Below are 72,089 nucleotides of genomic sequence, written 5' to 3' on the forward strand. Positions count from 1 at the left end.
AAAGTGTTACTTGCCTTGCTGATGATTTTCAAACCCTAGTGACTCGTAGTAGCAAGCCTCACACCTCGGAAACTCTATCATGAACAAACAATAGCATAGATAAGCACTCAAGCACAAGATGCAAGGGTAAAACCCAAGAGAAAAGATCCAAATTAAAAACTCAACAAAAGAGTTTCAATTTGCAAAAAGAATCAATCAAATCGGAGCTACGAAACTAAACTGAGATCAAAAGAAGTTTGAAATCAAATCTTCTAGAGACCAAATTTTAAATTGTCAAAACCATGTTCAAGTTGATTATCTGAAAAGATGGGAACAATACGAAGATTTTGGTGTTGGATTCATTGGATTTGGACAAATGAGCAAAAAGTAACGAAGGTTTGAAGATCAGGGACTAATCCATGATAAAAGTATTCGCGGATAGGTACCTGGCGGAAAAATATAAAAGAAAAAGGAAAACCTAACGAACAGGCATTCGCTAACAGAACTAAACCAATGAAAAATGTCTGCTAAAGAAGCTAATCTAACGAACGCTCGCAAAACAAATAAACCGATTGAGAAAACCGGAAAAACCAAAAGAAAACCGGGACGGTTTTGTATCGGTTCGGGGCGGTTTTCCATCGAAAACCAGCGGTGGCGGTTAGTGAGTCTGGCGGCGGATCTGGCGAGTCCGGGCGGCGGCAGCGGACTCTGGCGCGGCGGCGGGCTAGGCGATAGAGGCGGGCAACGGCGGCTACGTGGGGCGCGGGGCATGGCTAGCGGCGCGGGGAGCTGCGGCGTTGGCGAACTACGGCGGCGCAAGCAGTGGCGCGGCGGTGGATTGGGCGCAGGTGGCGGCGGTCCAGCGGACGAGGAGGAGAGGGCGGCGGGCGGCGGCTTATAAAGGGTCGGGGCGCCCTCGGGAGGCGTGCAGAAGAGGCAAGGGAGAGCCGTCGCGAGGAGTCAGAGGCGGGGACGGCGTCCATGGCGGCGGTGGACTCCGAGCGGTGTCCCGCTCGGGGACGAGGGCGACGGGCGAGCTGGCTAGGCCGTGGCCTGGCTAAAGCTGGGACAGCCTAGTCGGCGAAGACTTTTTTAAAATAAATAAATTTTTCCCGAAAGAAAAATACTTATAAAATAAAAAAATACAGAAATAATTTTCACTGTCCAACCCTAATATTTAGGACAAGTTGAACATTTTTCTGGCCTAAGAATGCAATTTTCAAAAATGCATATTTTTCTAATTCAAATAAAATACAAATAAAATAATATTTTGATTTTAAAATTTCTCCTCCAATATTCCTCTATTTTGAAGAAGTCATTTTATCTCCTCTCATCTATTTTTATTATTGGAAATAATTGAAGAGAAAAATATTAAAATCAAATTGATCCTCTTTTCAAATTTGAAAAATTCAAATATGAAAATTTGTGAAATCTCCAACTCTCTCCTTGGGTCCTTGAGTTGCTTAAGATTTCTTAGGATCTCAACCAAAATGCAAATAAAATATGATATGCATATGATGACCTATGTATAACATCCAAATTGAAAATTGGGATGTTACATTGATCCAGCCGTCGCAGAGTCCAGAACCACCAGATCCAATCTAGACACCATCTCGGATGGGGTTTGATACGTCTCCAACGTATCTATAATTTATGAAGTATTCATGCTATTATCTTATCTGTTTTGGATGTTTATGGGCTTTACTAAACACTTCTATATTATTTTTGGGACTAACCTATTAACCGGAGGCCGAGCCCAAATTGTTGTTTTCTTACCTATTTGAGTGTTTCAAAGAAAAGGAATATCAAACAGAGTCCAAACAGAATGAAACCTTTGGGAGAGTTATTTTTGGAACGGAAGCAATCCAGGAGACTTGGAGTAGACGTCAGGGAAGCTTCGAGGAAGCCACGAGGCAGGGAGGCGCGCCCCCACCCTCGTGGCTCCCCTGACCGACTTCTTTCGCCTATATATGTCCATATACCCTAAAAACATCGAGGAACAGAATAGATCGGGAGTTCCGCCGCCACAAGCCTCTGTAGCCACTGAAAACCAATCTAGACCCATTTTTGCACCCTGTCGGAGGGGGGGATCCCTCACCGGTGGCCATCTTCATCATCCCGATGGTCTCCATGATGAGGAGGGAGTAGTTCTCCCTCGGGGCTGAGGGTATGTACCAGTAGCTATGTGTTTGATCTCTCTGTCTCGTGTTCTTGAGTTGGCACGATCCTGATGTATCGCGAGCTTTGCTATTACAGTTGGATCTTATGATGTTTCTCCCCCTTTACTCTCTTGTAATGCATTGAGTTTTCCCTTTGAAGATATCTTATCACTACAAAAAAACACATCCGTGACATTTTGGGCCGAACCAAAAAAATTCTGTCATACATATGACACTTCTATGAGGATAATTGTGACAAAACCCGGTATCATCATACATGTGGTGGGATCCTACTTCTATGACAAAAAAGCATAACAGAAAATGGGCTTTTCGTCCTGGGCGAGCCAGAGACGCAGCTGCATGACATTGTTTAGGCCGTCCATGACGGAAAAAACCGTGGTAGAAGCGAGGGGGAGGAAAATTTCGGGGAGTTCCCGGTTATGGTGGGAGGTCAGGGGCCGAGCGATGCGCGTGTCTCTCGTACACGTATGCGCGTGTGTGCGAGGCGTTGGCTCTAACTAAACCCGAGCGAGGCGTTGGGCTCTAACTGAACCCGAGCGATTGCACTGTAGGCTACACGTTACTAGTGCTAACTGAAGCCGATCGATGCTGCCTCTGGATGAACAGTGAGCTGTTAACTGAACCCCATCGAGCGATTCCTTCGCTACTAGTGCTAACTGAAGCCGATCGATGCTGCCTCTGGATGAACAGTGAGCGTTGCGGGGGGGGGGGGGGGGGGGGGGGGGGGGGGGGGGGGGGGGGGGGGGGGGGGGGGGGGGGGGGGGGGTTGGATGACCAGTTCCCGGTGGGGGTGGATGAACAGGACCCCGTGGTGTTGTCTCTGGATGAACAGGACCCCGATCGATCGAGCCGGTTGGGGCTAGATCAACAGGACCCCGTGGAGGGATGGATCAACAGGACCACCCCGTGGAGGGCAGGATGAACAGTAGACGGTGGAGGGCAGGATGAACAGTAGCCCGTGGAGGGGTGGTTGAACAGGAGCCCGTGGAGAGGGTTGGTTGAACAGTAGCTGGTGGAGTAGCGTGCGGTGGAGGCTGGATGAACAGGAGCCCGTGGATGAACAGTCGCAGGTGGAGGCTGGAGGAGGTCGACGGTGGATGAACAGTAGCTCATGGAGGCTGGAGGGGTTCGATGGTGGAGATGAACAGTATCTCGTGGAGTCCCATTTTGCGGTACGCCACACCCCTCCCGATGAACAGGACCCCCGTTTCGACCGTAGCGCTCCAACACAAGTCCGTTTCATCCGTTTTGCGGTACGCCACACCCCTCCCGATCAACAGGACCCTCGTTTCGACCGTAGGAGGTCCGTTTCCTCCGTTTTGCGGTATGCCAGACCCCTCCCGATGAATAGGATCCTGTTTTGAACGTGGCCGGTTGAACACAAGGCCGTTTCCTCCATTCTGCGGTACGCTAGGCCTTGTTTCCATCGCATGTTCCGTCCAAGCCCTCCCGCTGAACACAACGCATTATGTTGCCTCCCCAAGAACACGACGCATTCCGTTGCCTCCCCATGAACACGACGACGCTGTTTCTCCGTTTCGACCCGGGCATGTACATGAGCCCTGGCCGTACGTATGCGTGAGTAGGCGTTCGAGACCTCGCCCGTATGTACACATACGTGGCCGTATTTTCTTTCTTGCACCCCGGCTGCTGTACGTACGTATACATGCTACGTGCGCCCTCTACTACGACACGTGCGCGCCTCTACATCGACCAGTATATATGTACGTACATGTTCGCGGCCAGAATGACAATGCTACGTACGCTTCGACCAGGTGGGTCCCGACTGTCGAACACTTCCTTGCGTGCGAAGATGTAGCTGGTGGGTCCCAGCAGTCAGGGGCAAACGTTTTTTTCACGAAATACGGTGGCCCATTCGGTGGGTCCTCGCTGTCAGGTGGAGGAATAATTATTTTGCGCGTAATAAGGAGGCACTTCCTTGCTGTGGCCGTGGACCCAGCTGTCAACGTCTCCACGCACAGTACTCTTTCGATGGAAGTCGGTCATTGACCACATTGACCACGCCGCGCCGAGAGCACCATGGCGGTGGACAACGGCGAGGCCTAGGAAGGGGACGACACGCAGCCGGGGAAGACGCGGCAGTGGAAGCCCGCGCGGAGAGGAGTACGAGGGTTCACTGGTTCGGCTGCGGTGTGAGGCTGCCTTCGCCGCAGGGCCTGGCCAGCGGTGGGAATAGTAGGGGCGGTGAGGCCTCCGCAGCAGCACAGCCGGCCACGGGAGGCAGGAGCATGCGGCACGACCGGCGCTGCTTTGGGCGGCTGGAGCAAGAAACCAGAGGTTGAAGAAGCACTACGGCCGTTGGATGGACATCGTACGGTCACTGGAGCTAGAATCGTTCATATTGACTAAGTTGACAAAGGCCTTCGTCCCCGTCAACTTAGTAGGCGCACAAGTCAGCCTCCCACCAAGGTGGGTCGCAGCTAGCCGGGGGAGTATTCATTTTTTGTGCGTAATAAGGAGGCACTTCCGGTGGGTCCGAGCTGACAGCGGGGGGAACGTTTTTTTCACGAAAGACGGTGGCCCGTATGCTGGGTCCCAGCAGTCAGGGGGAAACGATTTTTTTCGCAAAATACTGGTGGCCCGTCCGGCGGGTTCCCGCTGTCAGGTGGAGGAATGATTATTTTCTGCGTAATAAGGAGGCACTTCCTTGCAGCTGCCATGGACCCAGCTGTCAGCCGCTCCATGTATAGTACTCTTCCGATGGAAGTTGGTCGTTGACCACATTGACCACGCCGCGCCGAGAGCACCACAGCGGTGGACGACAGCGAGGCATAGGAAGGGGACGACGCGGAGCCGGGGAAGTCGTGGCAGTTCATGCCCACGCAGAGAGGAGTACGAGCGTTCACCGGTTCGGCTACGGTGTGAGGTTGCCGTCGCCGCAGAATAACAGGGGTGTGGGTGAGTAGAGGGATGCCCTGGCCAGCGGTGGGAGTAGTAGGGGCCGCTGAGGCCTGCACGACAGCGTAGCAGGCCACGGGAGGCGGGACTAGGCGGTCCCGCCGGTGCTGCTTTGGCGGCTGGAGCAAGAAGATCAGAGATTGAAGAAACACGACGGTCGTTGGACTGACATCCAACGGTTACATCTGCTAGAATCGTTTGTTGACGTATATAATAACCAAAAAATCTTGCATATGCGTCAACTAAACAGACCCACAAGTCAGACCACTCCCTCTTTTTTTAATAATTTATATATTGCTCATGGCAACTTCTTATGCAATTTATTGCAGTCGTTTTTTTGTTGGCCAGGGCTAATTTCGCATATTTCTGTGGGTTCCAAACTATTTTTAATACCAAAATGTCCAGCCAGATTTAAAGTACTTTGAAGATATATTTAAATTAGGTTAATGCCTACTGAAATAGGAATCTGAAAATGTAATAAAATTCAGAAATTATAAAGTAATTGCCAATTTGTCATCTATTTTTATATTTACAACCCATTTCATATTTCATTCAAGATTTGCAGGCGTCTTGAAAGAGTTGCAGCCCATCAGGGCGTAGAAAAATAAGTAGGCCTGGATTGGGTATTCTTTAGAAAAAATAAACTGGGCTCATTTTCACAAAGAAAAAATAGCTAGGCTGGTCACATGGTGAACATAAAATATAAGCCTGGGCTAGACGGGCCACAGCCCAGTTCAAACCCTGCTCCGTCTCAACAATACCAAACAAAAAAATACTGCTCGAGTAGCTACGTCCCAGGTATCAGCCGATCTTGTGCTATTCTCTTGTCTATTGACTATATACGCTCACAATGTCGTGGGTCCCAGATGTCAGGAAAACACTAGGAGGAAGCATTTTATTTTTCCATACAATGATGTGGTGGGCCCCTACTGTCATCCTCTCCACGTACTTCTGCCGATTCCTGTTGTTTGTTGACCATGTTGACAACGCGAGAGGGCGGCGCCGCGACGAGCGCACCAAAGCGCGCGGAGGACGTCGGCATTAACGATTTAGGAGACGGTGGGGCGGCGATGCGTGCGCTGAGGCACAGCCAGCCGTGGGAGGCGGAAGCAGGCCTCCCCGCCGGCGCTGGTTTGGTTTTGGCGGCTGGAGGAAGACAGGACTGAAGAAACACGACAGACTGTAAAAGCAGCAGGAGTAGTTAACAACCTTAACTGAAACCAGCAGGGGCACTTAACAACCAAAGCTGAAAGCGGTATGAGTACTTATATAGGTTCAACCGTACAAAGCATGCCTCGAACAGTGCTACTTTGCCTATAGTTAACCAAGGGTGAGGCTGCCAAGCCCCAGGACAAGGCCCAGGCGGCACCCCGCGCATCCACAACCTTATGAAAGCGGCTTCATCTCGCAACGTGGTCAATAAACATGATATTCGCTTTAGAGCCATGGAAAAGCATGAACATAATCTTCTGTCCTATTCTCCAAGGTGGACGAGCCTTCATTATTTGAGACCACCCATGAATAAGTATCTTTTCACCTCCAAGGGGAATTGAGTAGGTCAACATAAACATCATGTTGTGACCAAGCGCAAGTCTGACCCGACCATGGTCAGGCATCTGTATAGGAACAATTGAACTAGGCAGTTCCTGTTTCAAGAAGATCAAAGCTATAAAACTATGTATAAGCAATAGTTTATGAACAACATATATAACAGAAAACAGCTCGTACCATAAGTTTCTCGACACAGTTGGACCTGTTCAACGAGTGCAGCAGTGGCACACATATCCCACATGGCCTTCCACCATTGAAACGCCCCACAAGGACCTCAAGATGATCAATAAAGTGTAGGAACTTGTGGATGTCGATCCAGTCAACTTTAGTGCCATTAGTAACAGCCGAGTTATTACAGAGTAACAAATGAGCAGACTGCTTAACTCTGAAAAAACCTACACGTGCCACCAATTATAAGAAAATATTAGTTAGAATTAGCATCTTCGTGAGAGATTCGTTGCTACTTCTAAAGTTAAATTGTGATTAGTTAGGTAGAATAGGTGGATTAAGAAGTAATCGAGGCAACAAAGAAGAACCAGATACAAAACTAACATGGATGAACAATTGGAATGATGTCGGGGTGGAAGATCGCAGTGAAGATGAGACCGGGTTCTGCTATTTCCATCAAAATTCGTGCGCCAACTTTCAGTCCATAACACTTGAAAGTTTATCCAAGTTCGGCCATAAAAAAAGCAGCGATCTTCTTGGTTCATGAACCCAACTCGGAACTTATATCCATGGCTTGTCTTCACTGTGACCATTAAACTAGTGTATTCAGTTATGGCAAGGCCGAGCATCTTGATTACATGTGTTCTGGCAGAGCAAATAATACATTGCAGGAAAAATAATATGGGAACACAACATGTTCAAAAAAACCCCACCCTCCCGGATAGAAAAGAGGATTCTAGGAACATACTGTGCACGTTTCGAAATGTTGTGTTAGGGTGAGAAGGAACAAGTGTGGCGTCTTGCCGAGGGCGCAGAAACCTGTAGGGTACTCGCACTTCGGGCACTGCAAATGAAACACACTAGATTCAGTAGGAAGAAAAATGCATCAATGGCGGCAGCTACCATCCTAGAATTACCTGCGACCAAGGGACTTGGGTTTATCGGGGATGGATGAAGAATTCGTACTTGGTTCTCCATGAGAAAACCCTATGCAATCGCCGAGAGGGGGTTTTCTCTGAACAAGCAGACGAGGGAGAAGGGGATTCAGGCCCAGTGAAATATTGCCGCTTCGTCCATCCAGCTTACTGCTAAAGCTGGAAAGGGGGGGTTGTGATTTGACATCTCATTGGGCATTACCGCGGCACTACGACCGGGGTGTGTCTACCATGAAGTTGTGCGCTCTAATTTGTGCATATGGCACGTGGACCCCGTTGCCGGTTGCCCCACATATCAGCGAAAGGAAGTAGAAAGAAAGGAGTAACTAGTTACACATAAATATATTTTTTGACAGAGAGATACTCCCTCTGTAAAGAAATATACAAATCTTTTATATCACAGGCTCACGTTGCCGAGAAATATACTCCCTCTGCAACGCACGGGCATTATGGGGGTTCAGCTGAGAATATAATACTTAGATTTTTTTTGAGGGATAAAAGCTGCTTTATTGAAGATTAATAGTCATAGGTACAAATAATTCAAAGGGCCATGGTTTGGAACATATTCTTTTGCGTCCACAGGGCAAAGAAGTAGCAGCTTTTGCGAGCACATGCGCTTCAACATTACACTCGCGTTTTTCATGTATGAGCTCCATGGTTTGGAACATATTCTTCTTCGTCTTGATCTCGTCCATAATAACTTTGCTGGGCCCCAAGTATGCCTCTCTGATATGCTTGACTGTTGCTGAACAATCGGTGCTAATCTGAACTTGTTGCAGGTTTAAGTCAAGAGCCAGAGATAGCCCCTCGCAACATGTCATTGCCTCTAGGATCTCTGGATCAGTAACACTTTCACACACCAGTGTCGATGCTCCAAGGAAGAAGCCTGTATGATCCCGGCTCACAACTGCCAGGGCTTCCCTTTCACCATTGCGAGATAACGCAGCATCAACATTCATGTTCGCCCAACCCACAGCAGGAGGAGGACGCCACTTCTGCACTGAGCTAGTGCTTCTGGAAACCAGGTTCTGGACATTGGGCCGCAGGCCAACCCTGCATGTTTGGGGGCCCATGTGTTCTACCTCAGTGCTTTTCATATTGCAAGCGATCAGTACAACACTAGTTTTAGATGCTGTCGCAAGGCGAATACACAAAATTGAATACAGCACGACAACTGTTGGAATGAAATCGAACGACAGTTCCTAACCAACAATCAGAGTTGCAATTCTATCAACGATATATCATGTGATAAATAATACTATCGTACTACTTATACACACATGACACTTGTTTCACCATGCCAGATTATTACGTCAAAATCTCTCGGAGGATAGATCAGTTAGGCAGTTGCGTGCTGCTACTGAAGAATTTCAAAGTTGATTTGGACCAGCTCTCCTTGCCGAGAAAGTTCGATTTTGACATCATCCCCTACCACAAGATATGATTTAGATTTGAACCTTGAACATCCTTTAGCATCAATCATCATGTGACCATCCTTTGTACTTACGATATATTGAGAAGGTTCATTCACACCAAGGCTGCGCATGGTAAGAGAAACTTGGCCGCGGTCACTCGGATTGTTGAACGACTCCCTCGTTGCTCTAGGAATTCTCTGTTTGCAAACAAGAAGACATACCCAAACAGTTAGATCAACACAGTGAATCATGTGAAACAACATGGAAAGAAAAAATAACGAAGCACTTGGGTGGCCAATGCTTACCAAGAAGGTGGACATGTCGGTTTTTGTAAGGACTTTGGTATATGAAGTGCGAACTGCAGCCCAGTCTGTTGATGGTGCAACTGCACAAGCCGGAGCAGATGAAAGTGCAAGTGTTGGTGCAGGTGCCGAAGCCGCTGCTGCCGGAGATGGTGCTCCTTGTAGAGCTGGTGCCGGTGTCGGAGCAGGTGCCGGTGTTGATGCCTGATCCTCCAGTAGATCAGACTGATCCGCTGACGCGGTCGGTGCCCAATCCTCAGCTGGATCAGACTGAGCTGCTGCCGCTGTCAGTGCTAGAGCAACTGTCGGTGCTCGATCTGTGCGAGACAGTGGCGATCGTGTCTGGTCTGCTATGATCAGCTTTCTAACTTGACTAGGATCCATGACCGTGATCCAGTTTTTTTCTTCATTTCTTTTAAACGCGAGAAGGAATAATTGTGGCGTTTTTGTTAAACCAAACTGCAGTTCATCATAGGGATTCAGCTTGTACTCAGACAATAGACTGATCCAATTTTTTCCAGTAATATAAGTGATGGACAGTGCCTTCATTACTGACACGACATAAGAATTGAAACCTGCAAAAATAGCCATCGTAGAGAAAACCAAACGGTTTATTCTGTGATGAATGTCACATGGCAAAACCTGCATCGTAAAATTGCAGGAAAAGAAAGAAAACATGACATTAAATCAATAAGATTTAGACAGTAAATCAATAAGATTTACTTGATGTGACACGAGTGAATCCTTACTAGGAAATCACTATGTTGAAGTACTAAACAGAAGATTGATCGTCCAACAACGCGTGGCATGCAGGGGCCCCGCCTACTCCCACAAGCAGGACAGTCCAATGGTCGTGACAAATCGTATGGACCGAACATCCATGGGGCTGGAAATCCTTGTGGGTGCGATAAACCATGCAATGCATACAGATATTGGAGTGTAACCATAATTGATAGACCGTCCTCACAAAAAATATGATATGGATACTTCAAAATATACAGACTGAATTGAGTGGACAGACATTAACATAGACAGTTCTCAGGACTGACCACACACCAAAAGTGGCAGTACTAATAAACAATACAGGGTTCACAAACACAAATCAAGTACTGAACAATAGTACTTACTACAGACAAGCAAAGTTGCACTAACTAAACTCTGTAGACTATTTTTTGCCACCGACCTACGGGATGAACCCCGCATAACTGACTAGGCCATGGACTTCGTGTGAGATGTCTACATGCACCATCACCATCTTGTCAACCTTGGAGAACCTAACAGAGTGGTCTTTCTACTCATAAACATGAGGATGAAGACAGGCTGCATCAGATTTGTTGGTAAGCTTTACAAGAACCACACCCTTCGTAATCGAAGGCACAGCCAGGAAATTGTTGTGGTCAAGTACAGCCTCGAGAACACGCCTGACAACAATGCTACAGGAAAACACTAGTTCAGGACACGTGGCGACAAGGACACAATAGCTGGATAGTTTAGCAGTAGAACTCACCATCCGGTCTTCCAGTTCACCTTGCATGACTTTGAGAACTTCATCTCCACCGCGGACCTGGTTCTAATTCAAACAGAAACCATATTTTAGTACTACCTCCGTTCGATATTATACTCCATATATGACTACATATACGCACAGAAATGAGTGAACAAAGACACTAGAACATGTCTTCAAAGGCATGAGAGTAGAGGGATTACATGAAATATCCATAACACAAGTTACTGAGGCAAATATACCCTCTTAAAAGGTAGCATTGATGTTCATAAAGTACTCCCTCCGTCACAAAATTCTTGTCTTAGATTTGTCTAGATACGGATGTATCAAGTCACATTTTAGTATTAGATACATCCGTATCTAGACAAATCTAAGACAAGAAATTTGGGACAGAGGGAGTAGTTGAAAGTAATCTATAAGAAATTAGTGTCAACCTCTTGCATGTTTTGGTCAAAAGAGGAATTTAGAACCGTCATTTGGCACACAAAAATCACATGCAACATCACCCAGAAAGTTGTACTACTAGTACTAGTACTGCGTGTTAGATGAAAAAACACGATCAAGATCGATAAAAAGTTCATCAAGAAGAGATATTACCTGGACTTGCTCAATGAGGGATCCCGGAGAGGGGGGCTTGGACAGGGCGATGGCTTTGAGCTTGTCTGCGGTCGTCTCGGCGGGGTGCTTGCGCTTCTTTGTACCATGAGCCTCGATGGTTTTGGCCGGAGCCATAGACATCACTTCGGCCGGTGCTCCAGCGTCCATCAAGAAACTGTCAAATAGAAATAAAAGAAAAGAAACCATAATCACAAACCCAAAAGAAAAAAAGAGAGGGTGTTATAGGATCAGTCTCGGGGTTGCAAGACTGGGCTTGGCCAGAATCAACACCGTTGATGCGCTCACCTTTCCTTCTTTGGGAGAGAAGAACAATGGCAGAAGTAGGTCGGGGTTTTCTTGAAGAAATGAGGAACAAGATGAGGCAGAAGCGAGGATTGGGTAGAGAGGAAGCTGAGAGAGAAGAGTGAAATTATGGTTTCTTCGTCCGTCCAACTTACTGCTAGAAAGGAGGGGGTTTTGTGATTTGACGACTCATTGGCCATTATTGCGGCGCTTCGATCGGGGTAGTCTACCGTCACTCTACTACGGAGTAATTTAGTGCATGGCTGGTGGACCCGATGCTGGCTGTCCCACACGTCGGCAAAAGTTAGTAATTTAGTGCATGGCTGGAGGAGGATCCGCACGGTAGAGCATGTACATTGTTTTTCAGAAGAAAAAAATGATTACAGCAAGCGTTTCCACTCTTACGACAGAGGAGTGCGAAACACGGCAGCCACTTGAACATACACAGTGCTCCTACTACTAGGCATATGCAGTGGTTCATACGTCAGTACTACACAATCTTGTTGCTAGTGTAGATGTTGTGCGCATGTCAACTACTCCTATATGTAACATAGTACCGCTTTTTCGACTGTCCGGTCGAGAATGGACGGTGAGATCAATGTTAATAGAACTAGGTCCACAGTGCACGGAGAGTACGGTGCTACAGTACTCCACGAAACATGAACCATATGAAGCACGAATAGTGTTAGGCAGGGTGTATGAAGGGTGCACGGGATGGGAGCAAAAGTTCCCTTCTCGACCCACTTTTGGGTGTTTGGCAGAGTGCATGAAGGGTGCATGAGTCCACACTAGTAGGTTGACAAAAATACACGAAGAGGAAACAACTATATTGAGATGAGAATGCAACCAAACACACCCACATGCTTTGTGCTATAGTGACTGATCTGCACTGTCTGAGTTTGATCCAACGGTCATGTTGCGCCGAGACATGGACATGCCCATGTAGAGGGCGCCTAAACACCACCGAAGTCCCTCTGCTTCTCGAGGTGCACAACGTTGGTGATGCAGGGTGCAACCGCCCGCAGAGCCCGCTCCCCGTCGATGGGAGCCAGCTCGTCAAAGACGGTGTCCAATGGCACAAATAGATTCTAGTGATGGAGCCCTGAAAGGATTCGCCTGACAACGGCGACGGCAGCCCACAACCCCTCCTTGTCTAGCTCAGCCCCCACCATCGCGTGGAGACGGCTCAGCTCCTCGGAGATATAGGTGAAGAAGGAGACCAGGTCAGGAAGCCGCAGCTCGTTGAAGTCGACCGGGTGGTCGAACGGGTTTAGCCCGACGGCCGGCATTGTCGTGCTGGCACGACGGTAGGCATCGTGCAGCCGCAACACGTGCGTGGCAACTTGGTTCACCAAGTGGCTGAGGCAATCCTGGACCTCGTCACGATCGGCCCGCTCGCGCTCCATCCGGCTCCCCTGACGGCCTATCGTATCTCCCGCTTTCTGCAGCAACACCGCCGATGCCTCGAGCATCTTTGTGGTGGACGCCTGCCGCTTTTGAAGCTCCGTGAACTCCCGCACATAATGGTGGAGCATGGCACTCCTCTCCTCCTTGAGCTCACGGAGCTCCATGTCCTTGGCCCTGAGCTCCGCATCCTTGGCATGAAGCTCCTGTGTCAGGAGCCTCACCTCGGACTCCATGATCTGCTGTGCCGCCATGGCACCAGGTAGAAGCAATGGGGAGAGGAAGCAAAGGAGGCGAAACGACTGAAAGGCAATGCAATCTACGGGAAGGCGGAGGGAGCGGGGAATCTTTTGGTTTTCACCACAGTAAAACACCAGTCGACGACTTCTCACATCAGGGAGCAGTGGGTATAGGCGGAGTCATCGTGACTAATTGGTGCCGCGCCTACTCCCGTCAATTAAAAAATTAAAAATCCTGCCACGCCTGCTCCTGTCAATCAAAAAATTAAAAATCCTGCTGCACCCAAACACCAGAGCAACGCCATGGTGGATATTTAAATTTACCTACCAGAAAGTAGATAAAAAAAGGGGTGAAAAAACAAATGTGGCGGCGGCCTAGCTAATCGGTCGAACTAGCCCAACTAGCTAGCCACCGTGCTTCACTGATGTACTCGACGGGAAAGGTGGTCTTTTGTGATTTGATGACTCATTTACTTGCTTCAGCGCTACGACCGAGGAGGACCCAGAAAACACGCAGTAGGGCGTCCCACGTCAGGAAGAATATATGCGTGCACCACCCAGGAGTACCCCGAAACCGCGCGGTAGGGTGTGCCACGTCTCGGCACGGAGGAAATGTCACAGCCCTAGAATTTGCTTGCCATTAGTTTGCTTAAAGCATCCATGCATCATGTTAATTTTTCAATTAAAGTTGAAATGGGGATGACAAACCCTAGCACCAAAATTAAATCAAATAGGTTCAACTTAAAAACATTTTCAAGAACCCAGAAAGCTCTTTAGAAAAGTTCATCATTTTTGAATTGGTCTAGAACCTCTGACAAAAATGGTGCACACCTTTCTAGGTCATTTTTGGATTTTTGAATTAAATCATATATTATTTGCATTTGGGCATTTAAATCCTATAAAATATATTAAATGCCCAAATAATCACAAACTGAAATGTTTACTGTTGAAAATATTCCAAACAGTGGCCACAGTCAGTTGCATGATTTTTGGAAATGCTCTAGCATTTTCAATAAAGGCAAACACAATTACAGAAAATAGAAAAAACAGAAAACTAAGAGAGTAGAAACTTACCTGGCCTTACTGGCGCGGCCCAGTTGCTGCCGAACATTGTAAAGGGCCCAGCCCACCTCCTCACCTCGTCGTCTTCCTCGCGCCTTCTGGCATAGTGCATGGCGCGCGCACAGCCGAGCCGCGACCACCTCCTGCTAGCCACGCAACTGCTTCCCCCTCGTCCTGATCTGCCCCAGAGACGCCCCGCGACCCCCTGCTCCTCTTCTCTCTCTCCATGGACCTCTTCCCCCTCTCCTGGCTCTCCCTCCAACACAGCCATCGCCGCCGTCCATCGCCACTGCGTCCACCGACAACCCCTCACCCCATGACCGTGTGCAAATGCATCACCCCGAAGTCTTCGTCGTCCACGCCGAGCCACGCGACCTGGAGAGCCTTGCATCACCGTCCCCGACTCCTTCTTCAACCTTCGGTTGCCGGTGAAGAACGCGAGCTCGCCGACGAACCAGAGCCTCCCCGAGCACGCTAAGAACGGCTACGACATCGTTGTGAGCTAGCGGTTCTTTCCCCTCTGTTTTTACTCTGGATTCATCGCCATAGCATTCGAATCCATGAAGACCGAACGCTCACCGCCGCCTAGGTCGTCGCTGGCGATGCTATGGCGACCTTCTGGACCTGTGCGTATAAACAACGCACTTGTGAGCACACGTGGGTTCTGTAGGTACCAAGAGGCGAACATTTAGGCGACCTGACAAGATTTTCCGTCGAACCCGAACTCCGGCCGCCGCAAACTTCGTTGCCGGCCATGATTCCGGCCACCCCAGCTCCTCCCGTTCGCTCCACCAGATGCACGCAAACACCAGCTCTTCGTAGGGCCAAACCGCGTCGCAAACGCCGCCTGTAGCGCGAGCCCGAGCAACTCCGGCGAGCCTCTTCCGCGGGATATGGTCGTCGGCGCTTAATCCGGCGACGATGACGTGGCTCCGTCATTAGAGGCTAATCCCTTAATTAGCCACCTCACAGCCACTGATAGCGGGCCCCACCATAGGGTCAAACCCAGTCAGCGCTGGTTTTGACCGGGATTAGTCCCCGTGTCACTGACGTGTGGACCCCACACGTCAGGTTTGACCTTGACTAGCCCTGTTGACCAGCTGACGTCAGCATGACCTAGAGCTGACGCAGTAAGCATTTTCTGGGATATTTCTAATTCAAAAATGATTTGGAAATTTCAGAAAATGTTGCAAACTTTGAAAAATTATAGAAATTAAACCGTAACTCCAAATGAAATAATTTATATATGAAAAATTATCAGAAAAATTCAATCTATCCATCTGTACTAGTTTCATGCATGACAAACCAACCTAAACCTGTTGTATAGATGAAAACACATAAAGGGCATTTAAAATGCTTAAGTTTGGAGTTGCATTTGAATCCTTGATTCAAATGAGCTCCATTGAACTTGTTGCTGTTTGCATTAGCACAAACAACATCACATATACATGCCATGTTCATGCATCATATTGTGCATTGCATTGATTGTGTTTAATCTCTGTTTGCCGGTGTTGGTCCCCTGGTAGACGATGTTCGGACGCTGTGATCATTGACACTGATGAAGACCCAATGCTATCTTCAGAAGTGCCAGGAAAGCAAAAAACCCCTTGTTCATTCCGATACAATCCCACTCTCTCGCTCCTGCTCTCTTTTACTGCATTAGGACAACAACGATTCAACTGTTACATGCTGTGGTAGTTGAACCCCTTTCCTTGCATGACCTGTCATTGCCATAGTAAATAGATGAAACCCACTAGCATGAGTAGGAGTTGTTTGAGCCCTGATGTGCCTACTCATTCATGCTTGTTTGTCATTGTAACATCCCAAAATTCTAAATTTTGGAATGTTATAATAAATAGATAGGTTGATTGTTTGTTTGATTGTTGTGTGATTGATTGAGTGAAATTTGAAACCTTTTTGAAAGTTAAATGAGAGGGAATAAAAGGACTTTCCCAAACTTTCACCATTTGGCATTTTGATCTCCGTGAATTCAAATTCTTTTCACGAGAAACCCTAGAGACAAGATAACATGACTTCTTCCATTTTTTTAAATGAAAAGGGGTGTTGCAAATATTTGAATTTCATCTGAAAATATTTCCAGTTCTGAAACTTTAAGCAACTCAATGATTTTCATGAGAGAAGATAAAATGACTTCTTCAAAACATATGAAATATGAGTTGGGAGTTTCAAAGAAACACAAATTTAAAATCCATTTGAAATTATTATTTTTTTTCATTTTGGGTTATTTGAGTTTTATGCAAATTATATTTCTCCAAAAACAAAATACATGGAAAATAGGGTAACATGATTCCCCACAATAGAAAATTGGAGAAAAATTAATTTGAAATCATTTTGGTATTTTTAAAATGATTTTAATTGGATTTTATTACACAAGTAGCACTCTTTAAATTATCTGAATTTGTGTGGATTTTATTTGGCATTATAAAAATGTTCATGTTGTAGAAAATCTTTTTCTGCAAATTTTGGTATATTATATGCCTATATAAAATTATTATTTATTTTGTTTTATTTTTGTTTTTTGTCTCGAAATCTTAAAAAAAATCCCTCCGCCGAACTGGGCCGGCCCAGCTCCTGCCAGGCCAAGGCCCAGCTCCGCGCCGCCTCGCCCGTCGTCCCCGACGCGGACTCCTCCCGAGTCCGCTGCCGCGCCGCCTTGCTCGCCGTGCCCGCCCCGGCCTCCTCTGCCCCCTCACGCACGCCACTGCGTCGCCCTCCTCCCTAAAGAGTCGAGGCCCGGCCCCGCCTCGCCTTCCCTCGCTTCGCTGCCGCCACACGCGAGCTACTCGCCGCCGCACCACACCCCGCCACCTCTCGCCTTGCGCCGCCGCCGCCGCTAGCTCCGATGCCCTGCGCCGCCTTCCCGCGCCGTGCAGCCACCGCCCCACCTCGCCGTCGCCGCGATCTCGCCGGAGATCGCTGGAAACTGCCGCCGCCGGTTTTTCGCCGTAAACCGCTGCCGGTTTATTTCGTCGAACCGGTAAAACCCGCACAAAAACCCGATCCGGTTTTCTTCGGTCTTTCATCTTAGGTCGGTTTTTTTCCTTTTAGTTAGATCTAATTAGAAAACGTTCGCTGGTTAGGTCTTCACGGCGAACGAATTCGTTATTTTGTTTCTGTAGCGAACGTTCGTTAGATAGTCTTTTTCTTTTTCTTTTTAATTTTTGGCCAGGGACCTATCTGTGAGTGTTTTATTTATAGTTTAGTCCCTGATCTTCAAACTATCACAACTTTTCAACCGTTTGTCCAAATCCAACGAAACCAACGCTCACGTCTTCGTTATGATCTCCTCTATCTAGTAATCCGACCGAAACATGTTTTTGAAACTTTTAAAATTTGCATTAGATCAGATCTAGATTCAAACTTCGTTTGATCATAACTTGAGTTCCGTAGCTCCGTTTGAGTTGATTCTTTTTGCAAATCGAAGCTCTTGACCTAAACTTTCTGATAAGGCCAAAATCATATAATTTTGGTACTGTTAGAAATTGTTTTATGTTGCAAGAGTTATTTTCTTGGTTTTGATGTTTTCCGAATTGTTTTCTTCTTTCTCTCCGACCTTTTGAGTGACTGCTTATGTGTGGTTACTATTGCTTGCTTACGATAGATTGACCGGAGTGTGACGAGTAGAACCATCAGGAGTTTTGAGTGTGAATCATCTTCATCAACATTGCAGGCAAGTTCATACTTTGATCATATCCCTTTCATACCCAGTTTTTATGTATTAGTTTCATCCCTCAAACATTGCATGGTTAGGACTTGATAACATGTGGGTATCGGGAAGTAGTTGATGAGGTAGGAACCTTTTTGCCCTGCATTCAAACCTTGGGAGTTACTATTATGTTATGCTTATATTGCCATGCTATGCTCGTAGACGTGGATTGGGTTGAGAGTATTCGTGACAAATGTGAGATTGTTAATTAATGGTTTACTTATGGTGGCAACTTTAACACACATCTGGGTGGATTGAGGCACCTAGGTATTCCAGCGATTGCCTGTCTAGGCACCTGGGTATTCCAGGATTGCCTTTTTTTAATGGACTGACACCCATGCTCAAAGGGATCGTGCGATTATTCATACTAGAAACTTCCGTGTGCAGCCACAAGCTATTATGGGCTCTAGCATAGTTGATTAAGTCGTGTGAACTCTTACAGTGGTAGACTAGCAGATGTAGGGGTTGTAGGTGGAACGGTCTACCCATCGTAAGGTGCAAACTCTTCTGAAAGACTATGTCTTGGTCATCCGTTTCTCAAACACCATGTAGTGCGAGAAATCAAACGGAGGAGATCGAGTCTTGTGGGGAAAAGTGCGCAAACCTCTGTAGAGTGTATAAACTAATCATGATTAGCCGTGTCCCCGGTTATGGACGTCTTGAGTATCTAGTACTTGGATTATCATGTGAATCTCATCATGTTACATTAAATTAATTTTGTTGGGTTTAATGATGTTACTTAATTGCGATTGAGAATGCTGTCAACCATTTTCAATGTTTAACAACCACCATGATAGTTAAACAAAATTTATTCCTTTGCAGTAGGGAAAAATTGGCTTTTCGCAAAAACACTATAACCATAGAGCTTTTCCACCAGCCAAATATGCATGTAGTGATAGCCATTGTTCATCATTCTCTGCGGTGTGAATTTGCCAGTACATTCAATGTACTGACCCTTTGTGGCTGCAACGTCTCATGTTGCAGGACCTCTTACGCCGAGTAAGTGATACGTTAGGGTTACAATTTCTACACTCAACTTTGCCGTTGTTGATGGGAATCCACAACCTTGTTACTTCCGCTATTTGGATTGAGGTAATAGTATTTAAGTTATTTTATACATGTGATTTACCTCTGTTATAAATCCTCGAGTACTGTGTGTGTCAGCATACCGATCCAGGGATGACACTTAAGCACAGAGACTTGATCCATTTGGGTCGGGTCGCTACAGTCGTGCCTGCTACTGCTTAGAGTTGAGTCAGGTCTGATTCATCGGGGATGAATTGGAATGGTGTTGAACATGTCCTACTGTGTGTGAGCTAAGTGTGTGAACATGATTTGGTAAAGGTAGCGGTGAGAGGCCATGTTGGAGTACATGGTGGGTTGTCTCATTGTAGCCGTCCTCAGGAATTGAGTTCTGTGTTTGTGATCCATGAACGGTTACTACCACACATTGGAATGCTTAAGTGCCCCTCTCGACTTATTAATCAACCTGATCTCTGTCCAGGAGCTGCAACTAGTTTCTGGTGTTTGTAGGTAGTGTTAGTAGTCTACCAAGTGGCACCCCGTACAGGTGGGCATGGGACAGACTAGGCACAGTGGCACGGTGTACCAAGTGGCACCCGGATGGTGGGCTTGGGAACCCTGCTCACATCATTTGGGGTCGTGAGCGACACCTCGGCTGGATCTCCTTGCGGATGGAACCTGAGTAGGCGATAAAACTGAACTAGAGACTTGTCGGTTAGTCAGGTCGTGGCCGACTCCCTCGCCAGGCTTCCGCTTGAAGGTTGCCGAGATACATGATCTGTACATGCTGGTAATTGGCGAGAGTGTGTGTGAAGAAGTACACCCCTGCAGGGTTATCATTATTTATTCCAATAGCCGGATTCCTCGGATATGGAAACTTGGACCCCTTGCATAGTTCATAGACAAGTGAAAGTGGATACTCTAAAATGCGCAAGATAAGTGTGAGTGCTATGGATGGCGTTCTCGCAGGGAGACGGGAGCGAATCCATAGTGGTGTACTGGTATGGTGAATTTGTGGACTCGTGTGCGCCACCTCAAAAGAGTTACTTGCAGTCGTAGTTCAGGTTAGCCACGGAGTCAAAGCTGGCTTGCTGGAGTTTAACTCCACCACCTCCTTTGTTGATACCGATGCATATGTAGTTAGTTCTGACGTAAGTCTTGCTGGGTACATTTGTACTCACATTTGCCTCTTTTATGTTTTGCAGTGAGACTTCAGTCTCGCTAGTAGTTCCGTGTGGACTTTGACGTTTAGCTTGATACCTCAGCTACGATCTTGAGCCCTCGAGAGGGTCTTCTAGATAGTCAGGCTTCTCAGCCTTCTTCATTTGTAGTTGTCTATACTCAGACAAGTTAAGCTTCCGCATGTGCTTGTTGCTCATATGCTCTGTATGTTGGGGTCATGAGACCCATGTTTGTAATGCTTGGCTCCTTGGAGCCTAATGAATAAATACTCTGAGTCGTAGAGTCTTGTTGTGATGCCATGTTGTATTGCACATATTGAGCATATTGTGTGTATGATTGAAATGCTTGGTATGTGTGGGATCCGACAACCTAGTTGTTTATCCTTGGTAGACTCTCTTATGGGGAAATGTAGTCTTGTGCTTCCATGAGCCATAGTAGTCCGCTACAGCCCGGTTCACCGGAGTCCTGCTAGCCCAGCACTACTGCTCCGGAACACTTGACTGGCCGACATGTGATTCACTTCGTTCCTGTGTCTGTCCCTTTGGGGAAATGTCACGCGGTGACATCCGGAGTCCTGCCTAGCCTGCTACAGCCTAGTTCATCGGAGTCCTGTTAGCCCAGTGCTACAGCCCGGATTCGCATGCTGCTGACCGACATGCTCGAGGTTGATTCATGTATGCCTGTCCCGTAAGTAAGTTAGTGCCACTTTGGGTTCACGACTAGTCATGTCGGCCCGGGTTCTCTGTCATATGGATGCTAGCGACACTATCATATACGTGAGCCAAAAGGCGCAAACGGTCCCGGACCATGGTAAGACGACACCTGTGGGAATACCGTGCGTGAGGCCACAAAGTGATATGAGGTGTTACCGGCTAGATCGATGTGACTTGGAATCGGGGTCCTGACAGCTTTGGTATCCGAGCCTGACTGCCTGTTGGATTACCAAGCCAAACCGGTTGAAGTTGTGTCTAGAAATGCTTTAGTTATATAAGGGAATTGATTGTGGATGGGAACGTAAGGCTCTTTTTACTCCTTATCCTCATGACCTTCTGATCTGAGTCATCTTATCTTTTCTACGGGGTTAAGAACTAGTCTTATCTTCTATCTCTCAGGATGACGTGTTACTAAATCGTAGTTGCCTAGGATTGTTAAGTTCAAGCCTCAGTTCAGTTCCTACTACTTCCGTGTGTTCATAGTTGGTCTCGGAACATTGATATTGTGTTGATAAGTGGTTATGCCACCAATTTGCAGGATGTCTCAAATCTTTTTGAGCATTTACAGCCGTTATGCTGTCCGAGTCATCTCAGGTTTCTAAATAGTCTGATGCATTTGCAAATCCCTTCTTTTCATTCCTGATGTCCCTTTGGGCCAGTTCGACCACGCTAATCGGTGAGTTGAGGTACTTTATTGCCTCGACATATATGTTGGAGCCATTATTATGACCCTAGGCTTCTTAGAGAACAACCCATAATCTAGCCATGCTTTATATTCCCAGTGTGATGATTCTGGCCACCATTCTCGAAAGCATCCCGTGATGCCATTTAGTAGTAGGTATTCTACTCCTGGGTTCTGACCCAAGATTCACTCTACTTACCTCATGTTGATAATGTTGCTCGTACCTTTAGGATATTAGTAAGCTCTGTGATAGTTTTCGAGGTCCGTGGTATTTCCTTCTTCCAAATACCATGAACTGCTTATGGCAGAAGTTCTTTTGAACCAAAAGATCACAACCAGAGTGCTCTTAATGGGTTCTCCATTCTACATTGTGATTCCTCCAGTTCTACCTTTCAGCATGGGTTATCCGGAAGAAATGTTGAGCTTTGCTCGACATACTAATCTATGCATCCACAACTCAGAAAGATATATGTTCCTTTGAGTTGTCCCTCTCTTTAGTTGTATCCTGATCTCCGTCTATCATTTGATAGTCAAGAGCATGTCATGCATTCATGCTCATCAATACCTCATATTCTTGTGGTCTGTCAAGCCATTCTATTCTGGAATGACTAGGAGAAACAAACTCCAGTACCTTGTCCACTTCGAGGATTGGGTCAAAGTAGTTGTATTCTGAGGATCAAAATGCCAATCCAGCTTTTGCCCTATTCTACCTTGGAGTGTTACCATCTTTATGCCAAGAATGTCATGAGAATTGCACCACCTCTTATGAATTCTTGACGCAGTGATACTTCTCGCCATCATTATTCATTCCTTGGTCCCGTGTTCTTGTAACCGGAATGCCGACAAGTGAACTATGATGTGTGAAATCAATACTCCTAGCAACCCTGTTGCTTGGTAGTTAATGGACAATAATATCATTCTTAGCGTGTTGGTTATTGCACCACTATTCTAAGATTGATTGTGCTACCTGGTCCATTTTCTTGGCGCACCCTTCGATCAATGAGTTAGGATTGTATCAATCCCTTGCTCTTATGATCATGTCGTCTTGCCTGGAAAAGCAAGATTGTTCTCGAGCTTAGGGACATATCGGTGGTTCGTGATTTTCCGAATATCTTCTTGGAGGTATCACCAGGTTGTCACCTGATCGCTATGTTGAGTTCGTGATCAAGTTGGTTACTAGTAGCCACCCTTTTCTCCAAGAATCTATGTTGGATACCCCTGAGCTAGTTGGTTAAGTTTAACAACAACTTGGAGAGTTGGAAGATAAAAGGTTGTCCTACCACGCTCATCCCCAAGGGATATCTTGTATCTGTGTTGAAGAAAGATAATATCTTCATCGATTGATCCACGTGATCAATTGTCGGTGCTATTGTCTTATCAATCCTTTGATTTGAGTGTGGGCTATCATCAAATCAAATCAGAACAAACGATGTTCGTAATGTTGTCTTACTCGTGGTTGATCCCTCGAGCATACACCATTACATCTTTTGGTCTAACCAATGCTATCACCATGTTCACATGATGGTGGAAGTCCAGTGATATGGAGATTCGGATGAGTTGCTGTTGAGCCCATCAGCAACATTTTGTCTCCCCCCATGATTCACGTTGAACATTACACTAGCGTTGGAAACTTTATAAGCATTGCCCTCATGTCCCGTTCATGAAGCATATGTCCGGTTGAAAGATGTGACTTCCTCTAATTCATGTGCATCTGATGCAAGTTGCCGCCGTGGATTCGAGAAAGCTTGTTTTTGCTTCCTTTGGAGTCATCCCAAGTTAGTCATGCATGTGCGAAGTATTCTATGGTTTGATAGGCTCACTACCTCCAGTCCATATGTGTCCCTAGCACACCAAGCCACGGATTGATTTGTTCAAGGAGAAGAAGTTTCTTCTTAAGAGAAAGACATACGCAAGGACTTCGATATCCTCGTTGATGGTTCTCCCTGAACTCGGTGGTGTTTCATTGTAAGACTACTAGGTGACCATGCTTGTCTAGGACAGCATGTTCACATGCTTATAGAAGAACCGGCTCATGCTTTGGAGCTTACTACCGTAGTTCATTCCCCCGAGAGTCTCGCAGCGTCATCTCGTCGATTTGTGTTGCAAACTTTCATTTTTTTTCTTTCCAGACCGCATGAGTCTGGATTATCCTGACACCAACCAGATCTAAACCTCAGGAAGATATGATGGTTGGAACGTTTCTCAAGAACTATAATATTGGTCTCTCTGTAACCCGGTAAAGTGGATGTTGTGGCCAACACACCCAACTGGAAGACTTATTGTTGTAGTATCTTGATTGAGAAAGTCGGCCACATCCCCATAAGGATCTCGTAGAATTTATTCCAATAGTTGTTCCTTACGGATTTTTGTGTTCCCAAAGTCCGACCTTTTACTTGATGTTCTAGATATCAAACCATATCTATGAATGTATTACACTAGCACATCAAGGAGAACATTAGAAGTGGAGTGCTAAATGTCTCTCGGTCGATCATCTAGATTTTGTTTCCTTAGCCTCGCTAAGGGGAAGTCTGAGAAGGTGTTATCTTCCTTTGTATCCGCATCATCCATCACTATTTATCATGGTAGTATGAGGTGTTGCCAGGATCCTCGGCATGGATGTTGGTAAAACCCTGATGAATATGGAAATGCTCAAGTTCTTGAAGGCATGCTCAGGCACTAGGCTACATCCTCGGTATCAATTGGAATGTGCCTTCCATTTGCTGAATTGCCCTAAAACTGTAGTTTCCTTTCCAAACTGAGTATGCCATTTCTTCGAATTCCTTCAAATGATCGTTTGTGAATTGCCATTAACCTGGTATGAAGAGCTTCAAGAATCCTTTTCGATAGAGTTTCTTTCTGTCGTCGTGTTAGATGAAGATCTCGAAAGAAAAGATGTCAAGATCAATTTGGAGCAATGAATCAATATCAACGATGAGGGCAGTTGGATCATGAGGATCGTGTTAGCTTTGTGTCCCCTGTGTCTTCTTACCTCACATCTTGAATCTCGGGACAAGATTCTTGTTTAGTATGGGTGAGTTGTCACAGCCCTAGAATTTGCTTGCCATTAGTTGCCTTAAAGCATCCATGCATCATGTTAATTTTTCAATTAAAGTTGAAATGGGGATGACAAACCCTAGCACCAAAATTAAATCAAATAGGTTCAACTTAAAAACATTTTCAAGAACCCAGAATGCTCTTTAGAAAAGTTCATCATTTTTGAATTGGTCTAGAACCTCTGACAAAAATGGTGCACACCTTTCTAGGTCATTTTTGGATTTTTGAATTAAATCATATATTGTTTGCATTTGGGCATTTAAATCCTATAAAATATATTAAATGCCCAAATAATCACAAACTGAAATGTTTACTGTTGAAAATATTCCAAACAGTGGCCACAGTCAGTTGCATGATTTTTGGAAATGCTTTGGCATTTTTAATAAAGCCAAACACAATTACACAAAATAGAAAAAAACAGAAAACTGAGAGAGTAGAAACTTACCTGGCCTTACCTGGCGCGGCCCAGTTGCTGCCGAACACTGTAAAGGGCCCAGCCCACCTCCTCACCTCGTCGTCTTCCTCGCGCCTTCTGGCATAGTGCGTGGCGCGCGCACAACCGAGCCGCGGCCACCTCCTGCTAGCCACGCAGCCTCTTCCCCCCCTCGTCCTGATCTGCCCCAGAGATGCCCCGCGACCCCCTACCCCTCTTCTCTCTCTATGGACCTCTTCCCCCTCTCCTGGCTCTCCCTCCAGCACAGCCATCGCCGCCGTCCGCCGCTACTGCATCCACCGACCACCCCTCGCCCCACGACCGCGTGCAAATGCTCCGCCCCGAAGTCTTCATCGTCCATGCCGAGCCACGCGACCTGGAGAGCCTTGCATCGTCGTCCCAGGCTCCTTCTTCAACCTTCGGCTGTTGGTGAAGAACACGAGCTCGCCGATGAATTAGAGCCTCCCCGAGCACGCTAAGAATGGCTACGACATCGTTGTGAGCTGGCGGATCTTTCCCCTCTGTTTTTACTCTGGATTCATCGCCATAGGGTTCGAATCCATGAAGACCGAACGCTCATCGCCGCCCCGCTCGTCGCCGGCGATGCTATGGCGACCTTCTGGACCTCTGCGTATACACAACGCACTCGTGAGCTCGCGTGGGTTCTCTAGGTACCAAGAGGCGAACGTTTAGGCGACCTGACAAGATTTTCCGTCAAACCCGAACTCCGACCGCCGCAAACTTCATCGCCGGCCATGATTCCGGCCACCCCAGCTCCTCCCGTTCGCTCCACCAGATGCGCGCAAACACCAGCTCTTCGTAGGGCCAAACCACGTCGCAAACAGCCGCCTATAGTGCGAGCCCGAGCAACTCCGGTGAGCCTCTGCCACGGGATATGGTCGCCGGCGCTTAATCCGGCGACGATGACGTCGCTCCGTCATTAGAGGCTAATCCCTTAATTAGCCACCTCACAGCCACTGACAGCGGGCCCCACCACGGGGTCAAACCCAGTCAGTGCTGGTTTTGACCGGGATTAGTCCCCGTGTCACTGACGTGTGGACCCCACACGTCAGGTTTGACCTTGACTGGCCCTGTTGACCAGCTGACGTTAGCATGACCTAGTGCTGACGCAGTAAGCATTTTTTGGGATATTTCTAATTCAAAAATGATTTGGAAATTTCAGAAAATGTTGCAAACTTTGAAAAATCATAGAAATTAAACCGTAACTCCAAATGAAATAATTTATATATATATATGAAAAATTATCAGAAAAATTCAATCTATCCATCTGTACTAGTTTCATGCATGACAAACCAACCTAAACCTGCTGTATAGATAAAAACACATAAAGGGCATTTAAAATGCTTAAGTGTGGAGCTTAAGTTTGGAGCTCCATTGAACTTGTTGCTGTTTGAATTAGCACAAACAACATCACATATACATGCCATGTTCATGCATCATATTGTGCATTGCATTGATTGTGTTTACTCTCTTTTTGCCGGTGTTGGTCCCCTCGGTAGACGCTGTTCGGACACTATGATCATTGACACTGATGAAGACCCAATGCTATCTTCAAAAGTGCCAGGCAAGCAAGACCCCCTTGTTCATTCCGATGCAATCCCACTCTCTCGCTCCTGCTCTCTTTTACTGCATTAGGACAACAACGATTCAACTGTTACATGCTGCGGTAGTTGAACCCCTTTCCTTGTATGACCTGTCATTGCCACAGTAAATAGATGAAACCCACTAGCATGAGTAGGAGTTGTTAGAGCCCTGATGTGCCTACTCATTCATGCTTGTTTGTCATGCCTGCTACTGCTTAGAGTTGAGTCGGGTCTGATTCATCGGGGATGAATTGGAATGGTGTTGAACATGTCCTACTGTGTGTGAGCTAAGTGTGTGAACACGATTTGGTAAAGGTAGCGGTGAGAGGCCATGTACGAGTACATGGTGGGTTGTCTCATTGCAGCCGTCCTCAGGAACTGAGTTTTGTGTTTGTGATCCATGAACAGTTACTACCACACATTGGAATGCTTAAGTGCCCCTCTCGACTTATTAATCAACCTGATCTCTATCCAGGAGTTGCAACTAGTTTTTGGTGTTTGTAGGTAGTGTTAGTAGTCTACCAAGTGGCACCCGGTATAGGTGGGCTTGGGACAGACTAGGCACAGTGGCACGGTGTACCAAGTGGCACCCGGATGGTGGGCTTGGGAACCCTGCTCACATCGTTTGGGGTCGTGAGCGACACCCCGGCTGGATCTCCTTGCGGATGGAACCCGAGTAGGCGATAAAACTGAACTAGAGACTTGTCGGTTAGTCAGGTCATGGCCGACTCCCTCGCCAGGCTTCCGCTTGAAGGTTGCCGAGATACATGATGTGTACATGCTGGTAAGTGGCGGGAGTGTGTGTGAAGAAGTACACCCCTGCAGGGTTATCATTATTTATTCGAATAGCCGGATTCCTCGGATATGGAAACTTGGACCCCTTGCATAGTTCATAGACAAGTGAAAGTGGATACTCTAAAATGCGCAAGATAAGTGTGAGTGCTATGGATGGCGTTCTCGCAGGGAGACGGGAGCGGATCCATAGTGGTGTATTGGTATGGTGAATTTGTGGACTCGTGTGCGCCACCTCAAAAGAGTTACTTGCAGTCGTAGTTCAGGTTAGCCATGGAGTCAAAGCTGGCTTGCTGGAGTTTAACTCCACCACCTCCTTTGTTGATACCGATGCATATGTAGTTAGTTCTGACGTAAGTCTTGCTGGGTACATTTGTACTCATGTTTGCCTATTTTATGTTTTGCAGTGAGACTTCAGTCTCTCTAGTAGTTCCGTGTGGACTTTGACGTTTAGCTTGATACCTCAGCTACTATCTTGAGCCCTCGGCAGGGTCTTGTAGATAGTCAGGCTTCTCAGCCTTCTTCATTTGTAGTTGTCTATACTCAGACAAGTTAAGCTTCTGCATGTGCTTGTTGCTTGTATGCTCTGTATGTTGGGGTCATGAGACCCATGTTTGTAATGCTTGGCTCCTCGGAGCCTAATGAATAAATACTCTTGAGTCATAGAGTCTTGTTGTGATGCCATGTTGTATTGCACATATTGAGCATACTGTGTGTATGATTGAAATGCTTCGTATGTGTGGGATCCGACAACCTAGTTGTTTATCCTTGGTAGCCTCTCTTATGGGGAAATGTAGTCTTGTGCTTCCATGAGCCATAGTAGTCTGCTACAGCCCGGTTCACCGGAGTCCTGCTAGCCCAACACTACTGCTCCGGAACACTTGACTGGCCGACATGTGATTCACTTCGTTCCTGTGTCTGTCCCTTCGGGGAAATGTCACGCGGTGATATCCGGAGTCCTGCCTAGCCTGTTACAGCCCGGTTCACTGGAGTCCTATTAGCCCAGTGCTACAGCTCGGATTCGCACGCTCTGCTGACCGACATGCTCGATGTTGATTCATGTATGCCTATCCCGTAAGTAAGTTAGTGCCACTTTGGGTTCACTACTAGTCATGTCGGCCTGGGTTCTCTGTCATATGGATGCTAGCGACACTATCATATATGTGAGCCAAAAGGCACAAACGCTCCCGGGCCATGGTAAGACGACACCCGTGGGAATACCGTGCGTGAGGCCGCAAAGTGATATGAGGTGTTACCGGCTAGATCGATGTGACATGGAATCGGGGTCCTGACAGGAAAAATGTGCGTGTAAAAATATACTGTATCAGACGTAGTACCTATGGTTCGACCTCGGGACCCAGCCAGTCGGTTGAAAATAGCCCACTAGCCACACAGCTTCATCATGCAAACGTGGCACGGAGGATAGATGTGGTTAGCTCTATCTCGACCAGCCACAACGTCTCTTGTTCTAGGCGATTCTTCTATTTTCCAAGTTTTTTTAGTTGTAATAACACCATGGCAAGCTAGCGCCGCTCTTCGTGTGTGCCCGTGCAAAGGTTAGACGATGGAGAGAAGAGGGATTGAGATCGCAGACCTGGGACCCACCAGTAAGTGAGATAACGGTCATGCACATGTTGACGAGGCACTCCCTCTACTCTACTCAACGCAAGTACTGTATAAAATCAAGTTATGGGACAAAGCCAACAACCGTTCGTTTTTTCAGGCTATCGACTTACGCTTTGTAGTCTAGGTTGCCAGTTCGAATCTCGTCTTTCAGACAAGTGGGACCCCGTGTGTTGTTCCGATATTTCAATGTAGGATGGTTTTTTTGAACAAACACTTTGCGCGGTTAGACAAGTAACGGCACGAGTTACATGTGTTTTGCAAGTTGACAAACAAAAATGACAGCGGCATAGAATATCACATCCACCCCGCAGCTTAGATACTATGGTGATACGAGTTTTTACACCGTTGGAAGTGAGATCTAATGGCTTGGGAGTAGTCTTTCTAATTATGCGCAATTTCCAAACTCTCCAAAGGTTTTTTTGCAAATAAAACATTCAGGCCTCATGTGTGCCCCTGCATATTCGGTCCAATGGCTCCCCGGTGCTCATATTAGGTGCTCCCCGCAGCTTAATTACCTGCTACAGTGATTGGAGTAGTTGTGGGCTGAATGCTACGAAAATATAATCTAATCCGACCGGAATAAATGCCTACACAATATTAATCCAAGGTTGGAGTGCCCCTCGTAATGTAAATAGCTCCGGCTTTGCGAGGGATGGAGAGGTAGTAGCTTCAACGCGTGGAAGATACGGTATGAGAAAGCGTGGTCAATCGAGAGACATATAGATAGAGAGACAAAGTGAGTGTGGTCCAACATTCATTGAACAAATATATATGCTCTGGAGAGATATTGTCCGATTGAGCTTTTTGGCAAGGGTGAGGGCTGTAAGATAGAGCTTGAGAGATGATCCAGTCACAGACGTGTAGATATATTATGTGCGTGGGAGGAAGCAAGGTCAACCGATCACATAGGGTCGCCGTGCGATCGAAAGAGTGAGACAGGTTGGAGAGAGTGACCTAGATAGACGATGTGCGTGAGAGAGTATACAATGTGAATAGGTCGAATTGGGCTCAAACATGGTGATATATCGTTTTTGTCCGAGAAAGAGCGAGGTCAATCGAGACATACGGAGAGAGAGAGAGAGAGAGAGAGAGAGAGTGAGCGTGGCCGGCCATGAGGTCGAAAGGGCGGTGGAGGCTTGCATGGACTGACCTAGATAGACAATCTGCGTGAGAGAGTATAGAGTGTGTCGATCGAGGCCCGAACAGGGAGATATATCATTTGTGTGTGAAAGAAAACGAGGTTAAACGAGACTCAGATAAAGAGAGCGAGATTGAGCGAGTGTGGCCCGCCGTGCGGAAGAAAGAGTGAGACAGTCTTGAGGGAGTGACCTAGATATACAATGTGCGTGCGTGCGCATGCACGAGAGGTTGGGGGGCTAGATAGGCAATGCATGTATTTAGCGCGAGAGGGTGAGAGGGAGAGGGGAGAGAGAGAGCTCAGCATGGGGTGCAATGGCGGGAGTGTGAGGTAAATACATTTGGTAACAGAGTGGAAAAAAGGGGCTGTGTAGTTGAGAGACCTAGAGACCGAAACATGGAGAGAAAGAACGAACGTGTGTTGGAAACCAATACCTTCCTAAGGTGGTTAGGAGAGGTAGATTGACCGATACAGGAAGTATGTAGCGTTTGTGCGGGGGGGGGGGGCTCAAAACAACATTTGAATGTACATAGTACAAGACTTAATATCGATGTTTCAATTCGGTGTACATTGTAAGATTTGAACCGAGGACCAGGCATACGGGTAATTATTTCGAATTCGTGACATACTAAGTTTCAAAAAGTTGACATTGACTCAGTTTGTTGTGCTATTTTGTAGGTCATATGTTTGAATCCATCCAAAAGTTTTCTCACTACCATGGTGTTCATCATATACATATGAATTTGTATTTAAAAAGTAGCGTGTATACAGTGAAATGCGAAATCCACGTTAGAATTGGAGATCGCTACATGACACACACTCTTATTCAAATAACTAACTACGTGACACACTCTCTAATTCAAATAACTAATTATGTGACACACACTCTAATCCACGTTAGCGTGGGTACTATTTTGATTTTTTTCAAATAACTCCTCATTAATTAATTTATAATACTCCCTCTGTTCACTTTTATAAGACCTTGAAGACATTTCAGACAATGTGCAAAACAGTTCATTTTAAGTTGTCTGAAACGACTTACAAAAGTGAACGGATGGGGTATCTCGTTTTGAATGACTAATTATTGCAAGGAAAACACGGGCATGGTAATACATACAGGTTCGTTTGCAAATGAAAGAAGATTCATTTGCATTCTCAAATGTAGGCGCACCAGGCAAACCAGGGTCGTGTCGGGGTGGACGCTGCTTCGGTGCCTTAAAGGCAACTGCCTTTGGGTCACTGACATGTGGGCCAGCCACCTGTCAGGGTGGTCGCGTGTGTCGGACGGACGCGTAGCACCCAGCCACCCACCCCCCTCCCCCCCAAAAAAGGACGACGACAATATAAGTTCGCGCTTCCACGTTTCGGATTGAAATATCTGGCGGCCCCAATCCCAGCCCTGCAAAATCTCTCTTCTCTACCGTCCCCTTCCACACCCAGATTGCTCAAATCCCTAATTCACCGCCAACCCTCGAATCGCCCCTCTTCTCGTCTCTTTCCCCACCGTTACCCTCCTTTGTGCCGGACGACGACGACGAAGACGACAGTCGCGCTTCACCACCACACCGGAGCTACCTCATCTACGCCCTCGTCCACCGCACTGGGTGGTCCACCGACAACGTCGGCCGCCGCAACCGACGTGCCTCACAGACACCGAGTTCCACCGCATCAGGTGCGCTTCACCGATGCCGTCTCCCAGCTCACCAGGGCTACTTCACCGAGCACATCGTCGCACCTCCGCCCCCCGAGGCCGTTGGGGCTTCACCAACGCTCTCGTCCACTACATCGTAGCGCTCCGCTGCCACTCAAGATCTGCATCCGTGCACGACCAGCCAACGCCAGCACATCACCCTCAACGGCTCTGAAGTGACCCGCACTCTAGCTAGGCGAGCATGCCCAAACGCCGGCCCGAACTAGGTATCCACACATCACTCCCTTGTGCACTGTTCCGATGATGTTTGGATATCCTTTCACTGCTCTCTTAGCTTACACGCCTATGCAGCTCTGACCTTAACTCTTATTTCTTCTGGAGATATCATCTGAAACAAGCAAATCCATATTTTAGCGAAGCATGATGGCGCTACGGGATCTGGTACACATCCTGCACACCCGTATAACCTTGTAAGTATCTGTCCTCCAGTACAACATCAAGGTCGATTCCTCTTATTTGGTCAACCATTCGTCGTGTCAAAAATGTAGAAGGGGATGCAAGGAGCACAAGGCCGGCACATCCAAGCAAGTGGTAACATGGACTTGTACATGGAACATCCAAAGCGCAAGCAGAGCTGCAGTGAGCCTGTACAACGAGCTAGCGTAAGTCCCTGCATTTCATTTAATTCGTACTGGCATTCGTGTATGATTTGTGTGCAGTGGCTGATCCAAAAATTCAAGTTACCAGGGGCGAACATTTAACTTAAAAAATACGAAGGCACTTGCACTCCGGAAATCAACATAACTTGAGAAATGTGAAGCTACATGCACTTTGAAAACCAGCTAATGATCCAAAGTAGTTCAGATTATAAACACTAAATGATGCAAGCACCAAAAAAACAAAATGCAACATGGTGTACAAGGACTACAAACATGGTCTGTACCTGCTTGAATCATTCGTTCTCTGGCTGAAAATATCGAAGTGTAATTGCACGTATAACCAGTGCGCAAACTGCATATCAATATATCTATCCTGCACAAGTATGCCAATAGTTTCAAACAACAGATTAGAAAAGTATTTATGCTATGTTGTCATGATACGGGGACTTTCTGGTAGATGGCCTCGATGTTTCCTCAAGCTATGAAAATGCACTATAATTTGCTTGTCATCAATGCCTGCAAATCTCTGTCTCTCTTAACATAGTAGATCATCATTAGACAGTAAATCCTTCAATGAGCTTGCAAAATGCTTGCATTAGATCCCTCATTACAAACTATATGTTCATCACCATGAGCATGTAAAATGTTGGCATCAAATCCTTCATTAGCAGTCTGTTCATTAGACACTTCAGGCTCAAGAACAACATGAGCTTGTATGTTTGCACCGGAAACTTGATTAGATACATCAGATTCAGTCAGTTCAGTATTGATTGGGGGAGTTATAAAATAAGTAGAAATTGGTTTCATTTTCTCATAGATTCCCTACATAGAAGCAGTTTTACAACACCGCCAGGTTTAACTATTGGCCAGAAATTGAAGAGTTGAATTAGATATAATCAGGGATGTGATGTACCTGCTCGTTGCGCATGCTACTCTTGCAAGCTGCGACTGTCCGTTTGCGCAAGATCGATGCCATGCCCGTGCTGCCACCGCTGCCTCCCACGCAGGCTACACCCAGGGTTGGATCATCATCTTCTTGTCCTTCCGTTCGCTTGAAGCCCGGCGACTGCCCTCCAACGAGGGCGCGAGGAAGTGATGTGTCGGTCTGTCCAGCGGCGGCTAGGTTAGGAGCGAACCAGACTGGAGGCTGGAGCGAATGAATTGGGATTTTTCCTGCTGTCGATCGATATGGGAGGCGCTCGTTTGGGCCACGAGCCTGCTATAGGGCCAGCCTTGCACTTATGTTATTGTCCCATCCAAATTGAAACATTTTTCTTCATTTTTTACATTGCCTGCTCGTGCGTTGGGACGAACAAAACCAGTGTGGGCCAACTTGGAAGACTCAAACTAGGTGCATACTTTCCAGCCACCTGAGGCGGCCGCCCATACCAGCCCCTATGGTGGCGTCACCCCTTTTTGCGTTTATGATTGGATAGTGAAAAATATTCCAGTGGCGCTTTTGATTTACCCACAGAATGGTTGAATTGCTTGTTTCTATGAACTGAGTTCGCCAATAATGTGAAGGATGCCAGTATTTTCATCCTATTGTAGATTGCTTAGATCTCGATATGCCAAAAGTAATCGCATGAAATATACAGTAAAAGCCAGTGTGATGTGTTTGGCTACAACTAGTCTGACTACACGTCCTCATATAACATATCAAGGACGCACCATCTTACCAGATTAACCATTCGACTTACCCATGCAGTGTGGGAAGAAAGAAGTATTGGGACTGCGTATCCAAGCAATTGATGCCATGGACTCCTTCATACAACCTTGTAAGCAAAAAAGAAGTTACAGTGTGCCTGTACAAAGAACTAGCATAAGTTCAGTTAGCTGCTTCTCGGAATTTTAGTTAGCCACTTATTGCAAAATTGTTCAATTATGTTGCTTGGCTTAATTTAGTTTGCTACTGATTACATAATGGCACAGCCTGTTAATCATATTGTAGACTGCGCCTATCTATGTGTTTGATACTTACTGTTAAGAATTACTTGTTTGCCTTAACTTAAATATCTACTTGTTTGTTTAACTGCTTTGCTGCTGCAACAGCGGGTTACAATGATGTTAATAACTACTTTTCAGCATCCAATTGAAACTCTTTAATTCCTTGTTTGTTTAACTGGTTTACTGTTATAACTCCCAGTTGAGATGTTTTGCTAACTTCAACTTTTCTGAATCCAATCGGAATTTTAATGGCAAAACATGTTAGCCCAAGATCAAAGAGCAAGGTCCCCATGGACGTTGCATCATCCCACAGCAGTGGCACCGGCCCAATCTTGCATTATGAATTGCCAACTACTGATGCTCTAGAGGCTAAACTAGTGGTAGAAAGAGATTCTGCTTCTGCACTTAGAGATGAAGTTGACATGTTGAGGAAGCAAACAACACAATCACAAGCAGTACTCAAGACAACCATTAAATATTTGGTGGATTTCAAAACGAAGCAAGTTGAGACTAACCAGATTGTTAAGGTCCTAAAGGAAAAAAGGAAATTAAATTCCTACTTGGTAAATCATAGGTGAAATGTTCTTTCCATAGTTGAATAACCTTTGTGTTGTCTACTCATGTAATCAATCAAACCATTTGTTTTAGAGATCATGTAATAATTGTTTTTTTTGTTTTTTTGTTTGTAGTTTTATTTGAGCACAAGTCTGTATTAATTGATAAGACTCAGAGACATTTCATTTGGATTGCTGTGCCAGACCTACAAATATGCCAATCGGGCTGAATGTGCATTCAGCAATAGTAGTATAGATGGACCATAAGTGGCACGCATCGGAAAGGGCCAAGATGCTGGCTAAAAAAGGATGTTGTTGAGCCAAAAAAAAGTACAGCAGCCTGGCTTATGTATGTTAGTTGATATTATTGATCAATATACTCTATAAGTGTTTATATGTCTGTTAGTTCCGCACATTCTTGGTTGATTGACTCGGTATTTGAATCTTGATACATCGCTTGTGTACATATCTAAATGGGAGTACACATTATGCTGCGTGTGACATTTGAGTTGGACATGAAGTGTTCCAAATATTCGAATTCACCTTAACTGGATTCTAGTTTCTGAATTTGAGTATCGGCATTTGTAAACCATATTCATATATGACAGTGGAATACATCTTTGTCGTCCTTTTGAAGATATATAAAAACATGTAGAATGATTTATAAAGATTCATATAGGAATACAAAATGGATTCGAATTTAGTTGCCAGGGTAAACGTGGATGCTTATTGTTCCAAAATTCGAAAGAAACAACAAAATGTCCACTCCCACATCGGCTGCCCGAAGCCAAGTGTTTGGGAGATGGAAATTACTGTCTACCCATTACACGGACAATCCATCGACCCAATTTCCACTGTTCTAAACAGGGGTAGGTTAGTAACTTCAATTAGACGTGACACGACCGCCTCTGAGCCCATTCCGACACGGTGGGCGTCAAACATGGGCGGCAAAACTCATTTGATTCAAGCTCGTCCGAAAGACCTCTATTTCTCCCTCCATTCCCCATTCATACACGGTGGGCGGCAAAAGACCCTCTCCTCGTCCGAAATAGATGTAGGCTAATATTTTAAATAGGGGCAGATGTGTAACTTCCATAAGACGTGACATAATCGCCCTACCTGTCAGCCCCGTTCATACACCGTGGCGCCAACCGTGGGCGGCAAAACACCCTCTCCTCACCCGAAATAGTTACCGGCAAATATTTGGGAGATGCGAGATTACCATCCTATCCCCAACCGACGAGACGTCCAAATTTGAAACTTTCCCATATTTCAGACAGGCGCGTCCCAAAAACATGGTTCCCCATACCTCTCCCTCCCTTTTCCCATTCATACACCATCCGCGCTAGAACACCCCATTCCCACACCAGCCTCCGTCCGCCACCCCATCCATCGCCGCCGTCCTCCACCACATCCATCACCACCATCCTCCACCATGCCGGAGCGCCTACCAAGACCACGTTGTCCACTGCTAGAGATGGACGTTTCTCATCCACGACGACGGACCAATAGCCTTGCATCGCGTCCTCTCGCTTCATCGGCGCCATCGTCCTCTTTGCCGGGGCCGCTCACACGACCTTCTCTTCCACCTCAACGGGACTTATACCCTGATGCACCCGTCTACCGTCGCAGATCTGCTTCAACGCCACCGACAGCCATCGCACCCCCGATGCCTACACGGCGCCGCAAGAGACGTGGTACTTCATATATCCTCAACTTTTTGATCTCAACCAGAAAATAGATCTTAACTTGGTTACTCTACTTTCTTTTCAGCTCTTAGAATTTAGTTCTTAGTTCGAAGCAAACAATGAATGCTAAATATCATTTCTCCGGTTTGCGGCTTCAAATCTGCCATGGCACAACCATAATACGGTTTAATTGATCATGCTTACAGTTTAATTGATCATGTTGGTTCCGTGGTGGTTTCTTTAATAGAAATTAGAGGGGAAACCCTCTTTTCCTAAAAAATATATGCTTAGATTTCCCCCCTTTTATGATCACTATACGATCAGAATACATGCTTCGTGTCATAATAACACTGCTCCACCCATCAAGCTAAACAAGCTTAGTTGTTCAAATACGAATCTGATATTATTAAAACAGAGTTGTTTAATTAGTCAGCTAAATGTTCCTAAATTAGTTTCAAAAATGCATGTTCGCCACTCGGTTGTGTATCTCTGTGTGTGGTATGGCCGGCACGGTTGGGGAGGTGAACTTTGCATATGCAGGGGTTTATAGGGAGACACTCTCCGAGTTGAAACCGCAATGAATTCCATAGATAATCTGACTACTTTTTATGTTTTCATGAATCTCAGATTCTGAACAGCATCATAATGATTATGATCTTGCGCGCATGAAAAGAATAAAGCAGAACAATGCCATGGCTATCAAACTTGGCATTAAGGGACTGAAATCAAGTCTGGATGCAATGAAATGCAAACACTCTCCACCTACAGATTCATGCTCAGAATATGATCCTAAAAGTAATTCTGAGCTAGAGGGAGACCTAAGTCAATGTAGCTCCCTAGTGGAGGAGTCAGAGGAAGATGCCCTATCTTATTCACCCATCAAGGTACTTGCTCTAACTTTCCAAGGTTACATTTCTCGCACATATCTTGCAACTGATGCTTTGCATTGCTTGTGCTTTGTTGAACTGCCATTACCTTAGTTTACACATCGTGTATGTGAATACACCCTGCCTATCCATTTTCAGTACATATTCCATCTGTCATCATACCATATTTATCCATTCAAATGTTGTTCTTGTGTATCAGACGTTTAAAAGGAAGAGGGCGATTGCTGATTGTGGAGGAGCACAAGGAAAGTATTTGGAAAAGGTAGTGGCACCTGATAAATCAAATAGCCCATTAGGTGTAGTTGCAATATCACCTGACCCACAAAATACCCCAACTCTAGCAGACTCTAGCCCTACTACACTGGTGATTTCTGATGCCCCAACTCAGCAGACCCCAACTGCAGCAAACAGTATGATTATGCCAGTTGATATAGCACCAGCTATACGACGCAAAACCCCCATTCCAGCAAAGAGTACACCAAATCCATTTGCTAAATCCCTTTTCGAACCAGAGAGAGCCCTAATTGCAGCAAATAGGACCCCTGTTCCATTTCTTCCCAGTTTAGAAGACGAAGCTTATGTTGTTGTCAGGAACTTTGTGCGCATCTTTCCTTCATGGAAAGATTATACCGCAGACACAGAAGAATTTCCAGTCTTCCTCCGCAACTTACGCATAAGTAATGTACTAATGTTATTCATGGTCATTACTGCATATGTTTCTACTAACAGAAGACACAAGATTTCATTCTTTTAAATAGGCGAGGTGCAAACTAGATTGTGATGACGAGCAAGGGTTGGTTGTGCTTTTCAAGCACTCGTTGATGAAGTATCATTCCTACCTGAGGCAAGCGCACTTCGATGGCAAGCCTCTGAACGAAATTTTTGTAAAGTCTCTGGTGCTACATTTATCTGACGGTGACTGGAATAATCTTGTTAACACATTGGTCTCGGCTGCAGCGTAAGGTGTTGTCTATGATATCACATCACAATTTGAACTACATTTCTGCATTTGCCTTAATGTCTCACTTGTACGAAAACTATTAGCAGAAGAACATTCGTTCTCAAGGGACCACAGAGTCTTGCAACTATACTGCACCCTGCATTGCTCTTGTGAGTACCTCTTACCCTGTATGACCATACTTACTTTCATAGTTGTTTGATTATGTAGCATAACTGCACATGTTAGCTTCGTAATCGTCCATTTGGTGGACATTATAAAATCCGTATGGACTCTTACATAAATTTAGAATCAACCCAATGCTTTTGAAGAGGTTTAGCTCTGCAGTCCTCTTGTAAGGACTGAACATGGTCTATCACTGTACTTACATTAACAACTACTCCCTCCGTCCCATAATATAAGAACATTTTGTACAGTACACCAGTGTTCAAAACACTCTTGTATTATGGGAAGAGGGATTGGTTCATTCTGTAGCATTCTGCATCTTATCTCCCTCGCCCACCATTTACTAAAAAAGATCAGATCTATATTTAATCTTACCAACAAGTAGAATACACAGACAATGTCAGTGCAGAAGTGTAGCCCATTGCTCTTGTCAGTACATTTTGTCCTGTAACGCTTGTACTTCCAGGGATTGTTAGTTGATTATGTAGCATCAATCTGCATCTTATCTTCATTACCCTCTATCCCTTCCAGTATTATCATATCTATAATTACTCTCTACAAAATGTAGAGTACAGGCAATGCTTATGAAGAAGATTCTGTGCTGAAATTCTTGAGTTATCCTTCCCTTGCCATGGAGAAGGGCATTATAAAGCCGATGTTAACTGTTAATGTAAGTCAGTCCTTCTAAAGCCTTTGTCCTCAACTGCTGTTTAATTTGCTCATACTCCCTATCATTTACTGCTGTTTAGTTTGCTGTTTCTACCAAAATGCATGTTCGTAAGAACCATAAGTTCTATGTTTTACTTGTAAAACCAAATTCCTTATTCATACCATGCACATTACTTAATACTCCCTATATGCATGCTTGTTTTTGTGGATCTATAATCCAGTGTGTGGTGAAGCAGCCCACGTTTGCACCTTGTCATCTCCTGTTTTATCTTACTGATGTGGCTGATGATATGAACAACATTCCATGCACATTATCCAAAATAGATACAATGATTTTCTTTGCCCTTTATCTATGCTTGTTATGTTGACATGGTAATCCAGTAGTGTGGTGAAGCTCCCCGCATTATGAACAATGCCAAATTATGTTATTGATATTTTGAACATACTCTTTATTTTCTAATTTGAAATTGGATAGAATTGACAGAGCAGTTATCATCTTTGTTTATACACGTGCAAAGCCTGTCATCTCTCTGCTTTGTTTCAGGGTGATATGCCTGATGGCATGCACAAGTCTACTGAAGGCTGTGAGACAAACCCAACATGTATTGCAACAAAGAAGGAAAAACATCTTGAAGATAGCGAGACAACCCCAAAGTCTTGTCTTGATGCTGTGTTCAAGTTACTTGAGACTAACAGTCAGACAAGCCCACAGAATTCGTTGTCTGAATCAGTTTGACTTCTTCAGTCCCAAGTTCTAGCAGAAAGGCATTCTGCAACTCAACTTCGACTTGAAGTCCTATCTCTAAGAAAGATTGCGGAGAACACCAATGAGAACCCCATCGCTAAACAGCTACACCGGGAAGCTATGACCGACATGTTAGGCCAGTCTCACAACCTTGCTCAGCAGCTTGCGCAGCAGTTCCCCCGCAAGGCTAACCTTTCTTGAACTGTCGTGGAAGTGGTCTCGGTTCAGTATTATTTTGTTACGCTGCAATGGTGCCCAGTTTTTGTAATCTGCTTCTTCGTTGCGCTTTATGATCACTGGTGGCGAACTTTGATGCCCAGTGGATGTAATATACCTTAAATCCTTTATTGTGTAGTGTAGGTTTATTCTTAGTTACTATGCCGTAATTTCTTTATTGTATAGAGTAGGTTTGTTCTTAATTCCTACTAGTTACGCAGCAGCCCGAAATGAACCCCGGCCCATGATTGTGCGAATCAAATCACTGGCTTTTAACAAGCCAAAATTGTCTGGGTCCTTGTTTGGCCCAATCAGATATGGGCTGCGAGCAGGCCGGATGCAAACCGGGCCGTAGTTAGGCCCAACTATATGACGGGCTTTTAACAGGCCGAAATTAATATAGGGCAGAAATGTTAAACGGGCCCTTAACAGGCCAAAACTAATATCAGGCCGGATTACTAAGTGGGCCTTTAGCAAGTGGGCCCAAAAGCATAGTGTCCAGTTGACGGGCCGAATCTGATATGGGCCATAATTGAGCCCAAATCCTCTTAAAGGGTCGGACCTGATCTGGGCCATAATTTGGCCCAGAACATGGTAGGCTTTTAACGGGCCAGATCTCATATGGGCCACTATTAGGCCCGGAGCGTGGCAGGCCATTAATGGACCGGATCAAATATGGAACGGCATTTGGCCCAAAACATGGCAGCTAGTTAATGGGCCGGCCTACTAGGGTCCTCAAAATCTTGTGGACCTACAGCTGGGCCGACCCATTAATGTCGGTGAAATCTTGTGGGCCTTTACCTGGGCTGGCCCATTATGACCCACAAGAATCTTGTGGGCCTTTACCTGGGCCGGTCCATTATGGCACACAAAAATCTTGTGGGCCTTTACCTGGGCCGGCCCATTATGGCCTGCAAAATCTTGTGGGCCTTTAGCTGGGCCAGCCCATTATGGTCCGCAAACTCTCATGGTCCTTTAGCTGGGCCGGCCCATTATGGTCCGCAAAATCATGTGGGCCTTTAGTTCGGCCGGCCCATTTAAACTTGTTGGGCCGTGCCATGTGTCAACGTATCATAGGTGCCTTCTTTCCAGTGAGTGGATGACATCTGTCTTGATGATTACCCGACACGAGTTTCCTCTAGCCAATGATGATTTTACACGTGGAAAATCCCCATTGGTTGGGGCTGTTAACGGGTTATCGGATCGAAAACCCGACCCGATAGCTTAACGGCGTTCCGTTATGGTGGATGCCACGTGTCGGTCACCCTTGACGAAAGCACTTTTGTGACGCACGATTTATCATCATGAAAGTGGACACTTTCGTGATGATAATTTTGGTAATGTCATGGAACACTTCTACGACAGCATAGGTATGACTATCTTGATTCTGTCATAAATTTGTCATGGATGTACATGCATGACAAAAAAAGCGACCTACTGTGACAAACACGTATCATTACGGAAGTGTATTTTTTTGTAGTGTATCGGATTGAGTCTTTAAGGGTTTGAGAAAACTTGACGTATGTCTTGCATGTGCTTATCTGTGGTGACAATGGGATATCACATGATCCACTTGATGTATGTTTTGGTGATCAACTAGCGAGTTCCGTGACCTCGTGAAATTATGCATAGGGGTTGGCACACGTTTTCGTCTTGACTCTCCGATAGAAACTTTGGGGCACTCTTTGAAGTACTTTGTGTTGGTTTGAATAGATGAATATGAGATTGTGTGATGCATACCGTATAATCATACCCGCGGATACTTGAGGTGGCATTGGAGTATCAAGGTGACATTAGGGTTTTGGTTGATTTGTGTCTTCAGGTGTTATTCTAGTACGAACTCTATGATAGATTGAACGGAAAGAATAGCTTCGTGTTATTTTACTACGGACTCTTGAATAGATCGATCAGAAAGAATAAATTTGAGGTGGTTTCATACCCTACCATAATCTCTTGTTTGTTCTCCGCTATTAGTGACTTTGGAGTGACTCTTTGTTGCATGTTGAGGGATAGTTATATGATCCAATTATCTTATTATTGTTGAGAGAACTTGCACCAGTGAAAGTATGAACCCTAGGCCTTGTTTCAACGCATTGCAATACCGTTGACGCTCACTTTTATCATTAATTACCTTGCTGTTTTTATATTTTCAGATTACAAAAACCTATATCTACCATCCATATTGCACTTGTTTCACCATCTCTTCGCCGAACTAGTGCACCTATACAATTTACTATTGTATTGGGTGTGTTGGGGACACAAGATACTCTCTGTTATTTGGTTGCAGGGTTGTTTGAGAGAGACCATCTTCATCCTACGCCTCCCACGGATTGATAAACCTTAGGTCATCCACTTGAGGGAAATTTGCTATTGTCCTACAAACCTCTACACTTGGAGGCCCAACAACGTCTACAAGAAAAAGGTTGTGTAGTAGACATCAAGCTCTTTTCTGGCGCCGTTGCCGGGGAGGTTAGCGCTTCAAGGTATATCTTTAGATCTTGCAATCGAATCTTTTTGTTTTTTGTTTTATCACTAGTTTAGTCTATAAAAGAAAATTACAAAAAATGGAATTGAGGGTACCTCATATGCTTCATATTTTTAATGTCTTCCATGAAAAGAAGGATTCCAATAATTGTGCCAAATTTTTAGAAGAAGAATTCCTTAGAATGTTTGGCACTAAATCTTTGTATGATGAGCATGATTGCCATGTTGTTAGTGTGAATTCCTTGAATATCTATGATGCTAATGATATGCAAAGCCACAAGCTTGGGGATGCTATGTTTGATGAATATGATATTTTTAGTCCCCCAAGTTTTGATGTGAAAATTTATTATGATGATAGCATGCCTCCTATTTATGATGATTATGTTGATGAAAGTGGTTTCGGAGAGGTCATGACTTTATTTAGTGATGAATCCACTATTTCGGAAGAGGTTCCAATTGATTTTGAGAAAAAAGTTGCTATCTAGGATGATTATTGTGATGACATGTATTCTATAAAGAACAATGATAACCATGAAACTTGTCACCTCGATTTTAATTTTCAATTGGATTATGCCTCACATGATAATTATTTTGTTGAGTTTGCTCCCACTATTATTCATGATAAGAAATTCGCTTATGTGGAGAGTGATAAAATTTATATGCTTGTAGATCATGAAAAGAATGCTTTATGTGCTAGTTATATTGTTGAATTCATTCATGATGCTACTAAAAATTATTATGAGGGGGGAATATATGCTAGTAGGAATTGCAATAATATCAAGTTTCCTCTCTATGTGCTTAAAGTTTTAAAGTTATGCTTGTTTTGCCTTCCTATGCTAGTTGATTATTGTTCCCATAAATTGTTTGATCACAAGATCCCTATGAATAGGAAGTGGGTTAGAATTAAATGCGCTAGTCATATTCTTCATGATGCTCTCTTTATGTTTCAATTCTTATCTTTTATGTGAGCATCATTAAAATCATCATTCCTAGCTAGGGGCGTTAAACGATAGCGCTTGTTGGGAGGCAACGCAATTTTATTTTTGTTCTTTTATATTTTCTCCTGTTTAGTAATAAATAATTCATCTAGCCTCTGTTCAGATGTGGTTTTGTGCTTTTAATTAGTGTTTGTGCCAAGTAGAACCTTTGGGAAGACTTGGGGAAAGTCTTTGCGATCCTGCTGTAAAAAACAGAAACTTTAGCGCTCACGAGATTTGCTGCCATTTTTTAATAGAGAGTGATATTTAGTTAATTCTTTTTGAAGATTATTAATAGATAAATTACTCACGTTCAGCAGTTTATTTTAGAATTTTTGGGGTTCCAGAAGTATTCGAAACCTACATATTACAACAGACTGTTCTGTTTTTGACAGATTCTGTTTTTCGTGTGTTGTTTGCTTATTTTGATGAATCTATGGCTAGTAATAGAGTTTATGAACCATAGAAAATTTGTAATACAGTAGGTTTAACTCCAATATAAATAAATAATTAGTTTATTACAGTACCTTGAAGTGGTGGTTTGTTTTATTTTATTAACGGAGCTCACGAGTTTTCTGTTAAGTTTTGTGTTGTGAAGTTTTCAAGTTTTGGGTAAAGATTCGATGGACTATGGAATAAGGAGTGGCAAGAGCCTAAGATTGGGGATTCCCAAGGAACCCCAAGGTAATATTCAACGACAACCAAGAGCCTAAGCTTGGGGATGCCCCGGAAGGCATCCCCTCTTTCGTCTTCGTTCATCGGTAACTTTACTTGGAGCTATATTTTTGTTCACCACATGATATGTGTTTTGCTTGGAGCGTCAATTTATTTTGTTAGGATTTGCTTGCTGTTATTTATAACAATGTTTTTCATCTTTTATTTCAATAAAAGTGGCATTGATGGCCTTTACTATGCCTATTTTACAAGTCTACATGTTGCTGTTTGAAAACAGAAAGTTTACCACTGTTGCAAAAGTTCCCTAGAAAGTCAGAATGTGATAAAATGTTGAAACCTTTTGCATATTAAGCTCTGATAAATTTACTACAGTGGGAATTTTATTTCATAATTTTTGGAGCTAGGGAAGTATGGATCTTGCTGCATTCTTTACAGACTGTCCTGTTTAGGCAGATTGTTGTTATGTTTGCATTGTTTGCATATGTTTGCTTCTTTAATGATTCTATTTGAGGATAGGACTATTAAATATGCAGAGGCATTTAGTATGCAATGTTGAATAATAATTTTAGTGATTTTCTACAGAAGAGTATGATAAGGTTTTTGCATTGGTTTATAGTAACTTATCTCACGAGTCCTTGTTGAGTTTTGTGTGGATGAAGCTTTTGAGATTTAGGGAGACCGTGATATGAGAGGAATTAAGGAGACACAAAAGCTCAAGCTTGAGGATGACCAAGTCATCCCAAGATAATATTTCAATAAGTCTCAAGCGTCTAAGCTTGGGGATGCCCCGGTTGGCATCCCACCTTTCTTCTTCAACAAATATCGGTTAGTATCGGTTGATCCTAAGTTTTTGCTTCTTCACATGATGTTTGCTATTCTTAGATGTAATTTTATTTTGTTTTGCTTGCTATTTGAATAAAGTATCAAGATCTGAAATTATTAAATGGGAGAGTCTTCACATAGCTAAATAATTATTTAACTACTCATTGATCTTCACTTATATCTTTCGGAGTAGTTTGTTATTCATTCACGTGCTTCACATATATCCTATGAGTAAATGGTTGAATGAATTGAATATAATAAATCTGAAATTATATATGTTTCATATGCTTATCTCATGGGGAGTAATGACTTCACATATAAGAAGTAGAGGTGGTAAATTTATTGAAGGTTAGCAAACATTGTATTGGTCACTTGAACAATTCATGAAAGAATATTGAGGGAAGAGAGATTTCACATATAAATATACTATCTTGGACATATTTTGTAATTGTGAGCACTCATTAAAATATGACATGTTAAAAGGTTGATGTTGGACAAGGAAGACAACGTAATGGGTTATGTTTTCTTATATCTAAAATAAAGTATATTGTCATGGATCATTCAACATGCTGAGCTTGCCTTTCTCCCTCATGCTAGACAATTCTTTGCACCATGTAGAGATACTACTTGTGCTTCCAAACATCCCTTAAACCAGTATTGCCATGAGAGTCCACCATACCTACCTATGGATTGAGTAAGATCCTTCAAGTAAGTTGTCATCGGTGCATGCAATAAAAATTGCTCTCTAAATATGTATGATCTATTAGTGTGGAGAAAATAAGCTTTATACGATCTTGTGATGTGGAAGCAATAAAAGCGACGGACTGCATAATAAAGGTCCCTATCACAAGTGGCAATATAAAGTGACGTTCTTTCTCATTAAGATTTTGTGCATCCAACTATTAAAGCGCATGACAACCTCTGCGAAGGGCCTATCTTTTATTCTTGTCTAATACCTTATGCAAGAGTCATGGTGATCTTCACATTTACTTTTTACATTTTTTCCTTTGGCAAGCACATTGTGTTGGAAAGATCCTGATATATATATATATATCCAATTGGATGTAAGGCATCATGAACTATTATTATTGACATTACCCTTGAGGTAAAAGGTTGGGAGGCGAATCTATAAGCCCCTATCTTTCTCTGTGTCTGATTAAAACTTTGAACCCACAAATATCACGTGAGTGTTAGCAATTGTGAAAGACTAAATGATAGTTGAGTATGTGAAGTTTGCTGAATCAAAGCTCTGACATAGACCCTTCCTGAAAATAAGATGAATTGTAATTGTTTGATGACTAATAACACGGTTTGTTAGTTTTCAAGAAAGTTTATGATCTATACTTTAACATATGAATAGCTTGTTACTTGATCATGAGAAGTCCTATGAGTTGAGCTACTATTATGATATATAATGATGCTAGAAAAGGTGATTGAAATTACCTTTGATCAAACTTGTGCACCTGCTAGCATTCACACTTCATAAATCCTTTCTTTTATCATATACCTACTCGAGGACGAGTAGGAATTAAGCTTTGGGATGCTGATACGTCTCCAACGTATCTATAATTTATGAAGTATTCATGCTATTATATTATCTGTTTTGGATGTTTATGGGCTTTACTAAACACTTTTATATTATTTTAGGGACTAACCTATTAACCGGAGGCCCAGCCCAAATTGTTGTTTTCTTGCCTATTTCAGTGTTTCAGGGAAAAGGAATATCAAACTGAGTCCAAATGGAATGAAACCTTCGAGAGAGTTATATTTGGAACGGAAGAAATCAAGGAGACTTGGAGTAGACGTCAGGGAAGCTTCGAGGAAGCCACGAGGCAGGGAGGTGCGCCCTACCCCCTGGGCGCGCCCCCACCCTTGTGGGCCCCTCGTGGCTCCCCTAACCGACTTCTTTTGCCTATATATGTCCATATACCCTAAAAACATCAAGGAACAGAATAGATCGGGAGTTACGCCGCCGCAAGCCTCTGTAGCCACTGAAAACCAATCTAGACCCGTTCCGGCACCCTGCCGGAGGGGGATCCCTCTCCGGTGGCCATCTTCATCATCCCGACGCTCTCCATGACAAGGAGGGAGTAGTTCTCCCTCGGGGCTGAGGGTATGTACCAGTAGCTATGTGTTTGATCTCTCTCTCCCTCTCGTGTTCTTGAGTTGGCAAGATCTTTATGTATCATGAGCTTTACTATTATAGTTGGATCTTATGATGTTTCTCCCCCTCTACTCTCTTGTAATGGATTGAGTTTTCCATTTGAAGTTATCTTATCGGATCGAGTCTTTAAGGATTTGAGAACAGTTGATGTATGTCTTGCATGTGCTTATCTGTGGTGACAATGGGATATCATGTGATCCACTTGATGTATGTTTTGGTGATCAACTTGTGAGTTTCGTGACCTCGTGAACTTATGCATAGGGGTTGGCACACGTTTTCGTCTTGACTCTTCGGTAGAAACTTTGGGGCACTCTTTGAAGCACTTTGTGTTGGTTTGAATAGATGAATATGAGATTGTGTGATGCATATCATATAATCATACCCGCGGATACTTGAGGTGACATTGGAGTATATAGGTGACATTAGGGTTTTGGTTGATTTGTATCTTAAGGTGTTATTCTAGTACGAACTCTATGATAGATTGAACGGAAAGATTAGCTTTGTGTTATTTTACTACAGACTCTTGAATAGATCGATCAGAAAGAATAACTTTGAGGTGGTTTTGTACCCTATCATAGTCTCTTCATTTGTTCTCCTCTATTAGTGACTTTGGAGTGACTCTTTGTTGCATGTTGAGGGATAGTTTCAAGGCGAGTGGGGAGGCGCTTGATATTCGCAGCCTTCATAAAGGGATAAAGATTTCACCTTTTCACCCACGCACTCTTCCTCTCTACCCATCCATTCTCGAGCTCCAGCGCCCAAGCTTCCATCCATTCCACCTCAAAAAAGCACTCCAGCCATGTCCGGATCTGGTGCGCAGGGCAAGTGGATGGTTTTCTCCGTCAAGGAGAAGGACATCACCAAGCTCCGGCGGCTGGGTACTTAGCCAAGGGAATTGCCCACCGGCTTCCAGCAAAGGGGCAAATCATCCCCACCCCGAAGCCCCATGAGAGGGTTGTATTCATCCCCCACTTTGTTCGTGGATTGGGATTCCCTCTCCACCCATTCTTCCGCGGACTCATGTTCTACTACGGGCTGGATTTCCACGATCTGGCCCCCAACTCCTTTCTCACCATGTCGGCATTTATTGTCGTGTGCGAGGCCTTCCTCCACATCCCACCCCACTTCAGATTGTGGTTAATGATCTTCAATGTGAAGCCAAAGGTGGTGGATGGTCAACACGCAGAGTGCGGAGGCGCCATGGTGAGCAAGATGCCCAACGTCTCATGTCCCAAAGGTACCTTCGTGGAGACCGTCAAAGGGTGGCAACAGCAATGGTTCTACATCACAAAGCCTCGCGACGCCACCTGGGCCGCAGCTCCCGAATTCTAGTCGGGCGCCCTGATGCGGCTCATGGAGGCTAGAGAAGGGCCTGGACTGGTCTTCGTCTGATGATGTGACAGCGCTCTAGACGCGCATTAGGAGCATGGTGGACAAGAACATCAAGCTTGTCAATGTGATCCAGGTGATGCTTGTTCGACGGATCCTTCTATGCCAAAGCCAGACTTGCTATTTGTGGGAGTTTGATCTGGCAAATCACCATACCTTGCAACAGTTCTTTGGCACTACGCACGAAGACATCTGGAAGGTGCTCTTTAAGGCCAATGAGACGTGGCCGACGATGACCGAGGACCGCGGGCACGACCTGGTCCATCCTGCCAGTTCGGTAAGTTTTCCGTATTTCAAGGTGTATCCTTTACTTGCATACTCAAGGAAGACGCCTAAGCTTCCCCATTTATTTTTTCAGGGATGGACAAAAAAGGTGGAGCAGATCTAGTGTCCGGCTCCGCTGCCCGAAAACCCAGCAATCCCTCTTCTGACGAAGATGCTGGTTCCGGCGCCCTACCAAGCACCGGAGAAGAAGGCCAAGGAGACCAGGAGTGGTCTCCGCTGTAAGGGTACTTCAGACATGACATCCGAAGACACCGAGACCCACTCCTCCCACACAAAGCACGACGAGGAGGGGGAGGAAAGAAATTCTCCCCTGGAGCAGGGGAGGAAGAAAAGTGCGGCCTCCACGCATCTGGAGGAAGAGGCATCCAATAAGGGAAGGTTTACCTAGCAGACAACTCCGTGTGGGACATCGACAGCAACTCCGAGTGGCGCTCAGGGATAAGCCCCTGGCCGAATCGTAAGTACTCAAAGACGCACACGCATATCCGGCTCCTTTACTTCATAGTTTTAATTCTAAATCATGCGCTACAGTCCGGCCCGTTCCGACCATGAGAGATCCTCACCTTCGGGGAATTCATTGGATCTGAAGGTGATGGACAGTGGGTCCCTTCTGGCGGCCTCTTCTCCCAAGTCCATGGATAACACCGAGGTGTTGTCTCGAAGGACCTCCCCAGGCCAAGGAGACATGCAGGTTGTCATCAGGGTGGCGCCAGAGGGTGACCCCTCGGCCACCAGACACGTGGGGGAGCAAATCCCCATGGAGACCGGCGATGGGGGCCATATCCAATCCGGCCCCCGGCCGAATACAATTCCGGAGACCTATACGGCTCCGGAATCCGGCAAGCAGCCTCCTTCAAAAGAAGGAGGTGCACCGATTCCGCTGGTGACCTCTGTCCATCCAGAGGCAACGGATATTCTACTCGAAGCGTTGCGAAGTGCTTCCATTGTTGAGGAACACCGTACCCTCATGGGTATGGTGGTTGAGAGGATTCAGTCCGCGAAGAGTGGACTGACCGAAGCCTGCACAAGCCTTCTAACAGGCTTTTGAGGTATGAAAACACAATTTATGCAAAATGAATATCATAGTATAGACAGTAGCCCCTGAGACATTGTCTGGTGTTCGAAAAGAAAAGTCGAATAGAGGATCAACTTAATTTTCACAGTAGACTAACCATACATGTCTATGTGAATAAGCAGACGTCTTTGCTGGCTGCGACCTCTCATGGTGCTGAGGTCTCCGGACTTACACAGAGTCTGGAGCGGACCGAGGAAGAGCTCGGCCACGTGAAAAAACAGCTGGAAGATCATCAAGGTATGCAATGACCTTGTGTAGGTTCAGAAAGGATGAATAATTTGACCATAGTGCCATAATATTTTGTAGGAGCGGCGACCGAGGTGGAGACCCTCAAGAAGGCGCTGCCCAAAGCCCATGAGAGAGCGGCAAAGGAACAAGCCACTCGCAAGAAACACGAGGCCGGGGTTGGTGAGGTACAGTAGGAGCTCCAGGACACCGTGAAGAAATGCGAGTCCTTGGAGCGCAATATTGTGGATCAAGAGTCCAAACTTGCCAATGCCCGCCAAAGCGTGCACGATGCCTGGGTTGAAGCCCAGGGCGCCCTCCAGGAAATCTAGGAGGCCAGAAAAATTGTGGTGGGTAAGGCCTTTATTATGCAAAGCAAGTATGTGAAGAAAAGGTTCCTCTTACTGACCCGAATTTGGAGTTCTCTAGGGGTGTTTGCCTGGCTGCCACGCAGTGTTGCCGATGCTGCGGAATTCTTCCGAGCCGAAGAGGGGAGCTCAACGGAGAAGCTGTTCTGGTCGCAATACCTTGCGCCAGAGCATCTGGTGCCCTTTAGCGATCAGCTGAAACAGTTGACCGAACTGCATAGGGTGGTCGAACTGGCCATGAAGGAATTGATAATCCATTTATGGCCTGCCGACGCCATACCCTACAGCTACCTCGGGCTCGTGAAGTGACTGGTCAATGACTGCCCTTGGCTTGACGCCATCAAGCGGTCTGTCTGCATTGAAGGTGCACGGATGGCCTTCGCCTGTGTCAAGGTGCAGTGGGCGAAGATGGACGCCATTAAGCTCGCGACCGAGGGACCGCCCGCGGGCAAGGAGCACCGCACGCCCGAGCAGTATTTTGATGATGTCCTGAAGGGATCCTTCATTGTAGAGGGCCAGTGTTCGAAAGACATTATCTTTGAATGAAGTCATTCATGTTTATCCCTTCCTCTATTATGAAACAAAGCCATTATGTAATATTATGTTTGTTGTTTGAAAATTTTACCTCCCGTGCGGCCATTTTGTTAAAACTGAGAGATGGCCAGTCGTTGGCTTCAACCCCCATGTAGGTAGTACGGGGGTGTTCGGGATAGAATCTAAAAACTCTTGATCCAAGAGTTTCGTCCTTGAAGGAGGTGTTTCGCGCAACGAACCAAGCAATCAGAGTATGTGGCTTTATCACTCTCACGTAGCCATGGGAGTTGGACAATAGAAAATGTAGGCGTAGCCCCTAGTTAGCATTTATTCCGGACTAGTGTGTTGTAGACACCTGATGGGGTAAAGGCCGATTCGTCGCATAATGCGGAAAAAATCGCAAAAGATTTGTAACCTCCGAATAGCTCACCAGCTCTCGTCGTATCATGACAGTCAGTTTTGGGCTTTCTCTACTGAGGTGTTTGCTCGGATAAACTAGAAACACAATCGCAGTAGTTCTCTCTTTACTACCCTAGACGATAGGACGGAACGTAAGGTAGCAAGCACAGGAGCCGGGCAACCCAACTATTGACCAAGGACATGATTCAGAGCCGATGCATATAATGCTAAAATTCGGGGCACCGAACTGTACTATAAAAAGTGTTCGGACTTTGTTGTCATAGTATGGAGCACAATTAAGCCCCTGGCGAATTAAAGCGTACCAAAGTGTACGGGTGCAAAGAATAGCGAAACAAAATGAAGTAGTAAGCTAGTGCCACGTAGGTTGGGCCGGAAACTGTTTCCATTATAATTTGATTACTACATCAAAGCGTATTTGTACAAATGGTGCGATAAGCAACAGGGCTATTTAACATGCCAAGACCAAGGGGGAGCTGTGTGCGGGTCCTGAAAACAGGTAGAATGATCGTCAAGAAGAACATCTAGAGATTCCCCCACACAATTGTACTGCTTGCCGCCTTGGTATATCCGTACTTCGAAAGGACCTATGTGCAGGTCATCGAAAGGGGCCTGTAGAGAAGAGACCAAAAAATGGTAAAAGGAAAAGGAAAAGTATGTGTGGGAGCCGAATGATGTACCACAATCAAGTTACGCCTCTGTCTATGCCCATGGTATGTTGAGTGCATAATTATGTAAGTGTGGTACGTACGCCGCCATTTGTTCGGGACTAAGACGGAGGTCGAATTGCTAGTCGAGCTCCTGACAAGTTGGACTGTTCTGCTGCAGAGTAGTCCGGACTCGTTTGAAAGTGTCCGGGATCTTGGCCGCCGAATTAAGGTTCTGCTTGGTAAGGTCGCTCTGTAATTCTATTGCCAGGGCCGCGGTGTGCTCCTCAGTACGGAGGGAGCGCTCTGTGTTTCCATTGACTGTTATGACACCGCGTGGTCCGGGCATCTTAAGTTTGAGATACGCATAGTGTGGCACCACATTGAATCGGGCAAATGCAGTTTCTCCAAGTAGTGCGTGATAGCCACTACGGAAGGGGACGATGTCGAAGATCAATTCTTCGCTTCGGAAGTTGTCCGGGGATCCGAAGACAACTTCCAATTTGATTGAACCCGTGCAGCGGGCCTCTACACCTGGTATTACTCCTTTAAAGGTATTTTTTGTGGGCTTGATCCTTGATGGATCGATGCCCATTTTGCGGATTGTATCCTGATAGAGCAGGTTGAGGCTGCTGCCACCGTCCATGAGGACTCGCGTGAGGTGGAATCCATCAATAATTGGGTCAAGGACCAGTGCGGCTGAACCGCCGTGACGGATACTGGTCGGATGGTCCTTGCGATCGAAAGTGATCGGGCAGGACGACCATGGGTTGAATTTTGGGGCGACTGGCTCTATCGCATAGACGTCCCTGAGCGCACGTTCGCGCTCCCTCTTGGGGATATGGGTAACGTATATCATGTTCACCGTTTTAACCTGGGGGGGACTTCTTCTATCCCCCCGTGTTCGGCGGACGGGGATCCTCATCGTCATTCTCGCTTTGCGACCCCTTCTCCTTATCTTCGGCATTTAATTTGCCGGACTGTTTGAAGACCCAACAACTCCGGTGGGTATGATTGGCTGGTTTATCAAGGGTGTCATGGATCCAACATGGACGATCGAGTATGCGGTCCAGGCTGGAAGAGCCCGAATTGTTCCTTTTATATGGCTTCTTCCGCTGACCGGACTTGGAGCCACTGAATCCGGCGTTGACCGCCGGGTCATCGGTATTGTCACCATTGTTTCGACCCTTATGCCTATTGCATCGGGGCTTGCCGTTGCTATTCCTGGCTTCGGAGGTGCCAGGTTCACTTGCATTATGATTGCTACGGGCAAGCCAACTATCTTCGCCCGCACAAAAGTGGGTCATAAGTGTCGTGAGGGCTGCCATGGACTTTGGCTTTTCTTGGCCGAGGTGTCGGGCGAGCCATTCATCGCGGATGCTATGCTTAAAGACCGCTAGGGCTTCGTCATCCGGGCAGTCGACGATCTGGTTCTTTTTAGTTAAGAACCTTGTCCAGAATTTCCTAGCTAACTCTCCGGGCTGTTGAACTATGTGACTTAAGTCATTGGCATCCGAGGGTCGGACGTATGTGCCTTGGAAGTTGTCATAGAAGGCGTCTTCCAAGTCCTCCTAGCCGCCAATGGAGTTTTCGGGTAGGCTGTTCAACTAGTGCCGAGCTGGTCCCTTGAGTTTTAGCGGGAGGTATTTGATGGCATGAAGATCATCACCGCGGGCCATATGAATATGGAGAAGAAATTCCTCAATCCATACTGCGGGATCTGTTGTTCCATCATATGATTCGATATTTACGGTTTAAACCCTTCTGGGAATACATGCTCCATTACTTCATCAATGAAGTAGAGGGGGTGTGCGGCACCTCTATATCGGTCCAGGTCGCGACATAGTTCGGATGGAGTCCGTCTGCGGCTTTCGACCCAGGCGTGATTATGCTTGTCATGTTTAGCTTGATAGTCATCATCGCACGTCGAGGCACACCCCCGCGATCCGTAGATTGACCTGGCTGGACCTGCTTTATTCTTCAGGACCTTCCATAAGTCATATGTGTATCCCCGAGCCATTGTGTCTCTACCTTTATGACAAGATAGTATGGGCCGGTGATCGGCTTGAGCTGCCGTTTTGTCCCGGCCGTGTGGTGGTCGGTCAGCTGCATTACGTGTTGCTCGTACGGCTCAAGTGCCTCATCATCGAATTGAGGTAGCAGTTTATGCTTCGGGTAGCTTTTGGTTGGGTGCACAAGGCCGTCTTCCTCGGCTGCCAGGACATTAGTCCATCTGTCGTTGAGTAGATCTTGATCAGCTTGAAGTTGCTGTTGTTTCTTTTTCAGACTCCTTGCAGTGGCTATTAGCCGTTGCTTAAAGCACTCCTTCTCGAGAGGTTCCTCAGGCACGATAAAGTCTTCGTCGCCGAGGCTCACGTCATCCTTGGAGAGTGGGAGGTAATTACTATCCTCCGAGTCTTCGTTTGCAGCCTGTTCATCAGGGCTAACATGCCCATCCTCCCGATTGTCTTGTTCAGAGTTTTGCTCGATGGGGTTTTCTTGGTCTTCGGCATTGTCCGGAGTATTGTTGTCTCTCGTGCCAGTATTGTTGTCTTTGTTTCAGCGTGCTTTAGAGCGGCGTCGTCGGTGTTTTGGTTGTATATCGGGAGGTTTACCCTCTACTGGATTTTTCTCAATATCGTCGTCACCCTCCTTGGGTGTATCCACCATGTAGACGTCATATGAAGAGGTGGCCGTCCAGCGTCCGGTAAACGATGGGTTTTGGGCCTGCTCCTCTTCGGCATCGTCGTCCATACCGTCGATGTATTTGGAGCCATAGTCGAGCATGTCAGTTAGGTCGTTGACAGTGGCTATGAAGTGAGTGGTGGGTGGGACGTAAAATTCCCTGCTCTCAGCCCCTAGTTCAGGCTAGGTGTAGTTTGGACATTGCTCCTCTATAATGACGAGGGATCGCATCAAGTCCAGAGCCTTGCTTAAAGGCGAGGTTTGCTTAGGGAGAAGAGAATCCGTGGAGTACGGCGGGAAGGGGATTCCTCAGCCGAGCCCACACAATACTGACTCCGAGAGTTCGGAGCTAGTGTCTAGGGAAGAGTCCGGCTTTTTGATAGTTGCCAGCGACACTGCTTCCTCCGGCTCTCCCGTACTGGGCTTAGTGGCCACAGATAGTCCAAAGGGTTTTGAAATCCCGTCTTCCGACCTGGCGACGCGCTCCGACACTAAGGCCAGAGCGAAGGTTGGGGTCGTGAATCCTTGGAAGATCAAGTCTCCTCGGATGTCAGCGACATTATCCAAGTTTCCAAAACTAATCTGGTGACCTGGGGCATAGCTGTCGATCTGCTCTAGATGGCCAAGCGAGTTGGCCCGCAGTGCGAAGCCGCCGAACACAAAGATCTGACCAGGGAGGAAAACCTCCCCCAAGGAAGCATATATTGTTGTAGATGGTTGATGGAGCCATCGAACCTTCTGGTGATGACGCTGATACGTCTCCAACGTATCTATAATTTTTTATTGCTCCATGCTATTATATTATCTATTTTGGATGCTAATGGGCTTTATTTTATACTTTTATATCATTTTTGGGACTAACCTACTAATCGGAGGCCCAACCAAATTGATGTTTTTTGCCTATTTTAGGGTTTTGAAGAAAAGGAATATCAAACGGAGTCCAAACAGAATGAAACCTTCGGGAACGTGATTTTCTCAACGAATGTGATCCAGGAGACTTGGAGTGTGCGTCAAGAAACAACGGAGGAAGGCACGAGGCAGGGGGCGCGCCTACCCCCCTCGGCACGCCCTCCACCCTCGTGGGCCCTCCGTTGCTCCACCGACGTACTTCTTCCTCCTATATATATCCACGTACCCCCCAAACATCCAGGAGCACCACGAAAACCTAATTCCACCGCCGCAACCTCCTGTACCCGAGAGATCCCATCTTGGGGCCTTTTCCGGAGCTCCGCCGGAGGGGGCATCGATCATGGAGGGCCTCTACATCAACTCCATGGCCTCTCTGGTGATATGTGAGTAGTTTATTTCAGACCTACGGGTCCATAGTTATTAGCTAGATGGCTTCTTCTCTCTCTTTGGATCTCAATACAAAGTTCTCCTCGTTCTTCTTGGAGATCTGTTCGATGTAATCTTCTTTTGCGGTTTGTTTGTTGCGATCTGATGAATTGTTGGTTTATGATCCAGATTATCTATGAACAATATTTGATTCTCCTCTGAATTCTTTTATGTATGATTGGTTTATCTTTGCAAGTCTCTTCGAATTATCAGTTTGATTTGGCCTACTAGATTGATCTTTCTTGCAATGGAAGAAGTGCTTAGCTTTGGGTTCAATCTTGCGGTGCTTGATCCCAGTGACAGAAAGGGAAATGACACGTATTGTATTGTTGCCATCGAGGATAAAAAGATGGGGTTATATCATATTGCATAAGTTTATCCCTCTACATCATGTCATCTTCCCTAAAGCATTACTCTGTTCTTATGAACTTAATACTCTAGATGCATGCTGGATAGCGGTCTATGTGTGGAGTAATAGTAGTAGATGCAAAATCGTTTCGGTCTACTTGTCCCGGACGTGATGCCTATATACATGATCATACCTAGATATTCTCATAACTATGCTCAATTCTATCAATTGCTCGACAGTAATTTGTTTACCCACCGTAATACTTATGCTCTTGAGAGAAGCCACTAGTGAAACCTATGGCCCCCGGGTCTATATTCTATCATATTAATCTTCCAATACTTAGTTATTTCCATTGCCATTTATTTTACTTTGCATCTTCATTTATCTTTATCATAAAAATACCAAAAATATTATCTTATCATATCTATCAGATCTCACTCTCGTAAGTGACCGTGAAGGGATTGACAACCCCTTTATCGCGTTGGTTGCAAGGTTCTTATTTGTTTGTGTAGGTGCGTGGGACTTGAGGGTGATCTCCTACTGGATTGATACCTTGGGTCTAAAAAACTGAGGGAAATACTTACGCTACTTTACTGCATCACCCTTTCCTCTTCAAGGGAAAACCAACGCAGTGCTCAACAGGTAGCAAGAAGGATTTCTGGCGCCGTTGTCGGGGAGATTCGCGCCAAGTCAAATCAAGATTTGACCCCCGACAACGAGCCATTTCTGGCGCCGTTGCCGGGGAGATTCAAGCACAAGTCAAGACTACCAAGTACCCATCACAAACTCTTATCCCTCGCATTACATTATTTGCCATTTTCCTCTTGTTTTCCTCTCCCCCACTTCACCCTTGCCATTTTATTTGCCCTCTTTTCCTCTCTCCCTCTCTTTCCGTTCCCCTTCTCTTTTTCTATTTGCCTTTTTGCCCGTTTCTTGTTTGCTTGTGTGTTGGATTGCTTGCTTGTCATGATGGATCAAGATAATACTAAATTGTGTGACTTTACCAATACCAACAACAATGATTTTATTAGCACTCTGGTTGCTCCTCTTACCGATGCTGAATCTTGTCAAATTAATGCTGCTTTGTTGAATCTTGTCATGAAAGATACGTTTTCCGGCCTTCCTAGTGAAGATGACGCTACTCATCTAAACAACTTTGTTGATTTGTGTGATATGCAAAATAAGAAAGATGTGGATAATGATATTGTTAAACTGAAGCTATTTCTGTTTTCGCTTAGAGATCGTGCTAAAGCTTGGTTTTCGTCTTTGCCTAAGAATAGTATTGATTTATGGAATACATTCAAAGATGCTTTTATCTCTAAGTATTTTCCTCCCACTAAGATCATCTCTCTTAGAAACGATATTATGAATTTTAAGCAACTTGATCATGAACATGTTGCACAATCTTGGGAGAGGATGAAATTAATGATACATAATTGCCCGACACATGGTTTGAATTTATGGATGATTATACAGAATTTTTATGCCAAATTGAATTTTCCTTCTAGAAATCTTTTAGATTCGGCCGCGGGAGGCACTTTTATGGAAATCACTTTAGGAGAAGCTACCAAACTCCTAGATAATATTATGGTTAATTATTCTCAATGGCACACTGAAAGATCTACTAGTAAAAAAGTGCATGCGATAGAAGAAATTAATGTTTTGAGAGGAAAGATGGATGAACTTATGAAATTGTTTGCTAATAAGAGTTCTCCTACTGATCCTAATGATATGCCTTTGTCAACTTTGATTAAGAATAATAATGAATCTATGGATGTGAATTTTGTTGGTAGGAACAATTTTGGTAATAACGCGTATAGAGGTAATTTTAATTCTAGGCCGTTCCCTAGTAATTCCTCTAATAAATATGGCAATTCATACAACAATTCTTATGGAAATTATAATAAGATGCCTGATACGTCTGATACGTCCATTTTGCATCATGCTTTTATATCGATATTTATCGCATTATGGACTGTTATTTCACTTTATATCACAATACTTATGGCTATTCTCTCTTATTTTAAAAGGTTTACATAAAGAGGGAGAATGCGGGCAGCTAGAATTCTGGTCTGGAAAAGGAGCAAATATTAGATACCTATTCTGCGCAACTCCAAAAGTCCTGAAACTCCACGGAACGTCTTAAAAGAAATAAAGAAAAATCCACGCCAAAGATGAAGGCCAGGGGGCCCACACCCTGCTCACGAGGGTGGGGGGCGCCCCCCCTAGGGCGCGCCCCCTACCTCGTGGGCCCCCTGGTGGCTCTCCGACCCATCTTCTCCTATATGAGGTCTTTCGATGAGAAAAAAAGGAGAGGAACTTTTCGGGACGAGACTCCGCCGCCACGAGGCGGAACCTTGGCGGATCCAATCTAGAGCTCCGGCAGAGCTGTTCCTGCCGGGGAAACTTCCCTCCGGGAGGGGGAAATCATCACCATCGTCATCACCAACGCTCCTCTCATCAGGAGAGGGCAATCTCCATCAACATCTTCACCAGCACCATCTCATCTCCAAACCCTAGTTCATCTCTTGTATCCAATTCTTGTCTCAAAGTCCGGGATTGGTGCTAGTAGGTTGCTAGTAGTGTTGATTACTCCTTGTAGTTGATGCTAGTTGGTTTATTTGGTGGAAGATCATATGTTCAGATCCTTTATGCATATTATTACCCCTCTGATTATGAACAATGAATATGCTTTGTGAGTAATTACGTTTGTTCCTGAGGGACAAGGGAGAAGTCTTGCTATTAGTAGTCATGTGAATTTGGTATTCGTTTGATATTTTGATAAGATGTATGTTGTCTAGCCTCTAGTGGTGTTATGTGAACGTCGACTACATAACACTTCACCATTATTTGGGCCTAGAGGAAGGCATTGGGAAGTAATAAGTAGATGATGGGTTGCTAGAGTGACAGAAGCTTAAACCCTAGTTTATGCGTTGCTTCGTAAGGGGCTGATTTGGATCCACATGTTTCATGCTATGGTTAGGTTTACCTTAATACTTTTGTTGTAGTTGCGGATGCTTGCAATAGAGGTTAATCATAAGTGGGATGCTTGTTCAAGTAAGAACAGCACCCAAGCACCGGTCCACCCACATATCAAATTATCAAAGTATCGAACGCGAATCATATGAACGTGATGAAAACTAGCTTGACGATATTCCCATGTGTCCTCGGGAGCGCTTTTCCTATTATAAGAGTTTGTTCCGGCTTGTTCCTTTGCTACAAAAGGATTGGGCCACCTTGCTGCACTTTATTTACTTTTGTTACTTGTTGCTCGTTACAACCTATCTTATCACAAAACTATCTGTTACCACTTATTTCAGTACTTGCAGAGAATACCTTGCTGAAAACCGCTTATCATTTCCTTCTGCTCCTCGTTGGGTTCGACACTCTTACTTATCGAAAGGACTACGATAGATCCCCTATACTTGTGGGTCATCAAGACTCTTTTCTGGCGCCGTTGCCGGGGAGTGTAAGCGCCTTTGGTAGGTGGAATTTGGTAAGGAAAAATTTATATACTGTGCTGAAATTTACCGTCACTTGTTACTATGGAAAGTAATCTCTGAGGGGCTTGTTCGGGGTATCTTTCACCCCGACCAGTAGAGCAAAGAGTTGCTCCTCAACCTACTGAACCTATTGAAAATGAAATCCTTTGAATCTTCGGGTATGATAGAAAAACTGCTAGCTAATCCTTTTACAGGAGATGGAACAAAGCATCCTGATGAGCACTTAATATATGTGGATGAAGTTTGTGGATTATTTAAGCTTGCAGGTATACCCGATGATGTTGCTAAAAGAAGGTCTTCCCTTTATCTTTGAAGGAAGACGCATTGGTATGGTATAGGCAACGTGATGATATGAGGATCATGGGACTATAAAAGATTGAAGCTGGAATTTCATCAAAAATACTACCCTATGCATCTTGTTCATCGTGATCGCAATTATATATATATAATTTCTGGCCTCGCAAAGGAGAAAGCATCGCTCAAGCTTGGGGGAGGCTTAAATAAATTTTATATTCATGCCCCAATCATGAGCTCCTGAGAGAAATAATTATGCAAAGTTTTTATGCTCGGCTTTCTGAAAACAATCGCAACATGCTCGATACTTCTTGTGCTGGCTCTTTTATGATGAAGACTATTGAATTCAGATGGAATTTATTGGATAGAATTAAACACAACTCTGAAGATTGGGACCTCGACGAAGGTAAGGAGTCAGGTATCACACCTAAGTTTGATTGTGTTAAATCTTTCATGGATACCGATATTTCCGTAAGTTCAGCACTAAAAATGGACTTGACTCTGAGATAGTAGCTTCTTTCTGTGAATCTTTTGCTACTTATGTTGATCTTCCTAAGGAGAAGTGGTTTAAATATCATCCTCCCATAGAAGTAAAAGTAGCTGCACCTATTCAAGTTGAAGAAAAGACTGTCACTTATAATGATCCTATTGTTCCTACTTCTTATATTGAGAAACCACCTTTCCCTGTTAGAATAAAGGATCATGCTAAAGCTTCAACTGTTGTTCGTAAAAGCAATATTAGAACTTATACACCTCCTGAGCAAGTTAAAGTAGAACCTAATATTGCTATAGTTAAAGATCTCTTGTCTGATAATATTGATGGGCATGTTATTCAGTTCGAAGGTGAAACTGCTAGAATTGCTAAACCTTGTGATAAAGATAAACATAGACTGTGGTAGGCGTGCCTGTTATTTCTGTTAAAATAGGAGATCATTGTTATCATGGCTTATGTGATATGGGTGCTAGTGCTAGTGTTATACCTCATGACTTATACAAAAATTAAGAATGAAATTGCACCTGTTGAGTTAGAAGATATTGATGTTACTATTAAACTTGCTAATAGAGATACTATTGCACCAATTGGAATTGTTAGAGATGTTGAAGTCTTGTGTGGGAAAACTAAATATCCTGCTGATTTTCTTGTTCTTACTTCCCCACAAGATAGCTTTTGTCCCATTATATTTGGTAGACCCTTCTTAAATACTGTCAATGCTACCATAGACTTGCACTAAGAATGTTGTTACTGTGGTTGGATGATATGGTTCATGAGTTTAATTTCTCTAAATTTAGTAGACAACACCGTGAAGAAGAATTACCTAGTAAGGATGAAATTATTGGTCTTGCTTTATTGCCGTACCTCCTAGTGATCCTTTAGAACAATATTTGCTAGACCATGAAAATGATATGTTTATGAATGAAAGAAGGGAAAATTAGATGAAGTATTCTTTAAACAGGAACCTATTCTGCACACAACTTCCTGTTGAAATCCTAGGGGATCCTCCTCCACCCAAGGGTGATCCCGTGTTTGAGCTTAAACCGTTGCCTGATAATCTTTAAATATGCTTATCTTGATGAAAAGAAGATATATCCTGTTATTATTAGTGCTAACCTTTCAGAGCATGAAGAAGAAAATTATTGAAAACTCTGAAGAAGCACCGTGCTGCTATTGGATATACTCTTGATGATCTTAAGGGCATTAGTCCCACTCTATGTCAACATAAAATAAATTTGGAAGCAGATGCCAAACCAGTTTGATCCTCAACGACGTCTGAATCCTAAAATGAAAGAAGTGGTAAGAAAAGAAATACTAAAGCTTCTGGAGGCAGGTATAATCTATCCCGTTGCTGATAGTGAGTGGGTAAGTCCTGTCCATTGTGTCCCTAAGAAGGGAGGTATTACTGTTGTTCCTAATGATAAAGATGAATTGATTCCACAAAGAATTATCACAGGTTATAGGATGGTAATTGATTTCCGCAAATTAAATAAAGCTACTAAGAAAGATCATTACCCCTTACCTTTTATTGATCAAATGCTAGAAAGATTATGCAAACATACACATTATGCTTTCTAGATGGTTATTCTGGTTTCTCTCAAATACCTGTGTCGGCTAGAGATCAATCAAAGACTACTTTTACATGCCCTTTTGGTACTTTTGCTTATAGACGTATGCCTTTTGGTTTATGTAATGCACCTGCTACCTTTCAAAGATGCATGATGGCTATATTCTCTGACTTTTGTGAAAAGATTTGTGAGGTTTTCATGGACGACTTTTCCGTCTATGGTTCCTCTTTTGATGATTGCTTGAGCAATCTTGATCGAGTTTTGCAGAGATGTGAAGAAACTAATCTTGTCTTGATTGGGAAAAGTGCCACTTTATGGTTAATGAAGGTATTGTCTTGCGGCACAAGGTTTTTGAATGAGGTATTGAAGTTGATAAAGCCAAGGTTGATGCTATTCAAAAGATGCCATGTCCCAAGGACATCAAAGGTATAAGAAGTTTCCTTGGTCACACCGGATTTTACAGGAGGTTCATTAAGGACTTCTCAAAAATTTCTCGGCCTCTGACTAATTTATTGCAAAAAGATATACCATTTGTCTTTGATGATGATTGTGTAGAAGCATTTGAAATACTTAAGAAAGCATTAGTCACTGCACCTGTTGTTCAGCCACCTGATTGGAATTTACCCTTTGAAATTATGTGTGATGCTAGTGATTATGCTGTAGGTGCTGTTCTAGGGCAAAGAGTTGACAAGAAATTAAATGTTATTCATTATGCTAGTAAGACTCTAGACAATGCTCAAAGAAATTATGCTACTACTGAAAAAGAGCTTTTAGCAGTTGTATTTGCTTGTGATAAGTTCAGATCTTATATTGTTGATTCTAAAGTAACTATTCAAACTGATCATGCTGCTATTAAATATCTTATGGAAAAGAGAGATGCTAAACCTAGACTTATTAGATGGGTTCTCTTGCTACAAGAATTTGATTTGAATATTTTTGATAGAAAGGGAGATGAGAACCCCGTTGTAGACAACCTGTCTAGGTAGAAAATATTCTTGATGACCCACTACCTATTAATGATAGCTTTCCTGATGAACAATTAAATGTTATAAGTACTTCTCGTAGTACTCCATGGTATGCTGATTATGCTAATTGTATTGTTGCTAAATTTATACCACCTAGCTTGACATACCAACAAAAGAAAATGTTCTTCTATGATTTAAGACATTACTTTTGGGATGAACCACATCTTTCTAAAGAAGGAGTACATGGTGTTATTAGACGTTGTGTACCTGAGCATGAACAGGAACAGATTCTATGCAAGTGTCATTCCGAATCTTATGGAGGACACCACGCTGGAGATAGAACTGCATATAATGTATTGCAATCTGGTTTTTATTGGCCTACTCTCTTCAAGGATGCCCATAAGTTTGTCTTGTCTTGTGATGAATGTCAAAGAATTGGTAATATTAGTAGACGTCAAGAAATTCCTATGAATTATTCTCTTGTAATTGAACCATTTGATGTTTGGGGCTTTGATTATATGGGACCTTTTCCTGCCTCTAATGGATACACACATATTCTAGTTGCTGTTGATTACGTTACTAAGTGGGTAGAAGCTATTCCAACTAGTAGTGCTGATCATAACACTTCTATTAAAATGCTTAAGGAAGTTATTTTCCCGAGGTTTGGAGTCCCTAGATATTTAATGACTGATGGTGGTTCACACTTTATTCATGGTGCTTTCCGTAAAATTCTTGCTAAATATGATGTTAATCATAGAATTGCATCTCCCTATCACCCACAGTCTAGTGGTCAGGTAGAGTTGAGCAATAGAGAGATCAAATTAATTTTGCAAAAGACTGTTAATAGGTCTAGAAAGAATTGGTCTAAGAAACTTGATGATGCATTATGGGCTTATAGAACTGCATACAAAATCCTATGGGTATGTCTCCGTATAAAATGGTTTATGGAAAAGCATGTCACTTACCTCTCGAACTAGAACATAAGGCATATTGGGCTATTAAAGAGCTCAACTATGATTTTAAACTTGCCGGTGAAAAGAGGTTATTTGATATTAGCTCACTTGATGAATGGAGAACCCAAGCTTATGTTTAAAGAAAAAGTTAAAAGATGGCATGACAAAAGAATACAAAAGCGTGCGTTTAATGTAGGTGATTATGTATTGCTATACAACTCTCTTTTAAGATTTTTTGCAGGAAAACTTCTCTCTAAATGGGAAGGTCCTTACGTCATCGAGGAGGTCTATCGTTCCGGTGCCATAAAAATCAACAACTTCGAAGGCACAAATCCGAAGGTGGTGAACGGTCAAAGAATCAAACATTATATCTCAGGTAATCCCATAAATGTTGAAACCAATGTTATTGAAACCGTAACCCCGGAGGAATACATAAGGGATACTTTCCAGAACGTTTCAGACTCCGAAAAGGAATAGGTATGTGGTATAGTAAGTAAACCGACTCCAAAACAGTTTTTAAGGCAATATTTCTCCGTTTTGGAATATTTAGAAAAATAGAAAAATAAGTAGCAGTCCAGGAAGGACATGTGGCCTCCACGAGGGTGGAGTGCGTGCCCTACCCCCCTGGGCGCTCCCCCTACCTCGTGGGCAGCTCGTGCGCTTTCCAGACTCCATTTTCTTGCACAACACGTATTTTGGTCGGTAAAAATTCATTATATAATCTCCCGAAGGTTTTGACTCCCGTATCACGCAAAAATCTCCTATCTTTGTTTCGTGCTATTTTCTGACAGATCCAGGTCGTCATGTCGTCTTGAAGTGCCCCCAAGGACCAGTTCTTCGAGAAGGTCATCAACCCCTACCTACAACACCCTCAAACCATTGAGATGTGTGAGGGGTTGTTGCACATCCGCGATGTTGAGGGACCAAGGAAGACCGGAAGCACGGAGGCAAGGATCGAGGCATTAGAGCAACAAGTTTTCAAGTATCAGGAGATTGTGGAGCGTGGACTCGATTCCAATCAAATTATGATCACAGAGTTCACCAACAACCACAAGTTGGACGTCAAGGACATTGGGCAGGCCATCTTCAAGCTTCATGAGAAAAATGAGCACCTCCAAGCCCAGATCTATGACCTACAAAATCAAAACTGTGAGTATGAATATAGATTCAAGAGGATGAGTTTGGCTGCAGATTTGAGGTTTCAGGAGACTCGATCATCCTTCTATGATGGCGAGCCTATGCCTTGGAAGAAGGACGACAAGCCTACGCCATCAACAAAACCATCACCTTCTCCACCAACAAAGAAGAATTGAGTATCTGGTATGGGCACTCCCCTTGGCAACTGCCAAGCTTGGGGGAGTGCCCCGGTATCGTATCACCACGACTTTTATCTTTACCGTTTTTCTTAGTTCGATCCTTTTGGTAATATCTTGATCTAGTAGAATAAAAGTTCTTAGTATGATCTAGTTGTGAGTTTTGCTTTATGATCCTTCTATGTAATCGATTCCGTGAGATATATATATAATAAAGATTAGTGTTGAGTCAAGGGCTTGATTATTTTGCCATGATCCTAAGTGAATGAAAGAAAAGAGAAAGAAATAAAAAGAAACAAAGAGATCATAAGGATCTTATGGGGAGTAATGAGCTCACATAGAAAAAGTATGATGAATAAAAGTTGTTGAGAGTTGACAAACATAGATTTGGTCATCGTTGCAATTAATAGGAAGTAATAAAGAAAGAGAGGTCTTCACATTTAAATATACTATCTTGGACATCTTTTATGATAGTGAGCACTCATTAAAATATGACATGCTAAAGAGTTGATGTTGGACAAGGAAGACAACATAATGAGTTATGTTTTCTTACATCTGAGATAAATTATATTGTCATGGATCATCCAACATGGTTGAGCTTGCCTTTCCCTCTCACTACTTGTGCTTCCAAATACCCTTAAACCAGTTTTGCCATGAGAGTCCACCATACCTACCTATGGATTGAGTAAGATCCTCCAAGTAAGTTGTCATCGGTGCAAAGCAATAAAAATTGCTCTTTAAATATGTATGACTTATTAGTGTGGGAGAAAATAAACTTTATACGATCGTGTGATATGGAAGAAATAAAAGCGACAGACTGCATAATAAAGGTCCATATCACAAGTGGCAATATAAAGTGACGTTCTTTTGCATTAAGAATTTGTGCATCCAACCATAAAAGCGCATGACAACCTCTGCTTCCCTCTGCGAAGGGCCTATCTTTTACTTTTATCTTCTACCTTGCATAAGAGTCATGGTGATCTTTACCCTTCCTTTTTACATTTCATCCTTTGGCAAGCATAGTATGTTGGAAAGATCCTGGTATATATGGCTAGTTGGATGTGAGTTTTCATGAACTATTATTGTTGACATAACCCTTGAGGTAAAACGTTGGGAGGCAAAACTATAAGCCCCTATCTTTCTCTGTGTCCGATTAAAACTCCATACCCATAAGTATTGCGTGAGTGTCAGCAATTGTGAAAGACTATATGATAGTTGAGTATGTGGACTTGCTGAAAAGCTCTTATATATTGACTCTTTCCTATGTTATGATAAATTGCAATTGCTCCAATGACTGAGATTATAGTTTGTTAGTTTTCAATGAAGTTTACGATTCATACTTGGAATTGTGATTGAAATTATTACTCTAGCATAAGAAATTATATGACAAGAATTATAGAAGTTGCTGTTCTAAGAATGATCATGATGCCCTCATGTACGTATTTTATTTTTATCAACACCTCTATCTCTAAACATGTGGACATATTTTTCGATTTCGACTTTCCCTTGAGGACAGGCGAGGTCTAAGCTTGGGGGAGTTGATACGTCCATTTTGCAGCATGCTTTTATATCGATATTTATTGCATTATGGGTTGTTATTACGCATTATGTCACAATACTTATGCCTATTCTCTCTTATTTTACAAGGTTTCCATAAAGAGGGAGAATGATGGCAGCTGGGATTCTGGGCTGGAAAAGGAGCAAATATTAGAGACATATTCTGCACAGCTCCAAAAGTCCTGAAACTTCACGGAAGTCAATTTCAGAATATATAATAAATATTGAGCGCAAGAAGTTCACCAGGGGGCCACACCCTGCCCACGAGGGTGGGGGGTGCGCCCTACCCCCCTGGGCGCGCCCCCTACCTCGTGGGCCCCCTGGTGGCCCTCCAATGACCATCTTCTGCTATATGAAGTCTTTCGATGGGAAAAAATCATGAGCCATCTTCTCGGACGAAACTCCACTGCCACGAGGCGGAACCTTGGCGGAATCAATCTAGGGCTCTGGCGGAGCTGTTCTGCCAAGGAAACTTCCCTCCGGGAGGTGGAAATCATCGCCATCGTCATCACCAACGCTCCTCTCATCGGGAGAGGGCAATCTCCATCAACGTCTTGACAAGCACCATCTCCTCTCAAAACCCTAGTTCATCTCTTGTATCCAATTCTTGTCTCCAAGTCCGGGATTGGTACCTGTGGGTTGCTAGTAGTGTTAATTACTCCTTGTAGTTGATGCTAGTTGGTTTATTTGGTGGAAGATCATATGTTTAGATCCTATATGCATATTAATACCCCTCTGATTATGAACATGAATATGCTTTGTGAGTAGTTACGTTTGTTCCTGAGGACATGGGAAAAGTCTTGCTATTAGTAGTCATGTGAATTTGGTATTCGTTCGATATTTTGATGAGATGTATGTTGTCTCTCCTCTAGTGGTGTTATGTGAATGTCGACTACATAAATCTTCACCATTATTTGGGCCTAGAGGAAGGCATTGGGAAGTAATAAGTAGATGATGGGTTGCTAGAGTGACAGAAGCTTAAACCCTAGTTTATGCGTTGCTTCGTAAGGGCTGATTTGGATCCACATGTTTCATGCTATGGTTAGGTTTACCTTAATACTTTTGTTGTAGTTGCGGATGCTTGCAAAAGAGGTTAATCATAAGTGGGATGCTTGTTCAATGAAGAACAACACCCAAGCACCGGTCCACCCACATATCAAATTATCAAAGTATCGAACGCGAATCATATGAACGTGATGAAAACTAGCTTGACGATATTCACATGTGTCCTCGGGAGCGCTTTTCCTATTATAAGAGTTTGTTCCGGCTTGTCGTTTACTACAAAAGGATTGGGCCACCTTGTTGCACTTTATTTACTTTTCTTACTTGTTGCTTGTTACAAATTATCCTATCACAAAACTATCTGTTACTAGTTATTTCAGTACTTGCAGAGAATACCTTGCTGGAAACCGCTTGTCATTTCCTTGTGCTCCATGTTGGTTTCGACACTCTTACTTATTGAAAGGACTATGATAGATCCCCTATACTTGTGGGTCATCAATGCCCTCTGATTTTGAATCTAATATTAAAGAATTTATTACATCGCAAAAGAGTTTCAATGCTTTGATTGAAGAAAAATTGCTTAAGACTGATGAGTTGGGTAGGAACATTGATAGAATTTCTCTTAATGTTGATTCTTTGAAACTTAGATCTATTCCACCTAAGCATGATATCAACGAGTCACTCAAAGCCATGAGAATTTCCATTGATGAGTGCAAAGTAAGAACCGCTAGGATGCGTGCTAAGAAAGATTCCTTTATTAAAGCACGTTCTTCTAGCTTTCATGATAATAAGGATGAAGATATAAAAGTAATTGATGTGTCCCCTATTAAATCTTTGTTTTGCAATATGAATCTTGATAATGATGGGGCTGAAGATGAGCCACCTTTACCTAGAAGGCATTCTAAAAATTCAGAGTCTTTAGATCTTGATGCAAAAATTGTTAAAAGTGGGATTGAAGAGATTAAAACTTTAAATAGCAATGAACCCACTATCTTGGATTTCAAGGAATTTAATTATGATAATTGCTCTTTGATAGATTGTATTTCCTTGTTGCAATCCGTGCTAAATTCTCCTCATGCTTATAGTCAAATTAAAGCTTTTACTAAACATATCGTTGATGCTTTGATGCAATCTTATGAAGAAAAACTTGAGTTGGAAGTTTATATCCCTAGAAAAATTTATGATGATTGGGAACCTACTATAAAAATTAAAATTAAAGATCATGAGTCTTATGCTTTGTGTGATTTGGGTGCTAGTGTTTCCACGATTCCAAAAACTTTGTGTGATTTGCTAGGTTTCCGTGATTTTGATGATTGTTCTTTAAACTTGCACCTTGCGGATTCCACTATTAAGAAACCTATGGGGATAATTAATGATGTTCTTATTGTTGCAAATAGGAACTATGTGCCCATAGATTTCGTTGTTCTTGATATAGATTGCAATCCTTCATGTCCTATTATTCTTGGTAGACCTTTCCTTAGAACGATTGGTGCAATTATTGATATGAAGGAAGGGAATATTAGAATCCAATTTCCATTAAGGAAATACATGGAACAATTCCCTAGAAAGAAAATTAAATTACCATATGAATCTAGCCACTTATGGATTTCCTACCAAAGATGGCAATACCTAGATCTATCTTCGCTTTTATGCCAAGCTAGGGGTGTTACACGATAGCGCTTGTTGGGAGGCAACCCAATTTTATTTTTTATTTCTTGCTTTTTGATCCTGTTTAGTAATAAATAATTTATCTAGCCTATGTTTTGGTTGTGTTTTTTGTGTTTAATTAGTATTTGTGCCAAGTAGAACCGTTGGGAAGACTTGGGGAAAGTCTTTTGATCTTGCTGTAAAAAACAGAAACTTTAGCGCTCACGAGAATTTCTGCCATTTTTATTTGGAAGGTGCTATTTAGTTAATTCTTTTTGAAGATGATTAATAGATAAATTGTTCACGTCCAGAAATTTATTTTAGAAGTTTTTGGCTTTCAGAAATTGCGCTAGCTACAGGTTACTACAGACTGTTTTGTTTTTGACAGATTGTATTTTTCGTGTGTTGTTTGCTTATTTTGATGAATCTATGGCTAGTAAAACAGTTTATAAACCATAGAGAAGTTGGAATAAGTAGGTTTAACACCAATATAAATCAAGAATGAGTTCATTACAGTACCTTGAAGTGGTGTTTTGTTTTCTTTCGCTAACGGAGCTCACGAGATTTTCTATTTTGAGTTTTGTGTTGTGGAGTTTTCAAGTTTTGGGTAAAGATTTGATGGATTATGGAACAAGGAGTGGAAAGAGACTAAGCTTGGGGATGCCCATGGCACCCCAAGGTAAAATTCAAGGACACCAAAAAGCCTAAGCTTGGGGATGCCCGGGAAGGCATCCCCTCTTTCGTCTTTGTCTATCGGTAACTTTACTTGGAGCTATATTTTTATTCACCACATGATATGCGTTTTTCTTTTAGCGTCTTGTATGATTTGAGTCTTTGCTTTTTATTTTACCACAATCATCTTTTCTGTACACACCTTTTGAGAGAGACTCACATGATTGGGAATTTATTAGAATACTCTATGTGCTTCACTTATATCTTTTGAGCTATATAGTTTTTGCTCTAGTTCTTCACTTATATCTTTTAGAACACAGTGGTGGTTTTATTTTATAGAAATAATTGTTCTCTCATGCTTCACTTATATTATTTTGAGAGTCCTTTAGAACAACATGGCAATAATAAAAACTTTCATACAAGTGCATTGAATACTAAGAGAAGTTTGATACTTGATAATTGTTTTGAGATATGGAGATGGTGATATTAGAGTCATGCTAGTTGATTAGTTGTGAATTTGAGAAATACTTGTGTTAAAGTTTGTGATTCCCGTAGCATGCACGTATGGTGAACCGTTAAGTGATGAAGTCGAGCATGATTTATTTATTGATTATCTTCCTTATGAGTGGCGGTCGGGGACAAGCGATGATCTTTTCCTACCAATCTATCCCCCTAGGAGCATGCGCGAAATACTTTGCTTCGATAACTAATAGATTTTTGCAATAAGTATGTGATTTCTTTATGACTAATGTTGAGTCCATGGATTATACGCACTCTCACCCTTCCACCATTGCTAGCCTCTCTAGAATCGCGCAACTTTCGCCGGTACCATAAACCCACCATATACCTTCCTCAAAACAGCCACCATACCTACCTATTATGGCATTTCCATAGCCATTCCGGGATAATTGACATGCAACTTTCCATCGTTCCGTTATTGTGACAGGCTTAATCATTGTCATATTGCTTGCATGATCATGTAGTTGACATCGTATTTGTGGCAAAGCCACCGTTCATAAT

This window comes from Triticum urartu, chromosome 1, assembly GCF_003073215.2.
Source record: "Triticum urartu cultivar G1812 chromosome 1, Tu2.1, whole genome shotgun sequence".
Taxonomy (NCBI): domain Eukaryota; kingdom Viridiplantae; phylum Streptophyta; class Magnoliopsida; order Poales; family Poaceae; genus Triticum; species Triticum urartu.